The 70643-nt window shown below is 41.9% G+C and overlaps 3 protein-coding genes and 2 pseudogenes across 7 annotated transcripts; 4 read left to right on the plus strand and 1 right to left on the minus strand.

Moving 5' to 3' along the window:
* The first annotated feature begins 2576 nt into the window (after positions 1–2576).
* Positions 2577–9183, plus strand: LOC132325431 (glutathione S-transferase-like; annotated as a pseudogene).
* Positions 9184–13928: 4745 nt separating this feature from the next.
* On the plus strand, positions 13929–19455 carry LOC132325434 (glutathione S-transferase-like). Its single transcript, XM_059842770.1, has 6 exons — positions 13929–14041; positions 14634–14685; positions 17074–17206; positions 18079–18220; positions 18689–18820; positions 19143–19455. Exons 1-6 carry the CDS (start codon positions 13955–13957, stop codon positions 19260–19262), a joined length of 666 nt encoding a protein of 221 aa, XP_059698753.1. The 5' UTR covers positions 13929–13954; the 3' UTR covers positions 19263–19455.
* A 2006-nt stretch (positions 19456–21461) lies between these two features.
* Positions 21462–42714, minus strand: LOC132325435 (transmembrane protein 14A-like). The gene is made up of 5 exons (XM_059842772.1): positions 42572–42714; positions 41259–41344; positions 39512–39613; positions 36032–36119; positions 21462–23094 (listed from the first exon to the last, which is right to left on the minus strand). The coding sequence occupies exons 2-5, from the start codon at positions 41332–41334 to the stop codon at positions 22968–22970; spliced, it is 393 nt and encodes a 130-aa protein (XP_059698755.1). The 5' UTR covers positions 41335–41344; positions 42572–42714; the 3' UTR covers positions 21462–22967.
* LOC132325430 (glutathione S-transferase) lies at positions 22446–33007 on the plus strand. 5 transcript variants are annotated; one of them, XM_059842763.1, is made up of 7 exons: positions 22446–22488; positions 26401–26507; positions 27903–27954; positions 28187–28319; positions 28867–29008; positions 31813–31944; positions 32672–33007. In XM_059842763.1, exons 2-7 carry the CDS (start codon positions 26421–26423, stop codon positions 32792–32794), a joined length of 669 nt encoding a protein of 222 aa, XP_059698746.1. In that variant the 5' UTR covers positions 22446–22488; positions 26401–26420; the 3' UTR covers positions 32795–33007. The 5 variants fall into 5 exon arrangements, with proteins under 5 accessions (XP_059698746.1, XP_059698748.1, XP_059698747.1 ...); XM_059842765.1 differs by lacking the exon at positions 22446–22488 and adding an exon at positions 22498–22631; XM_059842764.1 differs by lacking the exon at positions 22446–22488 and adding an exon at positions 22927–22951.
* An 18015-nt stretch (positions 42715–60729) lies between the features above and the next one.
* On the plus strand, positions 60730–61421 carry LOC132325890 (uncharacterized; annotated as a pseudogene).
* The last annotated feature ends 9222 nt before the right edge of the window (positions 61422–70643 follow it).

The following is a 70643-nucleotide window of genomic DNA, read 5'->3' on the forward strand; positions in this document are numbered from 1 at the left end:
GTCAGGATGGTGTCAGATCTTGGTGAGACCTTGGAATGTAGGATTTAATATTGACTTACATCACTGTATATTAAACCAAATTTTATACAAATTGTAGTCAGGTTGCTCATTCTAAACACCTACATCAAGCTTCCCAGCTTAGGTTAGCAAAAGTGTTGGACTTGTATAAGTATCTGCATTTATGTAGTGAAATGTGCTCCTGCTCAGGGCAGGAGATTGGAACTAGATGATCTCTAAGGTCCCTTCTACCCCAAACCATTCCATGATTCTGTGATACTATTTAAACACCAAATAAACCAAGTTTGTAAATGAAAGAGTCAGTGCCCTAAATCCAGCTACAGCTGGAGGCCTGGCAGTTTTCAGCTGGGCAAACTCAGGGCTCTGTAGCTCTTGCTAAAGCCAGCAGTTTCTTCATGAGAAATGTCATGCATTGGAACCAGTGTTTGTCATCAAAAAAGGATATATATATCCATGTTTTTCAGCAGCAAAGGATGTATTACAGAGAGTTGAGGCAGGAGCTGTTTCTCTCCTGCCTCAGTGAAGCATTTGGACAAGACTTTCAGCTAGGGTCCAGTCAGGACCTGAGGTAGAATGCCGCTCCTACTGTAACAAACCGATTGTTTTGTGTGACACACTGAAATTTATACAACCTCCCTGTGTAACATAAGAAGAATATCCCATCTCACTGCTATGTTCAGGGTATTTCAGAAACTTTTGCATGTATATTTTGACCTTGACTGCAGGTACTGGCTACATCAGTATTAACCATGTAGATTAGATAGGCAGGATGGTGCACGGCTGATTATTCTTTATTGACATTTGGAAATCAATGCAGTTGGCAAAAGAAAAGAGTCAGGAGGGCAGAGGGCAGTTTGACTTCTGATACCACACTTCATTCACTGTCTCTCACAGTTGTCTTTGGTGTTGGGGCATATTTCTACTGAGTCAAAGTCAAGGAAACGTTTTTTACAGAAAAAAATTGAAAACCAACCCCAATGTCCATTGATGAAATGGAGCAGAAGTGTCCTGAAGGAATATACACTAAGCAAGGCATAGTAGCTTAAGACAGATTTGAGCTGAATTAGTTGATGTGCTTTATGTTAAGTGGCAATGTGTAAAGAGTAAAAAACCAGAAAACATTAGAATAAAAGTGTGATTGGCATAGCAGCATTCTTTTCAACTAAGTGAGCTTTTCAGCCATTATAATTATTTTAAACTAGCAAATAGGAGGCATGTAACCACTTTGTGCTAGCACAGATGTTCCCAATGACCATGACCTCTCATCTACCATCCATTTCTGCCTTGTCACCATTAGTCAGGAATTTATTTTCTGTAGGTGAGAAGTAACTTAACAGAGCTAATTGGTTTTTTTTTTTTTGCTTAAGAGAAAGAGGATTCCTATTTGCAGGGTTGTGCCTATAGTTCTCTAGAGCAGCTCCACAGTTATATAATCTCAAGGCAGAACTGCTGAGAGCATAGAGTGGGTTACATTGTGCACAAGGTAAGTGGGGATATTATGTTGGATATATAGGGAGTTGCTGTACATGAAATTCAGTCATTGAATGGGATTTATAGATTAAATGTGTGTATGTACTTTCTTTACTAACATGGTTATGTGTACCAAATGTTAAATTCTTAATCAGCTGCTTTTGGGGTGTTCAGAATTAAGAAAGGTATAGCCCACAAGTGGGGAGGGTTTCCTCTCACCTCCTCCTTCCTACTGTAGAGAAGCTGACATGTTATTTAAAAGAGGAATATGGTGGTGCTTTGGCCGTTTTCCTTTTGCTGCTGTTAAAGCTTCAGCCTTGTTGCTGACAGGGTGTCAATAGCTGTGAGGCTGGCACAGGTTGGGCACTGTTTGTGTGTTTGTGGCTGATGTGCACGGGTGGTTCTGAGTGGGGTGGGTGGGTGACAGTCTGCCTAAAAACTGTTGTTGCTTTAGGTTTCTGCCTAGAAACTGCTGTTGTTTGAAATTCCAGCGGAGTTGGAACTGGGCCAAGCAAGCATTGCCCTGAGGCTGTGCCTGTGGTAAAGGCAAATCTGATGGTACCAGAGGCAAAATTAATTTCCATGTTTTGGAGGTTTGTCTAACAAAATTACAGAAGCAGGGAGTGTTGTAAAAGAGGTTGACTGAGGGAAAGAATTCCTTCCTGGCTGGTTATAATGGAGCATAATGGTTGCTGGGGAAAGCAGAGCAATTGCTGAGTTTATAGCATGTATCTGATTAAACAGTAAACTGTGTTCTGAGATAATGCCAAAATACGCAAAGAGCACACGCAGCTTTCTGGTCAGAACAGAACAATTTGGATGCAAAGTTTAAAATAGTTTAAAACCACTTGTTCTCTGTCTGGGCCATTTGCTCTAAGTTCAGAATTCTGCTTAAATATTCTGCATGTGTAAGAAACATTTGAAGGCAGAATGCTATGTGGCAGTCTCTCAATATAACCTTTTACCTCCACTGTTGATTGATTCAAGTCATGACCCATAAATCAGTGTTTTCAAAGAAGACAACTTTGAGAGCCAGTTAGAGACTCAAAAGTGCAAACCACTTTTCTTCGTTGCAGATATCAAGGAATCAGGCACGTAAAAAAATGTCTGCAAAACCCAAGCTGCACTACTTCAATGGACGTGGCCGCATGGAAACCATTCGGTGGCTCCTGGCAGCAGCTGGGGTTGAGGTTGGCTTCTGGTCTTTTCTACTGAGATCCTATGACAAATATGTGCTTTTGCTGTTCCTTCTGAAAATGGGACTGAGCAGCAGTTTCAAACTCTGCCTTGAGTGCATTGCTGAGCAGGCCAAGAGTGACAATGAGCTTACCCTGGGCAGGGGACAGGTTCCTGTTTCACTTGCATGCATCATTTGCAAAGCCTGCAGGTAGCACCAGAAATGCTTTTCCTCTGTAGCTGGAGAGAGAAGAAATTCAAAAGCCCAGCATCAGAAACTGGCTTCTTAATCTTCTGATAACAGAGGTCAAGCACCTGCAATTCTAAGTTCCTTCAATTAAATTCCAATGTCCAAAACAGCAAGAGATTATTATTGCTGCAATGATGTAGTTTATCTTTGAAGGGACTGAGTATTGTAAACCACAAAGTAATTTTCTTTAACTTCTGACATATTCTGATACTAAACAAGAGATGGAGTATGGGAATCTGTGTTTTTCAATATCCCTGGGTTTCTGTCTCAGTGATGGCCAATGTGCCTGAAAGCTTTCAAATATGATTTATGTTATAAAAAATAAAATTGCCCAAAACATATCACTTTAGGCCTTTTTACCTAAATGAAGAGGAAGCTAAATCATGGACAGACAACAGAACTTTTCTTTTCTCCTTGCTCCAGTTTGAAGTATCTTACCTGGAATAAAACGAGGATCTGACAAAGTTACAGAAGGGTAAGTTTCCTTCACTTTTAAATTATAACAGCAGCAGTAGTAAAAATAACAAGAATCAGAATTAGAATTATAGTTAGAGTTACTTGTCTGAGAACACTTAAGAATTGTTAAGTCTTAGTGCCTTAAAAAGAAAGTCTCTTAACTGCATTGTACATGAGCTCTCAGAGGTGCAGACTGCTGTGTGTTAGGTGCTATCATCCACCCAGTTCCTTCCACCTTCACGGAATCACAGAAGGGCTGAGGTCAGAAGGGACCTCTCAAGATTACCTACTCCACCTCTCCTCTTCAAGCAGGGCCGCCTCCAGCCAGGTACTCAGGACCATGTCCAGCTGGGTTTTGAGTATCTCCAAGGATGGAGAATTTACAGCTTCTCTGGAGAGCCCACACAGTCAGAGAGCCTTTCTTGAAGTTCAGATGGTTGACTCTCCTTTGCTTCAGCTTGTGTCCATTGCTTTCCATCCTCTGGCAATAGAGGCTTTTGTCTTCAGAGGGTCTTAAAATTCATTAGCGTCTTAGATGGCCTACAAATGTTTTGTTTTATAATCCCTATGAAAACAGAGTTCCAGATTTCTGAGTTTACCTGTTCCTCTGCTGCATTCCTGCTTCCCAAGGCAAAAACCCACCGTTCTGGCTTCAGCTTCTGTCTTCCTGAACATGATAATTATGTCTCCTCAAACCAAATTGCACATCTGTGCTCTTCACCTGGCCTGTGAAAAGCAATCTGAGCTAGGGGTAGTATTTGCAGTCCTGCTGTCCTGTAGGAATAATGACTTGGTCCCCCTGTTATAGGCTGCCTTTGAAAACATATTTTGGGACTGTCGTGGTTTGAGAGGAAATGAAGTTTTTTTGGGATGGTGTGGTCACACCAATCGGTGTTCAGATTTTAATATTGGCACCTGGTTTGTCCACTGAGGACATGGATACGCCTCTGAGAACACAGGGTGTTAAAAGCTGTGAACTCCTAGGGTAAACTCTCTTTTGGTTCCGGTCTTGGAAGAGAACAGACCTTCCCCTGCCCGGCTCTGAGCTGGGCAGGGGGAGGGGAGCCATGTGGCCGGAGGGAGGTAGGCCAGGCCTGGGCCAAAGGGTGGAGAAGCACTGCGAGGGCTTTGGGCAGCCGTCCCCCATTTCCCCTAACCGGAGGGAGAGAGAGAGAGAGAGAGAGAGAGAGAGAGAGAGAGAGAGAGAGAGAGAGAGAGCAGCCTGTGCCTGTGATAGCGCGGCTGGCGTGACGGAGAAGGGGGGGTGCCCAGCAGGGCAGCCAGCCGTGGGAGTTCATGAACCAAACTGGCAGAGCCTGGGACTTTTAACCCTTCTTGGAATGATGGAAACCTTGCAAATGCTGATTCCTCCTGGAGTTGATGAGATTGAGAGAAGTTGAGAAGAATCCTAGGTGGGAGGAGATGATGGAGTGGCCTTTGGCTGGACTTTTCTTGAATAGCCATGACAGAACTCTTGAGTTCCTGTGACACAGAGACTGCATCTAGGGGGAGGCAATGGCTCAGAGCCAGGAGAGTGCAGTGATGTGAAAGTGTGTGAACAGAGACGATGGGTGAGGAGGGTGGTGGTAGTGCCCTCTGTCTTCGAAGAAGAAGAAGAAGAGGAAGATGATCTCTGTTCAAGAGACCACTCAGCCCCAGGGGGTGAAATTTGGGGGGGACAGGTGTCCCAAAAGGAGAGGGACTGTGCTCTGTTTGGAGCTGGACAAAGCATCCTTTAAGGGAAAAACCCTAGAAGCAGCTGTGGTCCATGTGCAGTGGTGAGAGCACTGCACAATGGAAGGAAGAGGTCACGATGGCAAAATGTTCTCCGGGCGGTGCCACACGTGACACGGAAACATGAGAGATTTCGACTGTTTCCTGGGGAAGTCTGTGGTGCAAGTGGGACTCCTCTCTTCTCGAGGAATTGAGAATTGATTATCTAAAGGGTGGTGATGGACTGAGAGCAAGTGATGTAAAGGGTGGTAACGGAATTAGGAAATTTGGTGGGGGGAGGAGGAGGAAATTTGGAAGGTTTTCATCCTGTGTTCTGTATTTTTTCCTTGTAGTTTTAGGTTAATAAAGTTTTTTTTCTTTCAATCTCAAGCTGGAGCCTGGTCTGTTCTGTCTCTGATCACACCTCACAGTAGATACCAGGAAAAGAGGTATTCTCATGGAAGCACTGGCATTTTGCCAGGCTCAAACCATGACAGGGACACAGGCAGAAAGCTAAATGCACCCTTGCAAAGGGGACATAGCTGATCATTTATCTGAGTCAAGAAATAGGATTCCCTAAAGCAAAAACCCTTCCTGACTCTCTGATCTGATAGATCTCTGTCTGGAGAAGTATTAATTCTTCCTTCAGGCTAAGATAAGACTTCTGCATGCTAGCAGAAGTGTTGCATGGCTCCAGCATCAGTCCAAGAGATATTTGGTTCCTGCAGGAATCTCATGGAACTCACTTCTTGTTCCCCACTTCATGCCTATACAGATGAGCTGCCATTTGTAAAGTCAATAAAGTTGTCACAAAGATCTTTTATGCTTTTATATTCACTATTATTTATTTATTCATTATTATTCAGATGATATGTTGGCCAGTGCTTAGAAAGTGCAGATGTATTTAGCCAAACATGACAGAAAGTGCCTGGACCAGATCCTTCAGTCCTTTTTGTCTGTATTAGCCTCCATGAAAATCCCCTGTGCTAGAGCCATGCAGTGCTTGTACCTTTCAGTGTGCGACAGTTGCAAGTTCTGCATGTGGCTGTTTCCTCAAATCTAAAATTCCCACAACTTCATTGCTATAGTGTTAAGTTATTACCATGTCACTAAGAAGAGGTTGCTGCATGCTGAGCATTTTCCTCACCTTCCAGTAAGAATGAGGAAGGTTGCTCCCAAAAGGGTTGTCAAGCATTGGAACAGGCTGCCCAAGGAAGAGGTTGAGTCATTGTGTGAAGGGGTGCACTTGGGGACATGGTTTAGTGGTGGAATTGGGCACCGTTGGTCTTACAATTGGATTTTATGATCTTGGGATTTTTTTATCCAGCCAGATTGATTCAGATTCCAAAGAAGAAATAATACATGTGGTTCCTTTGCCTAACACATGCTGGTGGTTGTCACTGAGGGACTGAAGGTCTCCTTGTGTTATTCCCTTTGGCCTAGATGGATCCCTGCTCTTTCAGCAAGTGCCGATGGTAGAGATCGACGGGATGAAGCTGGTGCAGACCAGAGCCATTCTCAACTACATAGCAACGAAGTACAACCTCTATGGGAAGGACATGAAGGAGAGAGCCCTGTACTGTAACAGTGCCACCTTTGCTTGTTATTCCCCAGCTCACCCTGTAGCTCAGTGAAACACAAGGGTATCCCCGCTCACAGCTCCTTTCAGTGGGAGAGAGCGGCGCTGCTTTGTGCTGCGTGAGATGACTGTGGCTGCAGCTGATGTCTACAGCAGAGATAGCCAGCTGCATTCCAAAGGGGAAGTGAGCCCAGGAATCATCAGTCAGAGGTCAATGCACTTATCAGAAGAAAGCAGTCACAGGGACAGACTGTCCTACTGATGCTGCTGTTCATTTTCTCCTGCAGTTGTCAGCAGCATCATTTTCTCCTCATCACATTCAGGGCAATGTCTTTAAAGGGATCAAAACCCCTCCTCTCTCTTATAGCCAGGAATTAGTACAGATTTAATAACAGGTTATTAAAGGACAGGACTCCTAGGGCACATGTTTTGACCTGAGGTATATCTGAATTCTTGGAATTAATTATCCCAGGTAAACACATGTGTCAAGATATTGGCTAGATATTTGTATGGACCTGATGTTAGAGTCTGGCTGATTGGATTTTTAACATGAGTCTGGATGGCACACTTGACAATTCTGTAGTCAGGTTCACAAACCCATAGTCCAGACTTCCAGACAAGAATCAGTCCCAGTAGGAAATGAGAGGGCTACAGTCTTTAGGTTTCCCTAGGAATTTTGCATTTTCCTTTGGCCCAAATTCCTCTCACCAAGCCTGTTCCCAGTGCAACTGCATTCTGGGGGGAACTTTGCCATGGTATGTGTGTGGGGAATAGAATGGGCAGGGATTTCCCAGCATCTCAGTGAGGTTGTGCCAGGAGTTATGGTGCTCTTCAGACCTATTGTGAATCTGACCTGAGCAAGTGGATCTATTCCTTTCAGAATCGATATGTACGTGGAAGGAATGTTTGATCTGAATGAGTTACTCATCGTGTATGAACTCCAACCAGCAGACAAAAAGGAGGAATATTTTGCAAATATGATGGACAAGGCTGAAAACAGATACTTCCCAGTCTTTGAGAAGGTATGTGGCAAAGAGCTTGTAGCTCAATTGATGCTTTTACATTGTACCTCCATCCTGGAAGCACACAAGTTTTATGGAGGAAAACAAGAGAAACTGCCACTGGAAAAATCCATGCTCTAGTTTTTAGTGGTGCCTGGATTAAGGTGGAGACAGGACACTACAGAGGGGACAGAAGGCACTTCAAACCTGGGAGAGATGTACAGCTGCAAAAACCCAGCACACACTGAGCTCCCCAACTGTCCAAGTTTCAATGTGTGTGTTGAGACAAAAGACACCATAGCACTGGCTTTGACATCAAGTTTCCTCCTGAAGTGCCCATGGCCCTGTACCATACATGCTGTGGAAAAGCATTGCAGTTCCTTCTGGGTCTCACACAGCTTTGCCTTCAATGCAGCTCCAGCAGCCAAGGCCAGATGAGCACAACTGAGCTGCCAGACAGAAATGTAGAAGTGAAAGAGCTGGTAGATGATGCCTAGCATGGCAGTGCCTTCAGATCACTGTTTGTACCACAGGTGTTTGAACTTCATTTCCTTCTTGCACTGACAACTCTTTGCAATGTGTGACCCTACTTTGACGATGTCATATTATTTATGAGGAAGAACTGATAAAAGACAGAAACAACATCATCTGCTTCTGGTTCTCTGTTTTAGGTTTTGAAAGACCGTGGAAAAGACTTTTTGGTCGGCAACCAGCTGAGCAGAGCGGATGTTCAATTACTTGAAATCATTTTGATGGTAGAGGAGTGGAAGCCTGACATACTTCCGAAATTTCCTCTCTTGCAGGTAAATGAATGGGCAGTTTGAATGGAGAATGAATAGGAAAAGCCACTGACTGAAAGTGGCTGAGAAATATGGGGAGTGAGTGAGTCAGAAGTGACATGGAAAATATTCAAGTATTGTAAGAACTTTTAGCTGGCCTCACATACTCATTGTTATTACCCTGATCTGTCACTACGACCCCAAAAGCATAAGAAGGGGAAGCATAAAGTTTCTTCTGCAGCATCCCGCTGTAATGTGACTTTCGGAGCATGGATAACATTGAAATGTCTGACAGTTGCAAGGATTCTTAAGAACTGTTCTGTTTCGGTTTTGTTTTACAGAGTTTCAAAGCAAGACTAAGCAATATCCCCACAATAAAGAAATTCCTGCAGCCTGGCAGCCAGAGGAAAACACCAACAACAGAGGAGGATATCACCAGAGCAATCAAAATATTCCGCTCTTGAGCAGCATTCTAAGCCCATCGAAGCTGTATTTCTTTGTATTTGTTGTTAGTGGCAAAGTGAAATTAATGGAATTAGTGAAAAAATAAAAGGGTTTTGATTTCTCTTTCCTTAGCTACAGGAGTGATTTTAGCCTACTGCAGACACTTCAATGTAAAGCTACCTGAGTGTACCCGCAAAGGAAATAGTTCACTAAATAGGGGGTATATTGGACAACACAGAATACCTTAAATAACTAAAGAAAATACCTGAAATAAATTCTTACTATTGATACTCAAAACTCAGCTGTTCATTGATTTCTTGCTGCTACTTCTATGCCTGAGATCTGTCTGGCTCTGTTTTGCTGGCATTCCCAAGAATTGTTGGAAAATTAGGAGAGATTTTCCCAAAGGGTAGGTCTTTGTCACGGTACAGCTAGTCTGTAGCTGGACTGATAAATCTGGCTATAATATGAAACCTAATTTGGCTCTTCTAGTTCAATCAATAGCTCCCTAGGTGAAGAGTGAGAGGATAGATTTGAACTCAAACAGAGCACCCCAATTAATCCCTTCCACACATTCACAGAATCACAGAATTTCTTGGTTCGAAGAGACCTTTAAGATCATTGAGTCCGACCCACGCTCCAACACCTCAACTAGAACATGGCACCAAGTGCTATATCCTGTCTTTTTTTAAACACATCGAGGGATGGTTACTCCACCACCTCCCTGGGCAGGTGATTCCAGTATCTGACTACTCTTTCTGCTAAAAATTTCCTCTTAATTCTAGCCTGTATCTCCCTTGGCGCAGCTTGAGACTGTGTCCTCTTGTTCCGAGTGTTGTTGCCTGGTGAAAGAGACCTACCCCCACCTCCCCACAGCCACCCTTCAGGAAGCTGAAGAGAGTGATAAGGTCACCTCTGAGTCTCCATTTCTCCAGGCTGAACAACCCCAGCTCCCTCTGTCATTCCTCACAGGGCTTGTGTTCCAAGCCCCTCACCAGCCTCGTTGCCCTCCTCTGGACACACTCAAGCATCTCAACGTCCTTCCCACACTGAGGGGCCCAGAACTGGACACAGCACTCAAGGTGTGGGCTCACCAGTGCCAAGTACAGGGAATGACCTCCCCGCTCCTGCTGGCTACACTATTCCTGATACTAGCCAGGATGCCATTGGCCTTCTTGGCCACCTGGGCACACTGCTGGCTCATGTTCAGTCGACTGTCAACCAGCACCCCAAGGCCCTTTTGTCCTGAGCACTGTCCAGCCACACCATCCCCAGCCTGTAACGTTGCAGGGGGTTATTGTGGCCAAAGTGCAGGACTCGGCACTTGGACTTATTGAACTTCATCCCATTAGATTCTGCCCATCCATCCAACCGTTCCAGGTCCCTCTGCAAAGCCCTCCGTCCCTCTAACAGACCTACACTTGCTCCCAGCTTAGTGTCATCTGCAAATTTGCTAATGAAAGACTCTAAACCCTCATCCATGTCATCTATAAAAATATTGAACAGAACTGGCCCCAGCACAGAGCCCTGAGGGACACCACCGGTGACTGGCCGCCAGCTGGATGCAGCTCCATTCACCACCACTCTCTGGGCCTGGCCATCCAGCCAGTTCTGAACCCAGCAAAGAGTGCTCCTGTCCAAGCCACGGGCTGCCAGCTTGTCTCGGAGTATGCTGTGGGACACAGTGTCAAAGGCCTTGCTCATATCCAAATAAACAACATCAACAGCCTTCCCTGAATCCACTAGGCAGGTTACCTGGTCATAAAAGGTGACCAGGTTGGTTAAACATGACCTACCCCTCCTAAACCCATGCTGACTGGGTCTGATAGCCTGGCCATCTTGTAATTTCTGTGTGATGGCACTTCATAAAAACTGTTCCATTATTTTGCGAGGTATTGAGGTCAGGCTGGTCTATAATTACCAGGATCCTCCTTTGCACCCTTTTTGTGAATGGGTATCACATTGGCCAGCTTCCAGTCATCCGGAACCTCACCAGTGAGCCAGAAATGCAGAGACATTACTGGTCAAAGTACTGGGCTGTGTTAAGACCCAGACCAACCAGCAGCTGAGGCCTGGTAGTTTAGAGCTGCCTATATAGGAAACTGTGGACAATAAAACACCCTGCTTGGTGAGGACTTGGTGAGTCCATGCTGTTTCTGCCTCCAACCAACCAACCACCCATAACGTAAGAGGTCAAGCATTTTTTCTGAGAAATGCCAGGAAAAACCTGCAGGTTCTGGTTAGCTGAGGCAGAACGGTTTGGATTCATCTTTCCTCTGAGCTTAACTTGGAATATGCTTGGACCAGAGTTCCTTCTGCACCTCTGCTTTGTCACTAGACATTTAAACTATTCTACTGCAGCCTCACCCATGTGTCCTTTATCAGAAGGTCTATTGCAGCAGCTAAAAGCCCTTTGCAGACTCTGAGAAACAAATGCTTGTCACCAGTTTAAAAGTTGTTGAAAAAGGAGGAGTCAGGATGGTGTCAGGTCTTAGTGAGACATTGGAATGTAGGATTTCATGTTGACTTACATCACTGTATATTAAACCAAATTTTATACAAATTGTAGTCAGGTTGCTCATTCTAATCACCTAAATCAAGCTCCCCAGCTGAGGTTAGCAAGACTGTGGAACTTTGATAAGTATATGCATTTATGTAGTGAAATGTGCTCCTGCTCAGGGCAGGAGATTGGAACTAGATGATCTTTAAGGTCCCTTCTACTCCAAACCATTCTATGATTCTGTGATACTATTTAAACACCAAATAAACCAAGTTTGTATATGAAAGAGTCATTGCCCTAAATCCAGCTACAGCTGGAGGCCTGGCAGTTTTCAGCTGGGCAAACTCAGGGCTCTGTAGCTCTTGCTAAAGCCAGCAGTTTCTTCATGAGAAATGTCATGCTTTGGAACCAGTGTTTGTCATCAAAAAAGGAAATAAACCAACATTTTCAGCAGCAAAGCATGTAAAGCAGGAGAGTTATTGCAGGAGCTCTTTCTCTCCAGCCTCACTGAAGCATTCGGACTTGCAGCTAGTGTCCAGGAAGGATCTGAGGGAGAAAGCCCCTTCCTACTGCAACAAACCTTTTTTTTTTTTTGTGCAATTAATACAACCTCCCTGTGCAACATAAGTAGAATATCCCATCTCACTGCTGTGTTCAGGGTAATTCAAAAACTTTTGCCTGTATTTTCTGACCTTGACTTCAGGTACTGGCTACATGAATATTAACCACGAAGATTAGATAGGCAGGATGGTGCATGGAGGAGTATTCTGTATTGACATTTTGAAATCAATGCAGTTGGCAAAAGAAAAGAGTCAGGAGTGCAGAGGGCAGTTTGACTTCTGATACCACACTTCATTCACTGTCTCTCACAGTTCTCTTTGGTGTTGGGGCATATTTCTACTGAGTCAAAGTCAAGGAAACATTTTTTACAGAAAAAAATTCAAAACCAACCCCAATGTCCATTGATGAAATGGAGCACATGTGTCCTGAAGGAATATACACTAAGCAAGGCATAGAAGCTTGAGACAGATTTGAGCTGAACTAGTTGATGTGCTTTATGTTAAGTGGCAATGTGTAAAGAGTAAAAAAACAGAAAACATTGGAATAAAAGTGTGATTGGCATAGCAGCATTCTTTTCAACTAAGTGAGCTTTTCAGCCATTATAATTATTTTAAACTAGCAAATAGGAGGCATGTAGCCACTTTGTGCTAGCACAGATGTTCCCATTGACCATGACCTCTCATCTACCATCCATTTCTGCCTTGTCACCATTAGTCAGGAATTTATTTTCTGTAGGTGAGAAGTAACTTAACAGAGCTAATTGGTTTTGTTTGCTTAAGAGACAGAGGATTCCTATTTGCAGGGAAGTGTTTGTAGTTCTCTATAGGAGGAGCTCCATAGTTATATAATCGCAAGGGAGAACTGCTGAGAGCATAAGAGTGGGTTACATTGTGCACAAGGTAAGTGGGGATATTATGTTGGACATGTAGGGAGTTGTTGTACATGAAATTCAGTCATTGAATGGGATTTATAGATTAAATGTGTGTATGTACTTTCTTTACTAACATGGTTATGTGTACCAAATATTAAATTCTTAATCAGCTGCTTTTGGGGTGTTCAGAATTAATTAAAAGAAAGGTATAGCCCATAAGTGGGGAGGGTTTCCTCTCACCTCGTCCCTCCTACTGTAGAGAAGCTGACATGTTATTTACAAGGGCAATATGGTGGTGCTTTGGCCGTTTTCCTTTTGCTGCTGTTAAAGCTTCAGCCTTGTTGCTGACAGGGTGTCAATAGCTGTGAGGCTGGCACAGGTTGGGCACTGTTTGTGTGTTTGTGGCTGATGTGCACGCGTGGTTCTGAGTGGGGTGGGTGACAGTCTGCCTAGAAACTGTTGTTGCTTTAGGTTTCTGCCTAGAAATTGTTGTTGCTCGAAATTCCAGCGGAGTTGGAACTGGGCCAAGCAAGCATTGCCCTGAGGCTGTGCCTGTGGTAAAGGCAAATCTGATGGTACCAGAGGCAAAATTAATTTCCATGTTTTGGAGGTTTGTCTAACAAAATTACAGAAGCAGGGAGTGTTGTAAAAGAGGTTGACTGATGGAAAGAATTCCTTCCTGGCTGGTTATAATGGAGCATAATGGTTGCTGGGGAAAGCAGAGCAATTGCTGAGTTTATAGCATGTATCTGATTAAACAGTAAACTGTGTTCTGAAATAATGCCAAAATACGCAAAGAGCACACGCAGCTTTCTGGTCAGAACAGAACACTTTGAATGAAAATTGTTTTGATTGACTGCTTTTCTGTCTGGGCTAATTGCTCTAAGTTCAGAATTCTGCTTAAATATTCTGCATGTGTAAGTAATATTTGAAGGCAGAATGATACAAGGCTGTCTGTCTCTCATTCTATTCTTTTACCGACTCTATTGATTGATTCTAGTCTTGGGCAATAAATCATTGGTTTAAAAAAAGACAACAATAAAAGAGAATCAGAGAGTTGAATCCAGGTTTGTGAATGTTTATTGTGCAATCCTTCTATCTTCATTGCAGATACCAGGGAATCGGCACGTGGAAAAATGTCTGGAAAACCCAAGTTGCACTACTTCAATGGACGTGGCCGCATGGAACCAATTCGGTGGCTCCTGGCAGCAGCTGGGGTTGAGGTTGGCTTCTGGTCTTTTCTACTCAGATCCTATGACAAATATGTGCTTTTGCTGTTCCTTCTGAAAAGTGGGACTGAGCAGCAGTTTCAAACTCTGCCTTGAGTGCATTGCTGAGCAGGCCAAGAGTGACCACAAGCTTACCCTGGGCAGGGGACAGGTTCCTGTTTCACTTGCATGCATCATTTGCAAAGCCTGCAGGTAGCACCAGAAATGCTTTTCCCCTGCAGCTAGAGAGAGAAGAAATTTAAAAGTCCAGCAGCAGAACCTGGCTTCTTAATCTTCTGATAACAGAGGTCAAGCACCTGCAATTCAATTCTGAGTACCTTCAGTTAAATTCCAATGTCCAAAACTACCAGGGTTTTTTACCTGTGACATATTCTGATACTAAACGAGAGATGGAGTATGGCAATCTCTGTTTTTCAATATCTGTGGGTTTCTTTCTCAGTGATGGCCAGTGTGTCTGAAGGCTTTCAAATATGATTTATGTTGTAAAAATTAAAATTGCCCAAATCATATCACTTTAGGCTTTTTTACCTAAATGAGAAAGAAGCTAAATAATGGAATGACAGCAGAACTTTTATCCTTCCTCCAGTTTGAAGAATCTTACCTGGAAAAAAAGGAGGATCTGACAAAGTTACAAAAGGGTAAGTTTCCTTCACTTTTAAATTATAAAAGCAGCAATAGTAAAAATAACAAGAATCAGAATTAGAATTAGAGTTAGAGTTACTTGTCTGAGAACACTTAAGAATTGTTAAGACTTAGTGCCTTAGAAAGGAAATCTCTCCACTGCATTGTACATGAGCTCTCAGAGGTGCAGACTGCTGTGTGTTAGGTGCTATCATCCACCCAGTTCCTTCCACCTTCACTGAATCACAGAATGGCTGAGGTCAGAAGGGACCTCTCAAGATTATCTACTCCACCTCTCCTCTTCAAGCAGGGCCGCCTCCAGCCAGGTACTCAGGACCATGTCCAGCTGGGTTTTGAATATCTCCAAGGATGGAGAATTTACAGCTTCTCTGGAGAGCCCACACAGTCAGAGAGCCTTTCTTGAAGTTCAGATGGCTGACTCTCCTTTGTTGTGTTGCTCTAAATAGTTCATTTAGTTGTTGTTATGCACTCTGTTTTTTTCGTAAGTTGCTCTGATCACAAGTTTAGTCCTTTTCTCCCTTTTTCCCCCTAAGCCCCAGTACTAGTAATTTCTCCCTGGTTTAGCCCTCTCCTCTCACCCTCCTCACTTGTATCCCATTGGTTGCAGTTCTTTTCCTTCACCCTCTATTCCCCGGGATTAAAATCTCCCACCATGAGGCATTTCTCCTCTTTTCCCCAGGGATGTTGCCTGGATTTCCAGGTGATGCCTGTCAAGGAATAAAGTAGGATTTGGTCCCGAGGAGAAAAGCGCCTCAAGTCTTTTCCTTTTGTCCCCATAAAGGCTGTGATGGGCCAGGGTCCAGAGCAAGCTGGATCAGAACCGAACGGCCCCAGAGATCAGCCTTTACAGTTGGTGTCCCAGTGGTTGTCTCCCACGAGGTCTCACTTCTTTGCTTCACTATGTGACTGCTGCTTTCCATCCTATAGCAATAGAGGCTTTTGTCTTCAGATGATCTTAAAATTCATTAGCATCTTAGGTTGCCTACAAAGTTGTTATTTTATAATCCCTATTGTTTGCCCAATTATCTCTCTATCAAAAAAACAAAATAAAAATTTAAATAACAGCAATTTTAATTGAATAGCTTAGGATATACAAAATCGGATACAATTTGGTTAAATTAAGAAATAATTTGGTTCCAATAATAGCACATAAGCAAAAAGATTACTGCGGAGTACGTAGTCCAAAGGTCCCTGGGCCCTTCGGGAGTTCATGTACAAACGTGCCAAACAAAAATTCACCCTTTTACCTTATCTGTCGGAGCCATCTCCTCAGATTTTTGATTCATCACACCTCTATCTCCGCCATATCACCACCTTTTAATGCACATGCTCCAGGTGGTCTTCGGGGGTCTTTTGGGATGAAGGCCCTCTTCTTCGTCAATGTCCTTTAATACACCTTTGGGACACGCATGCCATCTACCTAGTATAATGTAAGCCAAAACTAACATAATACCTTATTCGAAGCATCAAAACAATAAATCTCATATAATTAACATATCCTTAAAACCTAACCAGTATTTAACTCTTACCTGGGAATTTTTAGTAACCGTTATCTCCTGTTCCTTCCTACTTGAAATATCTAGAGGAAAGGGGGGGGGGGGGGTTGGAACGTCTCCTCTCCCTTTTGTCATAACATTTTAAACTATTTTATTATTCCTAAATATTAATTACATTATCAATATTAATTACTGTTTCAATTTTGTCAGCATGAATCACACCTATTTACCACACTATCAAAACAGAGTTCCAGATTTCAGAGTTTACCTGTTCCTCTGATGCATTCCTGCTTCCCAAGGCAACAACCCACCATGCTGGCTTCAGCTTCTGTCTTCCTGTACATGATAATCATGTTTCCTCCAAACCAAATTGCACGTCTGTGCTCTTCACCTGGCCTGTGAAAGGCAATCTGAGCTAGGGGTAGTATTTGCAGTCCTGCTGTCCTGTAGGAATAATGACTTGGTCCCCCTGTTACAGGCTGCCTTTCAAAACATATTTTGGGACACAAGCAGAAAGCTAAATGCACCCTTACAAAGGGGACATAGCTGATCATTTATCTGAGTCAAGAAATAGGATTCCCTAAAGCAAAAACCTTCCTGTAAGAATGAGGAAGGTTGCTCCCAAAAGGGCTGTCAAGCATTGGAACAGGCTGCCCAAGGAAGAGGTTGAGTCACTGCGTGCAGGCGTGCACTTGGGGACATGGTTTAGTGGTGGAATTGGGAACTGTTGGTCTTACAATTGGATTTGATGATCTTGGGATTTTTTATCCAGCCAGATTGATTCAGATTCTAAAGAAGAAGTAACACATGTGGTTCCTTTGCCTAACACGTGCTGGTGGTTGTCACTGAGGGACTGAAGGTCTCCTTGTGTTATTGCCTTTGGCCTAGATGGATCCCTGCTCTTTCAGCAAGTGCCGATGGTAGAGATCGACGGGATGAAGCTGGTGCAGACCAGAGCCATTCTCAACTACATAGCAACGAAGTACAACCTCTATGGGAAGGACATGAAGGAGAGAGCCCTGTACTGTAACAGTGCCACCTTTGCTTGTTATTCCCCAGCTCACCCTGTAGCTCAGTGAAACACAAGGGTATCCCAGCTCACAGCTCCTTTCAGTGGGAGAGGGCTGCGCTGCTTTGTGCTGCATGAGATGACTGTGGCTGCAGCTGATGTCTACAGCAGAGATAGCCAGCTGCATTCCAAAGGGGAAGTGAGCCCAGGAATCATCAGTCAGAGGTCAATGCACTTATCAGAAGAAAGCAGTCACGGGGACAGACTGTCCTACTGATACTGCTGTTCATTTTCTCCTGCAGTTGTCAGCAGCATCATTTTCTCCTCATCACATTCAGGGCAATGTCTTTAAGGAATCAAAAAGCCTCCTCTTTTTATAACCAGGAATTTGTACCAATATAATAACAGGTTATTAAAGGACAGGACTCCTAGGAAAGTTTTGACCTGAGGTATTTCTGAATGCTTGAAATTAAGAAGCCCTGGTAAACACATGTGTCAAGATATTGGCTAGATATTTGTATGGACCTGCTGTTAGAGTCTGGCTGATTGGATTTTTAACATGAGTCTGGATGGCACACTTGACAATTCTGTAGTCAGGTTCACAAACCCATATTCCAGACAAGAATCAGTCCCAGTAAAAATTGAGAGGGCTACAGTCTTTAGATTTCCCTAGGAATTTTGCATTTTCCTTTAGCCCAAGTTCCACCCCCCTGCAGCCTGCTCCCCGTGCAACTGCATTCTGGGGGGAACTTTGCCATGGTATGTGTGTGGGGAATAGAAGGGGCAGGGATTTCCCAGCATCTCCGTGAGGTTGTGCCAGGAGTTATGGTGCTCTTCAGAACTACTGTGAATCTGACCTGAGCAAGTGGATCTATTCCTTTCAGAATCGATATGTACGTGGAAGGAATGTTTGATCTGAATGAGTTACTCATGAAATATGGCTACCTACCAGCAGACCAAAAGGAGGAACATTTTGCAAATATGATGGACAAGGCTGAAAACAGATACTTCCCAGTCTTTGAGAAGGTATGTGGCAAAGAGCTTGTAGCTCAATTGATCCTGTTACCTTGCACCTCCATCCTGGAAGCACACAAGTTTTAGGGAGGAAAACAAGTGAAACTGCCACTGGAAAAATCCATGCTCTGGTTTTCAGTGGTGCCAGGATTAAGATGGAGACAGGACACTACAGAGGGGACAGAAGGCACTTCAAACCTGGGAGAGATGTACAGCTGCAAAAACCCAGCACACACTGAGCTCCCCAAATGTCCATGTTTCAATGTGTGTGTTGTTTCAGACAAAAGACACCATAGCACCAGCTTTGACATCAAGTTTCCTCCTGAAGTGCCCATGGCCCTGTACCATACATGCTGTGGAAAAGCATTGCAGTTCCTTCTGGGTCTCTCACAGCTTAGCCTTCATTTTATTTACGAGAAAAGAACTGATAAAAGACAGAGAAACGGCATAATCTAATTTTGGTGGGTTTTTTTTTTTTAGGTTTTGAAAGACCATGGAAAAGACTTCTTGGTTGGCAACCAGCTGAGCAGGGCGGATGTTCAATTACTTGAAATCATTTTAATGGCAGAGGAGTGCAAACCTGATACACTTGCTAAATTTCCTCGCTTGCAGGTAAATGATTGATCAGTTTCAATAGAGAATGAAAGGAAAGGACAACTGATTTAAATTGGCTGAGAAATATGGGAGAGTGAGTGGGTCAGAACTGACATGGAAAATACTAAAATGTCCTAAGTACTGTAGCTGGCCTCAGCTACTCTTTTTTTTAATTTATGGTACCTTCTCTCACTCAACCCCAAAAGAAAAAGAAGGGGAAGCATAAAGTTTCTTCTGCAGAATCCAGTTGTAATGTGACTTACAGAGCATGGATAACATTGAAATCTCTGACAGTTACAATGAGTCTTAAGCACTGCACTGTTTTGCTTTTGTTTTGTAGAGTTTCAAAGCAAGACTAAGCAATATCCCCACAATAAAGAAATTCCTGCAGCCTGGCAGCCAGAGGAAGCCGCTAATACGAGAGGAAGAGGTACCCAAAGTGATCAAAATTTTCTACTGAGTCTAAAGCTGCAGAAACTATTTCATTGTGCTTGCTGACAGTGGGAAAATAATGAAAACACGTAAAACCAAGGTTTTTGATTCTTCCAGCAAAGTAAATAGTTTGCTAAATAGGGGGTATATTGCACTACACAAAATGCCTTACTTAACTAAAGAGAATACCTGAAATAAATTCCTATGATTGATACTCAAAAGTTGGCTGTTCATTGATTTCTTGCTGCTACTTCTATGCCTGAGATCTGTCTGGTTCTGTTCCTCTGGCATTCCCAGGAATTGTTGGAAAATTAGGAGAGATTTTCCCAAACAGTAGGTCATGGTTTTTTTGTTTTTTTTTTTTTTTTCTGAGAAATGCCAGGAAAAGGTAGCAGGTTCTGGCTAGCTGAGGCAGAACAGTTTGGATTCATCTTTCCTTTTAGATTAATACGGAATATGCTTGGACCAGAGTTCCTTCTGCACCTCTGCTTTGTCACTAGACACTTGAAGTCCTGTTCTGCAGCTTCACCCATGTGTCCTTTATCAGAAGGTCTATTGCAGCAGCTGAGTCTGCCCTTTGCAGACTCTGAGAAACAAATGCTTGTCACCAGTTTAAAATTTATTGAGAAAGGAGGAGTCAGGATGGTGTCAGGTCTTAGTGAGACATTGGAATGTAGGATTTCATGTTGACTTACATCACTGTATATTAAAACAAATTTTATAAGTCAGGTTGCTCATTCTAATCACCTAAATCAAGCTCCCCAGTTGAGGTTAGCAAGACTGTGGAACTTTGATAAGTATGTGCATTTATGTAGTGAAATGTGTTCCTGCTCAGGGCAGGAGGTTGGAACTAGATGATCTTTAAGGTCCCTTCTACCCCAAACCATTCTATGATTCTGTGATACTATTTAAACACCAAATAAACCAAGTTTGTAAATGAAAGAGTCATTGCCCTAAATCCAGGGCAGTTAGAGGCCTGGCAGTTTTCAGCTGGGCAAACTCAGGGCTCTGTAGCTCTTGCTAAAGCCAACAGTTTCTTCATAAGAAATGTCATGCAGCTGGAACCAGTTTTTGTCATCAAAAAGGAAATAAACCCATGTTTTTCAGCAGCAAAGGATGTATTACAGAGAGTGGTTGCAGGAGCTGTTTCCTCCTGCCTCACTGAAGCATTTGGACAACATTGGCAGCTGCTGAGTGCCATCAGAAACTCTAGCCAGAAACGTGTGCTGTGGGTACTGACTCCATGCCATGAGGCATGCTCCGAGGCCGAGCTCTGGGCATGGCCGTGTGGTTTCAGGATCCCCCACAGAGATCCTGGGTTTTGGCCACACAGAGCCAGAGCCCCTGGGACAAGGCATGCTTGCATGCCTTGCAGAGGGGCTGCAGCCCCAGCCTCCTGCTGCTCACACAACCGCTGCTGCCTCGGGGGCCTCCAAGCTGTCCCCTGCTCACCTGGTCCTGGCCATGCCCCTGATGTGCAGCTGCCTCGGAGCCAGCCCAGTGGAAGTGTTGTCCAGAAACCGAGGTTTGTTACCCAGTGTGCAACGAACCAATAATTACACACTTAAGTGAGACATTGACTATTAATTTCAGAGTTCTGCAAGCCTGGTAGCTTGGTGGTATTCCAAAAATCAATGATGAGTTTTTACTATTCATTCATTTTTGTAAGCACAGTCAATAATGTTCATTGACTACAAGTCATCTAGTTCTCTTAATAATCAATGTTCTCTCTTCTATTGGTTTAATGATTCTCCCTCTTCTCATGCTAATTAGTCTACATGCTCACTGGGTCTTTCTCTTCTTTTGAGTTGGGTTTCTTGAGTCGGTGGGCTGTGAGTCAGTGGCGTGGGAATCTCTCCCTGCTGGAATTATCTTTTACCCATTCAGAGCTGATCTCAGCACAGTTGCTGAGTGGGATTTTTTAGCTTCTTCCTTATCTTGGGAGTTCTGCCAAACGCCCTTGTGGCCCGTAAATTCTGTTTTTTATGTATCCACTATCAGAGGTACATTGTTCTTTCCAAACCTTGTTAAACTCCCCCTAGGTTTGAGATCATTAAAACATGTTCAATCCTTAACAAGGCAATTCTCCTGACAAGTAATTTCTCTTTCCCACAGCTGGACTTCACTTAGGCCTTGTTTGGTAGCTGGTCTCTGTTTCATAGATTAGAACTTCTTTCTTGTTGATTATGCCTGAAAGTATACAAAGATGGTGAAAAACGCCAATCACTTGTTTTTAAAATTGTAAAAGTTTAATAGTGATAAAATGGTTATAAAAATAGTAATACAATTAGAGTAATAATAATTTCGACCATTTGAATTAGGACAATATGAGACAACAGAAATAAAGAGTTATGGACGTCTGGGTACCTTTTTCTGGGCAGCACAAGCCCGAAAAAGGACACCCGTTAACAAAGGATTAACCCTTAAAAACAACAGCCTGTTGCATATTCATACACTTCGTACATGATGCATAAATTCCATTCAAACACAGGATTCTGTCTGGTCATCATCAACTTCTTCCTCTGAACCCTAACAGCGCCTTCGAGGAGGGAAGAAGTTTGTTTCTTCTGATAAGAGACCAATAAATTCTTTTTCTCTGAAAGATTTAGGTGTCCTGTGGCTGTTACCTCGCTGCAAGTCCTTTCTTTAAAAAAATTATCCTACATAGCGTAGTTTCTATTTTAACATTTTTTATAACCTAAAACTGTATTTAACACACCACTTAAGAGAATTAATACAGCACTACTTTCTAACACAACACATGTAATGCTCATTTTAATATTTGCGAAAAGCCAATCATAAAATACGCGTTTTTCACAAAGATCAAACATCAAAGCACATCCTTTGTCAAGAAAATATTTACATATTCCACAGTTTGCAACAGAAATTCGGCAAGACTGCAGGGACAAGGCTGGGGGGCGCTTTTCCCTGAGCTGGGCTGCTAGGGTTTGGTGATGCGCCCGGCGGGGCGGGCGCGGGGCACGGCCAGGCCGCGGCGGCAGCCCAGGGGAGGAGCGGTCGCCTGACGGTGCGGGAGGGTCGTGTGTCGGGGGCGGGGGGTTTGTCGGAGCTGTGGCGGCGCTGTTTCGGTACGGTGTCGGAGCTGTGGTGGCGCTGTTTCGGTACGGTGTCGGAGCTGTGGCGGCGCTGTTTCGGTACGGTGTCGGAGCTGTGGCGGCGCTGTTTCGGTACGGTGTCGGAGCTGTGGTGGCGCTGTTTCGGTACGGTGTCGGAGCTGTGGCGGCGCTGTTTCGGTACGGTGTCGGAGCTGTGGCGGCCCGGGCAGACGGTACCGCGGCGGCGGGCGGGGGTCGCGGCGGGGGTGGGTGGCGCCAGCCCGGTGGAGTGAATGGTTCTTGCCGGGATCAGGGCTTCTGCCCGGAGGGCAAAGGGCGAGGTGCGTGACAGACCGGCTGGCCCTCCAGGAACGTCCTGCCGTGCTGCTCCAGGGAGTTTGTCCAGGGGTTATTTCCCCAGCTTGTCTCCTGCAGCAGGGACCAGGACGGGCGGGAGGGTGGGCACAGAAGGGGGTTGTGTTTGGCTCTGGGTAGGATCAGCGGGGAAGCTGAAGAGAAACTGCTCTTTGGAGTGCAAGTTTTGCAATCTCTGGGAGTACTTTGCCTTTTCCCTCGTCCAGACGCTCCTCCTAGCTCCGGCGGTAGAAGGAAGCGTTTCGAAGCCGGACTTGGCCCGAGCCCCAGTGGAAGCCGCCCGCTGGTGAGCAGTTCCAGGCTTAAGATGGTCCGGAGGCCGGGCCGGGCGAGGCAGCGCTGGGCTGCGAGATCGTCCTTGGGAACAGCCCCGTGCGGGACGGGGTCGAGGAAGAAAGCGTTGCAGAGAACCGTTCTGGGGCCCATATCCTGTTAGGAAGAAAGTTTAAGATCTTGGATCAGATTATGAGCTTGCTGCTAAATTCACTTACTTGCTGCTCACTGAAAGGCTGGTGCCTGAATTGTTTTGGACAAAACAGTGTGGGGTGTTTTTAATACAGCGATCACAGCCTGCGTGGCGGTGGTCCAAGGAAAGTCTGATGCACTAAAACATCAAGAAAGTTTGTGATTAATTTTCAGGTCCATTATTGCTATTCAAGAAAGACAATTTACCAATTTTGCGACTCTTTTATCACTACTCAATATTTTTAAAAATATTTATTTTAAAGGGATATTCATTACAGAGCCATAAAAGGGTCACCAAATTAGTTTCCAGCCCTATGTAAGCGTTTAGCCTGAACCCCAAATTCGGACCTTTAGGAGTGCGTTCGCAGGAAGATATTCCTGGCTTTTCAGTGGATAGGTCCCAATTTTCAGTGGAGCACTGAGCTGAGACTGGCAATCAGGGCTCTGCGTGGGCTGAATTTTATCAGCTCCAGCTCTGCTTTGTGGAGAGGTCAAGGGTGTTTGCTTTTTCTGCCCATGCCAGCCCGTCCTTACAGCGTATTTCTCAGCCTTGATCCCGCGTGCTGCAGGTTAGAGTGTTTGCCCAGTCTGTGAGGGTTTAAGTGCACTTCTCCTGTCTGGTGAAGTTGAAACCAACACCTACTTTCTGAGCATCAGGGAATGAAGTATTTTTGAAGTATAGAAGGTCAGGAGCTCTCTTACTTGTTATAGTGTAAGTCATGCACGGGAAATAGAAATGAAGTGTAGGTCATGGTCTGTGTGTGTAGGGCCCAGGAGGGAGCTGTGCCAAGTCCCTTTTTGAGTGCCTCGTTGCTGTTCAGGTGTCAGCAATCTAGCCAGGCATCCAGCAGTGCTGGAGTAGATGCCAGCTCCACTCAAGGCACAATCTATTGACAAGCACATCTTTTTGTATCAGGAGAACTTTGCTACCAGAGACTGAGGTGTCCAGGGCCACAGACACTGCCAGGGTATTGTGGTTTTAGTTTGGAACTGGTAGAACTACTAATTTTTGGTAGTGGTTTTGGTTTGTTAATTTGAGATTTTATTAATTTTGAGATTTTTTGGTTAATGTATTAAAGAGTGTGGTGGGTTTGGTGTTGGTTAATTATTAATGTATTTATTTTTTGTTGTGAGGTAGGATTAGGAGAAAGGTAAAGTAAGTTTAAAATTTTAAAAGGGTATAAAGAAAAGTTTATTAACATTAATTAAAAGAAAGAGTAATAAGAATTAGAACAAAATTTTTAGAATATATCTTTAATTTTTTTTTCTTACTGATAATGTAAAGAAAGAGAATTTAAAATTTTAGTTAGTTTACTATTTTTAAAATGGGGTTTTTTTTAGTTTACTTAGGGAGAGAAGTCTTTTTTGCTAATGGTATGGAGACTTTTCTATAAGGAAAAAAACCAGTTTTCTTGTGTTTTTTTTTACGAATAGTAATTGTTCAGGGAAATCTGTAATTGTGAAGTTCTTATTTTTTATAAGCTTTCTTATAGTTTGTTTATGGGTTATGTTGATTTTTGGGGTATTGTTTATACGTAAAAGTTTTTATTATTAATTTTTAAAATTATTTTTATTTTTAGGAACAGATTTTTTTCTTTTTCTCTTGGGGGTATAGGATTACTTTTAAATTTTAAACTTTTTAAGGGATTACAGTTATTTTAATATGTAGGTTTTTGTTTGATATTAATTTGATTTTTTAAAAAAATATAGTTTTAGGTGTTATAGGGAAAAAGTTTTTTCTCTATAGTTAATAAGAGGATTTTAGTTTTAAAATTAAGGTATTTCTTTATTTTTTTACTGACTTTGATGTTTTTATGTTTTTTTAAATAATGTTTATATTTTGTTAATTTTTTTTTTCTTATTTGAGGGAGGATTGAAGTACTGAAAGGATTGAAGTACTGAAAGGGTTAACAAGACCATTTACATTTGGGTCTTGTAAATGGTTACTTGATTTGCTGGTAACTTGTGGAAGAGAAAAGAGGAAGTTCTCGGGGTTTTTTCGAGTCTAGTTTTTTAGTGATTGGAAGTTTTGTACCATTTTTTAAAATTGTTTTCTTGCTAAACTATGACACAGGGCTAGGTGCAAGCTGAGCAGTGGTTTTGAAGACCTGCATTTTGGATAGGGGCACCTCTTTCTCCTGTCAGTACCTGACAGTGATGGCTGTGTGCTGTAGGGCCTGTGGAAGACAGCACCCAACACAAAGGACTTCAGTGGAGTGGGCCAAGGATGCCGTCTCCCCTGTCACTCTTGTGCTGTTTGTGCCTCTTTATTGGTGCCTTGGGATTATGGCCAAAAATTTTTACTTTGTGGCTCAGCACAAATAAGCCTGCCTGTGAACAGATAAACCTTTGGCTTAACAATGAAGCATTCTGTTAGTCTGTGCCTCTGTCTTACGAAATTTGCTTCATTCTTCTGTGACCCATTAAAGATAAGAGTACAGTGTTAGCTTTGTTCCCAGCATCAGGCAAGCTCACATCAGCTGCCAATGTCATACAGTGGCATGTGACTGCACATGGTAGGGAAAGTTGAAAGGACCAAGTGTTTCATCCCAATGCCATCATCTGATGGGCTGACTTGAGCCCCCTGCTGCCAGGGGCATTGCCCAGGCCTTATCTGCCCAACTGAGGTCAGTGCCATCCATTTGGTTTTTGATTTTAAAGTTAAATTTTCAGGGCAGATAGAGTATAAATCTGTGTTACAGTTTGACTGTAGCAGCTGGATAGTGAATGCAGAAGCCCTGGTGATATATGTTGCTTTTAAAAGCATTTTTGTAAAGGCACATGAGCTCAGGGCTCTGAATTGTAATATGAGAGAGGTGAGAACAGTGCTGTTGGCACTAATTTGGTGTTCTTTGGAAGCCATTCATATGATATAGTACATTTTTCAAGTATGGTATGACATGTGACAAAACCCAACACCTACTGAAGAGATTGCATCACTGCAAGGTTAAAAATGTGCTAGTTCAGGAACACCCTACAGTTCTGCTTTGGTTGTAAAACTCAGTAAGCTGTTACAACTACAATAATATATTATTTAGAAGATGCTTATTGTCTTGATGTGGTTGAATGGCTACATATTCTGGTAGTGTGTAGTTTTTCTTTTATTTCATTAATCCACAGGAAACTTGGTTACATCAAGCACAAGCGTGTAGGACTTAATTGTTTTTCTACTTACTTGTTCATCCAACTGTATTTAGTAGTTTGGAGTGAGACATTCAAAATGTTAATTTAAAGCATGCTTCCATAAGATCAACATCTTGATTTTATCAGGAAACAAGAACTCTGAAATCATGGCGGGAAAACCCAAGCTGCACTACTCCAAGGGAAGGGGGAAGATGGAGTCAATCCGATGGCTGTTAGCAGCAGCTGGGGTTGAGGTTTGTACCTTTTTTTATAAAGTGATTTGTGATTAAAATAGGTATTCTCTGGAAGGGTTTCCCAATTGCATTTCTGCTTAGGGATATGCACATCATCACATATTGTGATGCAAAATGCTTAGATTGAGTGATACACTCTTGTGTTTTATTTCATGTATTCCTTGGACCATAGTTACACAGTGAAGAGATTTTGATATACAAAGAGAATTTATGGGTGTCATTTTTGAAACATACTTTAAGATGAGATTGTAAATTGTTGCTACAGACAAAACTTTGACTTTTTGCTCATAACTTTCCTGTGTCTCGTGAGTCTTCTCCACTGAAAGAGCATGCATACCACATGAAAACTTTTGAACATTCTCTCCCAACAAAGTACCTTTTGTTCTTTGGGTCAGGACCTGAGTAGATAAATCAGCAGATCTGCCCCAAAGACAGTGTTAGGGGATCTATCTAGATTCACATCAGGTGAAGGCTGTCCTAAGACATCTTAATTTCTACAAATTAATTTCTTCAAATTAAATTTTTGTTTGAATATGTTTTTTTGAAACTATTTATACTCTGTTGGAAATAAAAGGCTTCTTAAAATGGTGCTCACTTGAGAATGTTGCTGACAGAGAATTTGCAGAACATGAGTGCTGAGAAAACCAAGATCTTGTCCTCATTCAAATGTCTTTACTAAAGAAAAAATCCAGTGGATGGAGATAAATGCTGTATAAGAGAGGCATAATTTGCAAGAAGTTTTTCAATATTTCATGTGGCATCAGCTGCTTTTTAATTGAGTGATTTGGTATCAGTTTATGGTTCATGCAGGTGACTCTGGTCTTTATAATGAAGAAGTCCTTTCTGGAGCTTAATGCATTGTACAGTCCTGTGGAGTTGGGGACACCAAAGGCGTGGGTTATAGTCTCTGCTGGAGCAGAGATGAAGTAGGGGTCTGTTAAGGAAACTTTCCTGTCTGACCATCCAGGAGCCTCTCCATCAGTCTTTAAAAAGTTTAATCATGATGCAGCAACAGAGTAACATTATGCCTCCAGGGAGGGACCTGGAACAAAGGAAACTACTGGTCTTTTATACCCTCACAGTCTAAGTGAGGATTTGGGGTCATGGTCTCCTGCTGTGGCTCACCTGGCCAGTGTCACAGGTCCCTTGCCCTTTGTTGAGCAAAGGGAGGCAGTTCCCAGCTTTTGCCTTGGGCTCCCAGGGCTCCATGAGCAGCTGCTCATGGAATTGCAGCTGCTCACCCAGCTCCTGGCAATGAACGGATTCCTCACAGGGTCAACACAATGAGAAAAGTACAGAGAATAGTATGGAGAAGTGGGCTCTAACTGCCAGACTTCCTTCCACTTCTCCACTGCCTTTGGAGTGACAGTGTTGTTTTCTATTGCTGCTTTTCAGTTCGAGGAAGAATTCATAGAGACAAAAGAAGACTTAGAAAAATTGCGCAATGGTGAGTCTGTGAACTGTACCCTAAACAGAAATTCACACAAACAGAACAAAAGAACAACAGGAGGTATTTTTTAAGACCTGCAATATGATGTGACCTGTAAAGTAGAACTGCTTCCTTGTGGATGCTTTCATCCCTGAGAATTAGAAATATCTTGGTATCTTACCAAGTCTCTTCCTTATTTTCAGTGTAGTATTTCAGCAGTCTGAGTAGCTTGCTCCTTTTTCTTCCCTAGATGGAGTCCTGCTGTTTCAGCAGGTGCCCATGGTGGAGATAGATGGCATGAGGATGGTGCAGACCAGAGCCATCCTCAGCTACATTGCAGCAAAGTACAACCTCTATGGGAAGGACCTGAAGGAAAGAGCCTGGTATGGTAACACTGTGCCACTTACTAACACTCCTCCATGATTGTTAATATTTACAGAAAGAATGTTGCTGTGAAGTATCTGCAGTAAAGATGAGTATACCTAACAGACTGTCATTTACTGTAGAGGGTTTATTTTGTGAGAATGGAAGGGCAGCTCCAGAGACTGTGGAGATTATTACGGACTAGCAATTGTTAGCCAGCATCCATTAGACCTCAAAACTATTTTTTTTCCCTAAAGTGGTTTGCATAAGCAGTCTTTTCTCTCACAACATAAATAAATAGATTATTAAAGGAAAACAGCATGAATTCCACTTTAAATACATTACTTGCAGCCTTTTTTTTTTTTTTTTTTTTTTGCTTATTGCATATACTGTGAGCCTGTTTTACAATTTGTGCTTTGAAAAAAACTGGAAGTTTTCTAGAAGTGGAAGAACCAAGAAAATAGTAATAAACATTTTACTCAGTGATCACTTCAGAGTTGTATTTCAGGAAAATAATCAAAATGGAAAGTTTGAATTACATATGTTGAACAAAAATATTTGTTTCAGGATTGATATGTACGTGGAGGGAACTACAGACCTAATGGGAATGATCATGTTTCTCCCTTTTCAACCAGCTGATACAAAAGAAAAGAATCTTGCCTTAATCATTGAACGAGCTACAACCAGGTACTTCCCTGTTTATGAAAAGGTAAGTGATAAATCACCAGCAGTTCACAAAGACAGTGGGTTCTGGGCTCCCCCTCCTACCCCACTCCCACATATGTACTTTCCAGAAGACAAGTGGCAGTAGAACTCTAGAAATATATGATGGAGCCACTATCCAGCAACGTGAAAAGAGGACCACAAAATCATTTTTGGGCTGGTTTCAGTACCAGGTCTCTTTGCTGTCTTTCTTTTCCAACCTAGCTTAGTGGCTGATGGCTTACAGTGTTTTGCCTGAATGCACCATTTCAATACTTGTGCCAGCCTTCAGTACTCATTGTCTGGAAGTGTAATGTGTTATAGAATTATTAAGGTTGGAAAAGACCTTCTAAAGATCATTAAGTCTAACTGACAACCCAGCACCACCATCATATTCACCATCAAACTGTGTCCTCCTGTGAAATATCCACGTCTCTTGAACACTTTCAGGGTTGGTGAGTCCACCAGTTCCCTGGCAGTCTATTCCAGTGTTTTACAACCCTTTACATGAACAAAAATTTCCTAAGATCTAACCTAAACTTCCCCTGGTGCAACTTGAGTCCATTTTCTCTTGTCCTGTCACTGGTTACCTGGGAGAAGAGGCTGACCCCCACCCTACTACAATGTCCTGTGAGGGTGTTGTAGAGAACAATAAGGTCTCCCACTCACCCTCCTTTATTCTTGCTATTCAAAGTTAAATATATTTGTGCTTTACAGCTAAGGATCTAATCCTATCATCTTCCTTAAATTCATTGCTTAAATGTATTATATTTAGCAACTATGATTTTCATTCTCTGAATTGCTACTGGGGCATCCTTAGGTGTGCAGAGAGGCTCTGCAAGCAAGATACATGTAGCATAGAAAGCATAAAGCAATTATTTACTGGCCAGCATGCACCAAAACCCTGATCTGTGAAGGAAGGCATTGGTGTGCCTGCCATCCCCTTAGAGCACATGAGGAGGTTTTCTTGGCTAGGAGGGGATGCATTGTTCTTTTCTTCTCCCTGGAACATTGCCTGGATGTTACTGAACTGCCATTTTCCACCAACTTGCTGTTTGTTTTGTTTTATTTCTCCTGTAAGGATATTTTTTCTTGTGTTAAGATTTTCTTGTTTGAATTGAGCCAGCTGTGATCCTCATCTCAGAAGTTTGCTTCTGTTTGTAGCTTTTCCTTTGGTGCCATGTGTGGTTGTGCTGTACACACTTTCTCCCAGAGCTTTTTCAGGGCATAATGGTCTCCTCGGAAATCTGCCAAGGGTACAAAGTTGTGTTGTTTCAGAGCTGAGCTGGGTTTCCAGCTTGAAGCCTTTGTTACCAGGCAGCTGAAGTCCACTCAAAAACTACAGGACTTGATGCAATTTCATGTCCCACTTTATTAGAGCCTTAAATTGCACTAACAAAACCCATAGAGGCTGCCCTGTAAAATAACAATGTAAATGATAATCCAGCACTTCTGTAATCAGAGTTCATATATATCCACTGAGTTCATATATGGAGGGCTGTGCTGAGAGATATTGATTACACACCCAAATCTTTCAAAGATTAAAGGCTGATATGAATTTTAAGTTATTAATCAATAGATAATATACACAATTCTCTGAGCCTGTGCCTAGGTGGCATAAACTACTGTTGTGATATGTTTTAGCATGTATGCTCCATGTAGGAGAGTCTTTAAAGTAACCCTTGTTTGCTAAAGACACAGCTGAACTTTTCCATTATTTTAGCCTAGTTAATTTTGTTAAAATGGTTAATAATTTTCTTTCTGTACCAGCTGTTAAGGAAGTCTATTGATTCAGCTTATCAGGGTTTGCAGTCTATATGTTATTCATTTTGGAAGCTGACAGGAAATGTACCTAGCTGTGAGTGTTCACTTTAAACACTCAGCAGCCAGATTGAGCAGCAAAAGGCAATAGAAAGCCCTGCAGGCAATCAGATTCAGATGCTATGTTTGGGAGTTTCCACACAGTCTGATAAACAAGCTGTGCTAGACCTGGTTAGAGCAGTGTAGGAAGTAACTACATGAAGGTATCAGCTGTGATTCTGCCCATGATTGCTGCCTCTGTGGTAGAACTGGCAGATGGGCCTGGAGAAGCAGTTGGCTTCCAGAGTCACAGACTGATGTCTTACTGCACATTTGGTAATTTAGAGTAGCTTTGGTGTGACTTAGGCACAGACACGGCCTTCTCTTGCTCCTGGTGGGAAGGTGACAGTCTTCAGGACAAAGGCTGGAGAGCTGGTAACTGCTCTGAAGCTGTGCTGCAATTCAACAAGTTGTTCATCTCAACTTGTCTACTACACTTGTAGTAGCTTTGGCAGGCTGTGATTCTTGCATCAGCAGTTTGCCATAAAGGAGTCCTTCCTTATGGGATAAAGGGTGGGAAGGTTGTATTCTTTCATTCTTTCATTCATTTCCTATTTCAAACTGTAATGAGCAGTCTCAAATTTTGCTGAAACATCTATAAATCCACTTAACTTTTTTCTTAAAAATTCGAGGTGTGCTTACATGTAAACTGGCCTACCTCTTCCAATCACTTTAGTCCTGTTTCTTTTGTGTGATTAAGTCTTTCTTGTGGTACTTGGTATACAGCTACCTGGTGCAGTAGGTTAGAGTGAGAGATGGAATTGCACACACTGAAATATGAATTTTGATTTAATTTTTTGTTTAAAGAACATGTATCACTTTCTAACTTCATAGGTTCTTGCATAGCTTTGCTCTGCTGTGTTTTTTCAGAAATCTGTCTGCAATGAAATATCTAGATAAAATAGTTACATCCCATGTGAATTTTCTTGTTTATTTGTTCATACTTTATAGGCCTTAAAAGATCATGGACAGGATTATCTTGTTGGCAACAAATTAAGCTGGGCAGATGTCCATCTGCTGGAAGCCATTTTAATGGCAGAAGAATGTAAGCCTGATGTACTGTCTGCATTCCCTCTGCTGCAGGTTAGTAATCATCTGGTGTCAATATGGAAAGTAGCAAACAATTTCACTGACTGTTGTTAAAAGTTAATTATTTACATCTTTTGAGCCATTGTACTGACACATTTCTGGTCTGTTTGACTACAAAAAACTGCACTCAGTGCACTGCCTTGCCCCAGAGCTGCTGGGGACTCACCTTTCTCCAGTTCTGCTTTTCCCAGCTGTTCTCAGCTGGCAGGAATTCACTCACTAGTGCTACCAGTTTGGTCCTTTAACTGTTACTTCCATGTCTTCAAACACAGCAACAATATCTGGAAGAAAAGGCTGTGGCCTGGTGTATCTGCAATTCCTGTCCTTTTTGCCAGCAAAATTACGTTTTTAACAAATCATATACAAAGAGCAGCTAAGTTTCTAATGTCTTGACTTCTATAGTGCTTTGCACTGAGATATTCCTGTCCTTGCCTCCTTTTTTTTTTTTTTTTTCCCTCAAATATATCTGCAGGATTGGGCTGTGGGGTTTTTTCTTCCACTTTTTACTAGATGAATCTTAACTCATTAATATTAATTTCTCCCATTCCACTCTGGGAAATTAAGGTATAGCTACAGCATTACAGATCAGAAAAAGCTAGTACCTTTTACTGTTCAGTAAGTATGTCTGACAAGTAAAAATCCAAGTCACCTGATCTTTAAACTATAAAGTATGGAATTATAATTTCCTTAATCTCACCGGTTTTACTGTTGCTTCTTACAGGCTTTTAAAGGAAGAATCAGCAACATTCCAACAATCAAAAAATTCTTACAGCCTGGCAGCCAGAGGAAGCCACCAACAGATGAGAAGTTTGTTGCTGTTGTGAGGAAAATATTCAATATCTAATCTGATGAAGATAACAGTAGTATATTACCAGACCTTGCTTTGTAAGAGTAAATTGCATAGAGGTGCTATGTAACTTGCATCATATGGCCAGTGTTGAAACAATACACTGTGAATACACTTTTAAATTAGAGTAAAAGGCTAATTTGTACCTGTTTAGTCCAGAAAGAAGAATTTCATGAAGCAGTTATATGAAATAAAATATGCTGACACTTATTGGTGTGTGTTCAATTACAATGCATGCCTGGTAGGGTAAAATGTTCAGTTGTAGCTTCTGAGGTACTGTAGAAAAGCCCCATGATCCCCAACCTCCTTTTAATAAACTGCCTGAGAGAGGAGCCACACCCTGAAAACTGAAAAGTCATTTAAATTCAGGCCTAGAATCTTCTGGTTGGTTCTCTAGGTGGTCTCCTAGAAAGTTCAGAGTCTCCCTGCTGTATTTCACAACTTAAATATTAAAGAAATAAAACCTTTAAAAATAAAATTAAAATTCATGATCCTTTTAAGTTTATGGGCAGAAGTAAAAAACTTTTCTAATCCCCACATGAATCTCTTAGGAGTGATTTTTTTCACTGAAAGATCAAAGTTCTCATGTTTAATTGGCCTGCTGTGGTTTTCATCCACTGAGAGCACCTATTCCCTTGCTCTTCTTTTTGCTGCTTGGCTGACTGGTCAGTGAGGCAAATGCCCCTTGAGTGTTTTTTTGTAAGGTTTTACCTTCTGCAGTCACTTCCTGCAGTTATTAAGCCAAGTGCACTGGCTGCTTACCTTTTGAGTGAGTTTTACCTCAACAGTGCTTAAAGCATGCACTACTATGTCAGATTCTTTACCCTAATTTCATGGGAACAATCACTGTTCCCTTTAAGAACATTGCCATAATCATCCTTCTTTGCACTTAGTTGTTTCTCCTCAGTAGGACTCCAACTGATTAGGCAAACGGTCAGCCGGTGTACAGGAAGAATTGCTGCCCAGCAAAGTTAACTCCTTCCCTGACTTGTGCCTAAGAAGAGCCATGTGCATTGCAGGGGTACAAACCACAAGAGCCCCAGTCACCTGGGCACTGCTGACTTTCAAACAGTTTTACATTAAGATTACCTCAGTAGCTGGAAGCAGTGCTTTGCCCAGCACATTTCACTGGGCTATTCCTCTCTTCCAAATAAGTGCTATGATTTAGGAACCATCACAAAGGGGGTATCATGATACACTATAACGTTTGTAAGCAAGCCTTGTGTGGAAAAAAATGAAAAGCAGGAAAATTTGTTTGTCTTCAAGAGTGCACCCACCCATACTGCTTCCCAACAATTTTGCTTATATTCCCTGTACACCAGAAGACAGTCTTAGCCAAGCTTGGAGACCACAGGAATATTTATTTTGTACACAAATCAAAGAACTTCAATCCCTGAATAGTTTGTGACTGAACAGTCTCTTCTGCTTACGGGAGGGAGTTCAGCAAGATAATCTGTGTGAGAACGGAATGGCAAACCTGTTCCAGAGTACTGAGAGCTTGCAACCTCTCCATGCAGCATGATGATCCTCAGCCATGGTTCATGTCACTGGCAATTTACAGCATGGTACATGTTTTAAACCACTACTGAGTACAAAGCAGAGCACCAGACTCTCATTGACAAAATGGCTCACTCCTCTGCTTAAAAAACTGACAAGCTTCAAACCTGTTACATTTTATTTGAGTACTGATTTTTTATATTTAGAGCCAGGGGAACAAGAACGTGGGTTGGAAAGGAAGTTGTTTTTTTAGTGCAACACAGTACAGGCCCAAGACTTTTTTGATTTAGAACTGATTATTTAATCTCAGAAACTACAAAATTATGCTTTGATACAAGATACTTTTTAGAATAAACATCTATTTATAGATATTCTTTCAGAGATACAGTGCAAGAGTAATTCAATTTCCTGGGGCGCTCTGCACCCCTAAAAGAGATCAGACTTACAAAGAAAAATCCCACGAGTTAATAGACTGCTTAAATGAAAGTAGATCAAAATATACCAACAAAACACTTGCTTTAGTTTTTAAAAAAGCTTTTAAAATATCAACATATATCAATAATCAATTAACAGGTACAGATCTTTTACAGAAAATATAAATGCAGTGTAAGACTTGTGTTCAAACTTGTCTTTCAAGTACAGGGAGCATGTCTGTTTGGCGGGCATGGCAGTCATATTCAGTTCTAAATTCTCCTACAGCAGCATAAAAACAAGTCTCAAAATCATCAAAAGGCTGGAAAAAAACCCAAAACAAGAAAACATAAATATGGCTATCATTAATAAAATCAGTGTAAGTCATCATTAAATAACTGTTCATAAATAACTGACACTAGAGTCTCTATTAAGCCGTCTTTTCAGGTGTCCGTATCTCCAGTCTCAGTGTCTAGAAAAACAAAGCCCCCCTAGGCTGGAAAAGCAATGCACAATGGACAATAACATTTTCCACTGTAAGTCCTGATTCTTAAATTTTGCTTACATTTTGACAAATTGCTTCTGATTTTTTCCTCCCTGTTTGTAACTGAAGTAAAACAGAATGGTGTTATATTAAATCTGTAATATTAAAACGACAAAGCAACAATTATTATTCCTTCAGAAGATGGGGATTCTGATTTACACCTGGAAAATATTTTGCATTACAGACTCATTGGGAAACTTACTCCATAATTTAATTCCACATTAATAGATTCAGAAAATGATATTTTCCAGAATGCTGAACAGCAGCAATAAAGCAGCTGGAACAGCCAGATTTTTTTTTTTTTTTTTAAATTTGCATTAATACTGGCCAAAGTTCTTAGGTTAGGTCAAAAATGTCCTGGTTTTCAACAGTACTGTGCTTCTAGCAGTTTTGAGTGCAGCACTTCTAAACCAAAGTGTTGGCCTTTTTTTTCTTTAAATGACTGTGTTGTATGAAATTAGACTAATTTTATATGTATGTGCTCGAAAACACTAATGCTAATCTAGGTTCTTCCAAAAGCCTTACCAATAAGCATTAATATTTAATTGCTGACGTCTGCTTTCTGTGCTGAGAAAGTCAGTTCTTACCAGCTGTATCTGCCTAGTAAGATGAAAAAGCTGCTCACTGGAAAGAGGACTGTGACCTCCAAACCAATTTCATTTAAACTGTGTAGTTCCTGAATGACAGTGACTTCCACCAGCAGTGTCTTGAATAGGGTGTGAAATGGCAACTATTTGATAATGAGTAAAATCTTTACATTAGAATCCACGATATGTATTTACCTCAGGCATGCTACTAGTCCGGCTGGCATTAATTTCTTGGACCTCTTGAACCTCATTCCCATTATAATGGTCAAAAGAAAAGATGAAACTGTAAAAGACAATCCAATATATTTATGTTCTCTCTTTTCTCAGTGGACCACTCAGGAACACACAGAGTTATCAAAGTTAGTGCTGTTTTTCTATGAACTGCAATTTAATGAAACATTAGATCAGAAACAGAGTCTATAAAAACATTCTTGCTTTTCCAAAATACACCATTATGATTTCTTTTAGCTACAACTAAAGCTTCCATGTGCAGCAGAATGCTAAATCCTATTCCAAGAAGACTAGGTAAGTTTGTCAGTCAGTCAATTCTACTCATTCATGTCTAAATTCATGGGGATACCAACAAAGTAGAAAGAATCTTGGCCATAGCAGTCACATGTATATTGAATTACAGGAATAGTGTCTCATAAATCCCACCAGTCTAGATCATTGCAGCTGTTTTCTAATTATTCAAGGAGCTAGAGCATTCAACTTCTCGTCTGTTTTATTTTTAGAATATTAGCTCTTTATTTGCTGAGCCATAACAACTATATTGGAAGGTTTGCCACCTGTTTTTGCTACAAAATATAGCTATCAGCATCTCCTTCTTCATGACTACAATTTCTCTGGAGCCTTTTGCTGTGAGGGAACCATCCTTGCCTGTGACAACAGGTGGGCAGCCCAAGAGGGCAATAAATGCAGAACAACTATGAAATAAACTGCATCTTCTTCCTGGAGTAGTCTTATCTGAAAATGGAGGCAGCATTGAACTCATCAGGCATAGGGATTTCACTTTGAACTATGTCTGCAGAGTGCCGCATAAATGAGAAGACTGAGGAGAACACATGAAACTGCAAAGATAGCTACCTTCATTAAAGAACTGGCACTTGAAATGCTTCCTAGAAGTGGGCAGAGAGGCAGGGCTTCTCATGAGCAGCTGGGCTTTGTCACTTTCACATCCAAAGTAATGGCATAGATCTCTTCCCTTTTTATGGTGTAGTTAAACCATCTGGCTAATTCTCTTCAAATTCCACTGTCTAATCCTGGGGCCAGTCCTGTGTTCATAGGTGTCAAACATTAGTTTTAAACTCACTTCAGCATATAAAACAAGCCCTGACAGTTACAAGTATCTTATGGAACTCTGCCAACTATGTGCATTCATCAGAAATACACTGCAAAAAAAAATATGCTCCATTGTCCATTGCTCTTATTTTCTATTCACATAGCCTTGATCCTCTCAGGAATGTCTCAAGGAGTGAACTATTCCACAGCATGTGTCTTGCCAGAGTCCTGAGTATATTTATAGTTTATTACAAGTTACAAAACATATTCACTCTGTAATGTTCTTTTTTCCCTCATTTGCTAGTACCTGGCTTTTCATACCTTCCAGAGACTTTTTAATGCATTCAGTTTTCAGACCAGATTTCAGAAAGTGCTATACATTCACTGTTTCACCTTAAACCACAGAAATTCAATAAATCAAGAGCAATTCAATCCAGTGAATCATATACAGATCAGAATCAACTTGTACTGTGAATGCTACCAACTCTTGCATACTCAGATTTGAATTTCCAAATCTACTTCAAACACATAAAAATGCATTAAAGTATCCAAGAAAACACAGAGCTTATTTCAGGAGAAGTAGGAAAATGCCTGAAATAGTAATTTATAAAACAACTAAGAGAATTTGCCTGGGGTACCCATTGGCTACATACTCTTTGTATGTAGGACAAGTTACAAAAACATTACTATCAAGGACTTGTACTAAAATATTACCTAAATTACTGTAGGAGAGTCTTGCACAGGTGAAAACTACTGTCAATAATTACGGTTTGGATTGATGGGTTGTTTTTAGATTTCCTAACCTTTTAAAGGTTTGGGTGTTCGCTTTATTTTACATTGTAATTTACTGTAGTGGTTTCTAAGTTCAGAGTGGTCACTTTCTTCCATGCACCTGATTTCCATTTTTCATTTGTGCTCTAGCTGCTTTTCACATTTTGGCATGTTAGGCATAAGTGAAAACACTCTAGTTTTCCACAAAAGCAATACTCATTTATAATAAAAAGCAATTAAAACATTTCTTTGTAAACATTCTAAACTAAGGCTGCTTTAAAAAGTCTTTGTTCCTTTTACTTTATGTAAGAAAAACTTTCTAAGGCAATTGTAGTGAACCCTATCTCATCTCATTGCAGTAACTTCTAATAAATAAGTACTATACCTTTCTCCAGTTGAGAAAGTCCTCACATGTCTACGACTACATTAAATGCAAAACACAGGCTATTTTAAATATCAGACATTCAAAGGCACATTAATGGAAAATTTTGTATAAGTCCCTTCAAAACCTGGGAATTGGGAAACAGGCAACAATATATTAAGTTTTAATGAGTCTTCCGTAAATTCTGTATCTAACTTAGTGATTTAATTGACCCATAGGAGTATAATAACATATGTTACTTAAAAGCATCTCATATTAGTGATTACAAATTTACATATATTTAAGGCTATGTCTTCATTCCAAAAAAAGCTCTGGGTTTTTTTTAAACAGGGGGATAACTTAATCTGAGCAAGGTAATGGTGGCAAAAATCCAATTTAAGGCCATCTAGGAGCAGATCAGGCCCACAATTACCACCTTTACTAAAGAACTCTCTGGGAACACTTTGCTGTGAATGCTACTCAACATTTTTTTTAAATGGAAATTTTTATAAGTGTGATTGGTGCAAAGCACAAAGCCAGAATGAACAATATACAACAAATTCTAAGCTGAGAAAAACTAATTGCGTACTCACACAATCTGGATTAAATGTATTTTAAATGCATTTTTGCATGTGAAACCACAGCCTAAACCACCTTTGCTAAAACCATGAGTGAGACAAGCTCCCAACAGCTCTTATTGCAAATTCACTTGTGCAAGGTTTATGTCGTCCCCTGAAGGAACTGTAGTTTTTTGCCTCCAAAAGGGTTTCATGGCAAACTAGCTGCCACGACAATTATTGCACAGTCTGTATCCTGTTTTTCTTAGCAGCAAAGGAAAAACACTAAGTTAAATTGTTCCATTCCCTGGGAGCTGAGGATATGCATCATGCAACAGTGGATCCCACATCTCCTTTACTGCTCAGATTGCAAAATTCAATCTGTAACTATAACGATTTTATTGCAGTACTATCTCCTGTTTATCAGCTGGATTTCACAATAAAAATATGTGCAATGTTAGGCAAACATCTCATAAAAGGAGGTGCTGCCAGGTAGTAACAAACACCTGCTGGCTTTCTGTCAATGATCTGCCTTACCTTGTAAATGGCTCCTGAATTTTGCAGGCTCAGCTGACGTGTTGAACTCTAGTTAAAAACCCAACATTTAAACCAGAGCAATACCCAAAACTTAGTAAAAAGAGAATTTTACATGCAGTTCAGGATGATGTTTATTTGTTTGTTTGTTTACTGTAGTGAAACACTTACACAATGATATCTTCACATTTCTCGGATCACACGTTACACAGTAAGCTCCATAACCAGCCACAGAGCCAAAGGTGAGTCCAGCAGCTAAAGAGATTTTACTACCTGCAAGAAATCATTGCAGTGTTATTTCTCAATACAAGGTCGTTAAACTCAATCTTTATATGACAGCTCTCTCTCTCTACAATAGAACTGATTTTGCCATATTCCAGCTTACCTCACCCAGTGTGAAGAGAGAGGTAATATTTCTGTAACTGGATCATTCTAATGTGTGGGATTAGGGGCAAAGTCAACTAACTAAATTAAAGGAAGATCCAGTAATTCTTGCAACTTGGGAAAGATACAACCCTAAATTTGGGCTATTTTCTCTATCATACTTAAGAAGGATTTTTGTAATTTCTCTGAACTGTATGTTCATTTAAACTATATCTTACAGCACTTGGGAGTCTCCAAAAATAGTAGGAATGTACCAATATATATAAAGAGTAAATTAGAAAACATGCATAATCATAATGTCAGGCTTTTCAGTCTGACATCAATCCTGGACAAAGAAATGCTATCACCAACATCACATTTAATGAATAAAAAATGAAAAAACAAATAAATGGCAGTGAGGATGAAAACAGGGCTTCTAAAAGTAACTTGACATATTCTTGCAGTGCTATTGAAAAACTGGTTCATAAATCCCAGATATAGCCCTAATATTTTAAATTTCTGAACAGACGTTTGTCTTGGTACCATATGATAAAACTGTAGAATCTGCACAGCAGACATTATTTGAATTAAACTGATCCCCAGATGTTTAGAAATAAAGAATTCTGACCCCCGATGACATTTAGTTCCCAATCCTTTTATTTCGAGTATAATCAACACTTTGCAAGAAAGTGTAAATCATAACCAATAAAAAATTATCTAGATTTGCCACGAGGATCAATCAAGTATTAGAGTGAAGAGAACAGGTGAATGAGATACTGAGTGCAGCTGGCTGCAAACACAAAACCACAGCGTTTTCAGAAATTCACATGTGAAGCTGTGTCTCCGAGAGCAAAGCATGTGCACACTACGAAGGGAGACGGTGACCCTAAACCACAAGAATGGTGACGGACAGTGGAACATGGACGGTGAGGGATGCGCTGCCGGGGCTCTGCGGAGAGCGGACGGGAAGCCGCCCGCAACTCCCGCCCGCCCGTCCTCGGTACCGCTGCGACCTCTGCCGGGTGCTGAGCTGGGGCACGCCGCTGCCAGCCGCGGGACTGCAAAAACCCCTGGAATACCGAAACTGCGCTTTGTGGTACGCTGCCACCTAAACCCCGACTCATTATCTTACTGAGAAAAGGCACAATTCTAACAGTACCAGAGAATTAACCACCAACTCAGAGCACACAAGTAGAAGGTTTTTTCCCACCGTGCATTTGGAACTGTAAGAATCAAGCCTGGATTTCTCTGTAGAAAATAAGCTTTAATCAAGGATATACTGTGCTCAACATACAAATGATTGAAAGGAGATGAGAAAGCTCAACATGCATTTAAGGTCAAAGATAACATGACAACTTCCACTCTTTGCCCTGAAAACAAGCTCATTTAAATGCTTAAGTTGGCCCAAGAACGTCTCATGAAACTTGGTGCATTTACAGCAGCATATGATGGATGTAAAATGCAGCTGTGCTAACTACAGCAAAGTTTTCATGTCTCACACTGCATAGAAGAAATCAACTGCTTCCTTTCCAAATCCTTCTGATCCAGTACTAACCTTTACGAGTGTATGCTATAATACCTCCAACTATCAGCAATGAAGCATATGCAAAACCAATCCAGTCGACAGCCATGGTCCCAATTCTGGAAAAAAACAAATATATTGCAACTGAAGACAAACAAATTCCTTCCTCGAGGTATAAAAGAAATCATTACTTAACGGGTTCTAAATAACACTACACTCCCCAGAGTTGTGCTTGACTGTGTCAAAACATTCAGAAGGTGAAGGTGTGCCTGCTGGCTGTTGTACCATCCTTTCATTAACTGCTGCACTTCCTTACACCCCAGTATAGGGTATACCATATTTCCATTAGGGGATTTTTTGGGATATATGTGGCATAAATTTTTCCCAGTCACAAATACATGTATGCAGGCAAAAGGCTTGACACCATCCAAAGCATGTTTTGTTGCACTTTTGCCATGCTGCTGAGCTGAGAGCACACTATGGATACATACAGGTCTTCTGAGTGCTCAGCTCAGTGTTTGCATCTCCTTTCAACTGCTCCACTATACGTGGAACACTTCAAGGGGCATGTAACAAACACAGCACCAGGCAAAAAACCGAATTTTTAGAGTCTGTTCAAAGATTCCAGACAGAAACTTAAGCTGTTTTGGGAAGCTACACATACAGGTACTTTATCCTGTATCTATGCCCCTTTTATTTCACCTTTACGTTTTGATGCATTGTCTGAAGTTAGGCTGTTGTTCCGCAGAAAGCATTTAAGGTTCTTTTGTGATGCTGGTCCCTACTTCCGTGGCAGTGCAGTGTAAAGGCATGAATGGCAGTGCTCAGCAGTCAGAGAGCCCCTGCAGCACCACGGCCTCTCTCCCATCAGCCGATGGGGCACACCTTTGCCTCCCAAATTAAGCGTACACTTAATTAAGCACATCTTTCTCTATACCTCAGCGTCTGTGCCCTTGACCACAGTGTTAAAAGGTGCTAGCAAAGAGTGCTCACTCAGCATTTCATGTCAAGCCTTTAGTATTTAAAGTAAGCAACTCGCAGCGAGACCACTTCTCCCGAGGTTGTAACCCCTCAGGACAAAAGGTAGGTTTAGGGGGCCATGGCACCCCAGAGAACAAGGTTTGCAGAGGCGGGGGCCAGGGATGCAGGGGCCAGGGATTCCCAGGCCTTTGATGTGCCCAGAGTTCGGGGTCGCCTCCCGCCCGAGCCCGCAGCCCGCATGTCACTCCCCCGGGCCGCGGCGCAGGTCCCGGGCGAAGGCAGGCGCCTGAGGGGGGCGGCTCCGCGACCCGCCCAGCCGCCCGCTCGCCCCCCGCCATCCCCGTGGCAGCTCAGCCTCGCCGTACCTCGTCCTGCCGCGCCGCCTTCCGACCTGCCCCGGCCCCGGCCCCGCCTCCCGCGCCCGCCGGGCTCCGTGGGGCGCCGGCCCGGCCGCACCGCCGCGCCCCGGCTCAGCCGCTCGGCGGCGGAAGGAGGGCGCCTGTCGCCGTCATGGCGGCGGCGAGGCCTGGCCCGCCCGCAGCGCCGCTGGCGGAGCGGCGGCTGGCGGCGCTCGGCGGAGCATGGCCGCGGGGACAAGTGGGTGACAGTGAACCGGCAGTGCCCTTGCGGCCAGGGGGCACTGGTATCCGAGGGTGCATCGGAAAGATGCACCGTGGCCAACGGGAGGTGATCCCTTCCCCCCCCACTCGGCCCTTGTGAGACCACTTCGGAGTTCTGTGTCCAGGTCTGAGCTCCACAGTAAAAGAGAGCCACAAAGATGGGATCTGGAGGATCTCTTTTACAAGGAGACTGCAGGACTTGCATCAGTTCTGTTTAGAGAAGAATGAGAGAGGATCTCATTCATGCATGTAAATCAAAGCTGGGTGTTGGGAGGGTGGTGCCTGACTTTCTGGTGGTGCACAGCAATAAGACAAGGAGCAATGGCCATAAACCAAACCACACGAAGTTTCAGCTCACTTGGACAGAACATGGTACTAATAATGAACTAGATGGTCTGCATGGGTCTTTTCCACCCCCAGCAGTTCTGTGATTCTGTGAGTGGTGGCTATGCTGGTGCAGTAGGGCAGTAGGGCAGCACATTCTGTTGGGCCCTCTCTGTTACTGTGCCCTGCTCCCGGGTGGGCATCTCCTGCTTGGGACTCCTTATCCAGCCCTTCAGGCTCTGGAAAGGTCCATGGATATTTTACTCTTTTAAGGCCAACCCCCCTTGCTGTATTTGGGATGGAAGAACTCACGAATGAAGGAGTCCCATCTGCAGATCCACTTGTCCCCAAAGTGTGCCCATTCCACAGAGACAGGGTGAGAGTCTGCTGCCTGCAGCCTCCACAGTCGCCCTGTGACACAGCAATGGGCACTCATTGCTGTGTCAGGCACCCTTCTGCCCCCTGCTCCTCTCATAGGCAGGTTCCTCTCTCTCTCCTTGCTTGTGTGTTTTCAGAGTGCTGCTGCATGAAGTCAGGTGAGCAGGCACGTAGGCTGAATGCTTGGATGTGTTTGTCAGGGAAAACATCAGGCACAAGCCCGGACACTCTGATACTAGACACGTAGCTAATTTATGAAACTGCTTGATGTGGTTATTTTAACACCCTGACTTCTTGTCTGCTAGCCGTTTTTGCTGGATCTATTCCACTGCAAGCTATTTTTATCCATATTTTGTCCCCCTCCACAGTGTTTCTTTAGCTTTTTCTCAAGTGAGTGATTCTTGACCAGCACAGGATGTGTCCTTTGGGGGTGATACAGGGGTGCCTGTGTGTGACATTCCCCACACTTCCCTTGTTCCCACAAACAGACTGAGCATAAATATGGCCACAACAGAGAGAGACTCACAATGCCATGTGATAGGACTTGGATACCTGCCTTCTTCAGGGGTCATTTGAAAATCTCTGCCAAAATCCTGTGTTTCCTTTAGATTTCTTTTCTTAAAGGTGTGGGAGTTTTCCGCTCCAAAGAGCTAACTGGAAAGCAAATCAACATTCTCATTAGGGTAAACGTATCTAATTTCCACTCCTAACATTCCATTTGTTTTTTTCGGGTAGTGTTTAACTGCTGCAATACAAACCCACTCCATGTGAGCTGTCCCAGCCTGTTCTGCTCAGTGGAAAACAGCACTGCTCTCCTTATCTCACCACAGTGTCTGTGGGAAGGAAGACTTAAGGTACACCAACTTTGGAAAACAAACACAGGACACTTGAGGGCAGGATGGCTCCAAAATGCAAACAAAAAGTGGATTCATAAGCTGAAATCCAGAAAGTGGATTTCTTGATGAAGTATTATGAGACTTGCGGCTCTTGAACAGTACAGTAAAATAAACAGGGAATTAAATGGAGCAGAACCATGCAATTCTATTTGAGGGGATTCCAAAGTGCAACAAATACAGTATCTTTTGGCACCTCTAGGATGATGACCAGTTGTGGTTACTGATTCAATGATACTCATCACTTAAGAAGACTGGGTAACTCTGAAGTCTGCGTAAAATTTGAATTCACATAATTATATGCTGCTTGTTATGTTCCCTTCAATTTTCAATTACAAAAAGTATTTGGTACTGTTTTCCCTAAGGTTTTACTTAGCTATTGTCTGATGTGAAATGGTTGCTGTATTTTACAGCACGGATGGGAGGTTTTGAATAGGAGGAGAATTAATTAAATTCGTTTTTGGTAGCATGACAAATCAAACACCTCAGTGCTTACAGAGAGCTGTAACAGATCTAGCAGCATAGCCAGTGTTACTGTTGCTGTGTGCTTTCTCGTATAGTTTTCACTTGCTTGTTACTGCCAATCTGAGCTGAAATTCCCCTGTTGGGTGCCTGCTTCCAGCTGTTTTATTTTAGTTTGTTTTGGTTATTTTGTTTTGTATTAGTATTTGTTTGCTTTGGTTTTGGAAAGTTCCATTTACAGCAATTGAGCCAATTACAAGGATGAATTTAGGCAAAAATACATGGTTTTGTCCATTATAAACATAACTATTTCACTGAACAGCCCCTAGCAGTTCTTTGTTTTGGAAAAAAAGCTTCAAATCTGGCAAACAAATTTTCTTAGTTTCAGGGATATATTTTTCCATCTTTAGGAAAATGTGACCTGAAGAGGAAAAGAGTTTAAAGTGTTGAGTGGAGGCTTCTTAAAATTGTGCAGCCCTGTCCCTAGAAAGTTTCACCTGTATTATGTGTTACCTTGTGTTAGCCCCAGCTACATTCTCACCTGAATGTAGGCATTCTTCCCTGAGAAAGTCTGAGCTTGTGCCTTGCTTTGCTTATGTCAGGTGTAAAACAAGAAACCTCTAAGGGGCTTGTGTAACACAGTCCATCTCCCTCCCCTGCAACATTTTTGCTGAGGCTACCTGTTGTTAGAGAAGGTGTTGGCAGGAGGAAGCACATAAAAGGCCCCTGTCTGTGGTGAGGTGTTTGTGCTTTTGTTGGTCTTCCTGTATTAACACTAAGGGCTACTCATAATTGTAAGCTTCAAGTAAACTTTATTGCCAACTGCTATCCCAGAACATAAGGTGATTCCAGAAGGGATCTGGAATGGAATGGTGTCTCTGAATGGAGGGAATGGAAGAGTGCCTCTGAAATCCCATAGACAGAAGAAAAGGTACTGAGATGGGGAGAAGAGAGCTAAGCACCCTGAGACTGCTGTCATTCTGGAATATTTTTGTGCAAAGGTTGTTCTCCTCATTGGGTGGGATTATGGAAAAGGAGGAGGAGGTAAAATACTGTTTCTGAAATACATGTTCAGAGGCTTCAGGTTTAATAATCTAGTTAATGAAGGAAGGAGTCAGTTGTTATATTCCAGTACAAAAAAGTGACTGTTAGGGATAAATTCTGTAAGCTTTTATATACACACACATATGCAGATAAGCAGTGAGAGGGACAGTGGTGTAAAAGTAACAGAAGGTTGTTTTAAAAAGCTGAGGAGGTTGATGTACAGACTGATGTACAGCATTTTGGGCTGACTTTATGGGTTATTACACTGCAGTTCTGAGGTGTCACTTCCTTGAAAATTTAGTATGAAAGCTTAAATCTGGAATCATCAATCAAATAGTAAAAGGCAGAGATACTGCTTTTAATAACAACTGTGAAGTAACCTGACAGGCAGCCACCCAAATTTAAGCCTTTTCTATGACCTAAACATATATTAACCTGACTAAAGGCTGCAAAGGAAAAAGAGATGGGTTCTTGGGCAGTGGTTTCACAGGAGATGGTTCTCAAGTTTGACAGGTCACTGCTGCCGAAAGGGCCTCTTCATTTCCAGTTTTGTGTTCCAGTCTGTCATTTTGTGAAGTAATTGATGAGTTTTGCTCCATCTCTTCCACTCCTCAATGACTGAGTCAACTCAGTAGCCTGGCAGAAGCATAACCAGGCAGAAAAATTTATCACCTTTTGCTGAATTCATTCAATCAGTCATTTGTTTAAATTATTTAAGTCAGGAGTCTTTACAAAGCATCAGAGCACAAAGGAAGAGATGGGATTGCATGACCAGCTGGGAGGCTGTCAATTTTCTTTGACTTGTCAGGAAACTTTGCCTGCAAGAAACCAAGGAAACTGAAATTCTTGGTAAATTTGGGGAAATGCAACTCATGATTATGGTTGGTCAGTGGTATCTCAGGAATCTTCCCAGATGCTGAGTCCAGTAAACACTGAAATCAGGTGCATGCCCACAGAAACCGACCTATGGGCCTTGTGAGCTGACAATATCCACAGTATTACTATGAGAAGTTAGGTTCTAGCTACATGTAAAGGTGGAGAGGCCAATAGTAACAAAATGCAAGAATGGAGTTGTGGTATACAATGATTTGAGAGAGCATATGTTAGATTGTTTCTGCTCACCAGGCATAATCAAAGGGCTGCAGGTGGTGTTGAGAGTGAGTGGTTAAACTGCCTTGGCTTCTGCTCAATTTAGTGGTTTTGTTTTCCCAGTTGAGTTCTCAAAAGCTGATAGATTTCATCTGAAGAAATGGAGGTTTTTCTCTTCAGTATCTCAGGAATCCTTGGTCTAACTAAATCCAGATTAGGACCACTATCTGTTCTCTGCTACTGATATATCCCAAGTTTTCCATCTTTACAGTAAGCATGTGGATTTTAAAGTAGTTCATGAAGTCAGAGTGAAACTCTAAGGGATTTCAAAGTTATTTGAAGTGGCTTATTAGTCCTTATTTGGTGTTTTCAGCTGATTGAAAATAACTCATGAGGATGAAATTTTCTTGGGTCAAGGAAGGGATTTTTGTGTGTGTGTATATTTTCAGACCCTTTTCCTAGTATTTGTTGTCCTATGATAAGACAGCAGATCTCTGATACCTCTCACCACTATGTGCTTGTACAGAGGGGTCTGTTTTCACCTGCACATACTGAGAGATAAGTTTTTCAGACAACAACTCACTAAAGGACAGAGACACAGAGGCACTTGCCCTCTCCAAGATATACCAGATACAACAAGAATTATCTAAAACCTGTATGTGCCTCAAAGAATTATCTAAATACACCAAGAATTATCTAAAACCTGTATGTGCCTGAAGAATTATCTAAAACCTGTATGTGCCTTCCTGATCTGAAAAACAGTTTGAGGCTAGGGAAGCTTTAGGATGAAAGTTCATATATAAAGGGAAAGCCCTATCCTTACTCTTTCCTAGACATCAGTTCATGCCCACTGTTCTAACTCTTTCTCTCCTGCCCATGGCCATAGACCAAGATAGGAGCATGAGCTGGCTGAACTTTGTTCAGGTCCAGTATGGGCAAGCTTGTGAACAGGAGTATCCACATCATAGGCATCCTACAGATGATTCTCACACTAAAAAGAAGGAAAAGTAAGATACAACATCCCTCCCAGATGGAGTGGGTCTCTGAGATCCTAGCTTTTAGGGGGTGCACAGAGTGTGGCTCAGGCTGTGATTTTGCAATAACTTATTTCAGTTGCTGAATTCCCCATTCTCAGACTCTTCCTTGATGTGTTCAGTGAGCTCTGTGCTGAGCCATGATGATAAATCATCAGAAAATGTAGCTCACTGCTGACATTTTTGTTCTGAAACTGTAGTCTTAGATCTGATCCTTAGAAATGATCCTTGCTTGTGTATTGAAGAAGGGACTGAAAGATGGAGGGACAGTCCCACATCCCCACATTAAACCCACATCCAATACTCTCGGGGGTCAAATACAAGGAAGTGAAGCTGCCCACAGCATGCGCCTCAGTTTGAAGAGAACAGATGTAATCAGGATTTATAAAATCAAGGCAGTGGGTAGAATGAATAAAGACTGATGTTTTCCAAATCCTCCAGAACTAGAAGTAGGGGCAGTTGTTGAAACTAGTAGGAAATTGGTTTAGAAAAGATAAAAGGGAATATAATTTTTTAATGTAGCAGATATAGTGATGTTGTGTAATTTACTGCTGGCAGAGGTTTTGGAAGCAAATGGGTCAGCACACTGGAAAGGAGACTAAACAGTTAAATGGACTGCGTATTCATAGAGAGATGCAAAAAGAATTTAGTAGGGATATGCTCCCTAGCATCCCTAATACAATGATTGTGGATGCTGGAGGAGAATAAAGGAAATTTATATGCCTGGCTTGTTCTCTTTAAATAGAATCTCATGTTATTAAAGAAAGGATACTGAGGATAGCTGGATGTTGGTCTAACCCACCAGGACATCCTTTATGTTCTTTTCAGGGCTCTGATTTTGTGTCTACAGAAATGTGAGGATAAATACAATGTTAGTAGGAGTTTTTATTTTAATTTTTGAAGATGATACCTCAGGGTTCTCTTACTTCAGTGGGACCTGAACCATAGGTCACTTACTCTGCTTTGTACCGTATTAAGGAAACATGCACTTTTAAGACAGTCCACATAATATCAGTGCTTAGATAGGGACTCTTAGACTGAACTATAGCCCTCCTGATGTTGCACTTTCCCCTGAGATCTTTCTGCTTTGTCTGCATAGAACTTGATGAATACTCATGTCTCAGGAAAGATTTCGTAAGTTGTGATAGAATTTCCCCCAGGATATCAGTGTATTTTGGAAATATTATTTGAGAGTCATCTGTTGGAAAATATTTAGTGCAGCTGAAGGAGAGAGAGTGCCAGATTAGACAGATTACTAGGCATGAATCCCAGCCCTTATTTTTATGAGTACTCCTGCCTTTAGATAATCACATTAACATCAGGAATATTGCTTACAAATGTACTACTGAGAAAAAGTGGTGAACAGGCTTGGGCCCTCAAAGCAACGTTCTTTTTCCAGCACTTTCCTATTGAGACTCTGACCTTTTTCTCATCAGAGCTCATTAGAGTTGGTACATCCACTAAGGAGGACCACCCACTACTCAGCAACCTCAAGTAATGATTACCAACCCATCTTTTACATCTATCAGAAGTAACATTTTTAAGAGTTCAGATGTTGTTTTCCTTCCCTTTCCTAAGCTCTTCCCACACTTAGAGATAGATACACAAGTACTGTGTTTCATGCTTGGTTGCTTATGAAGCCAGATCTTTTGTCTCCTCTGAGGGATTTTTTGGTGCTCCTCCAGTGCAGATGAGCCAGGAACCTTCCAGCAACATGTGCTAGAGGAGCCCCCAGTGGGTGGTGAGACTGGTATCTCATGGTGGTTGTCATCAGGCAGCGTGGGTTAGGATGTGTCTTGCCAAGCCTGCCTGGAGAAGCACAGCTCAGTGAGACCTTAGGGACATTGCCTAATAACAGCAGTAACTTAATTTGAAAAAAAGAAACTGAAAAAAACTGTCTCCATTTTTTTTTTTGTGGCTGATGATACCCAAAGGAGTACCACTGGGAGTGCAAAGGGAAGATTATAAGCATCAAATGATAGAAAGTGTTTACATGTCTACTGTTGGGTGCAATTACTCACACATGGAAAAGATGAAGTAACTTTTATTTATACACCTAAAAGAAGAAGCCAAGTTAAAGTACTTACATAGATCAGCCACAAATGTGAAAGTGTGAGATAATGCCAACAACACTGCAACATAAAATCCAGGTTTCAAGCCAAACATCCATGAAGGGAGAAGTATTCCATGGAAAATATCATATTCTTGCAGTCTTTCTGACCACAGAGTTACACTCATTATGGTAAAGCTATAATTGCAGCCTTGTGAATACAGTGCCACAGACAATGGCCTGTCAGTGTTTTTCCACTATAAACTCTCATGTGAGGTTTGCAATTTTGTGAAATACAATTATCTTTGGCTGGGATATTCAGCTACATTCTCATCGCAGAAATTGACCTTTTTTGTGTTTATGTTTGTTTCCTTTAGCGAGTTGTTCAAAGTTCATTGTTTGGTAAGTGTTTAAGCCTTTCTGATTGCTTGGCTGCTTGTGCCTTATCTGTACTCTGAGGATGTGCGAGGAGTTTACTGTCACTGGTAATGCATCAATGCTTTGTAATATTTAGGACTGTCAGGCTGTTGCAGAGTCCACACTTTGGACCAAACTGCCTACGTTTGTAGTGATGTGGTTTGGGAAAGTCAGGGCAGCAGGATTTTAGCAAATTAGCACTGACTAGCATACCCAGGCATGCACAGCAAAACGTGCTTTAGGGAATACTTGAGTATATTATTACAGCTATGGAAGGAAGGAGAATTGGCCAGGCCAGTTAAATGGGTAAAATTGTAAAGATTTGTCTGTTTTAAAGAAAAAAGAAATTCTGAATTGATGTTTCAAAAAAAATCTTCCAAAACCTGTAGGATTAGAGAACCCGTGCAACATGCAAAAACCATTTTTGCAGTTCTGATTGTGGTAATAGAGATCCAAATCAGCCCAGTTCATTTTTTTCACAGATAACTCAAGGTGGAAAATATGGTGCCAACATCGAATACTGATCCCCAGATTGAAGTGTGTTTGGTTACAAATGCTAACCATGTAACACCTGCATATGAACTCGTGTGTGAAATAGGACATCTGAAAAAACCGTAGGTGTAATGCCTTACTTAAAAATAATTATTTTGAGACAAATATTACATGCACTTAAGGGATCTCACCTGTAGTTAGATACAGTTTAATAAACATGAATTTATTCAGTGTCAATCAATGCTCTGGAAGAAAACATGAAATCCTTGTGCTACAGAGATCTCTGGTTGCTTCAGCAACTTGTTACAGGTTGTGGGGTAAAACTGCTGAGTTCACATAGTTTAAAATAAATATGAATGAAAGCAATTTATTGCTTTATTAGCAGAGTGTAATTATACAGCAGTCAGTGAACTATGGAAACAAGATCAGTAGTACAAACAGGCAAAGCATGCTAGAGGTTTCTAAACAGTCTTCTATAACTAATCCCAGAAACACGCAGGCACACATATGCACAGAGTTGTATGTACACCCTCAACTCATGGGCAGTATGGGTTACAAAAACACCTCCCTTCCCAAAGATTGTAGATTTCTCTGTTTACATGTCTCCTGTGGGAGATGTGGATCCTCTATCTTTTTACAGATCCCTGCAGTTCCCTCAAGTTATGGGCTGAGCCACACACCCTTGAGACAGTTGTTTGCCTTCTGAGGTCTGTCCTGTTACGAGTTTTCACACTTCTTTGATAATTTTTTTTCAGTCTAGCTCCTACTTTATGTCAAGTCTTTTTGTAATTCCCCAGTAACTGTTTAATCTGGTTGATGATCATCTTCTGTAACATGATCAGTTTGGGCAAATGCTGGCCAGGCAGTTGGGTGTGTTTCATCTGCAGACACACACAGATACTCAATTCACGTCTTTATCTTCAGGGCTGACATTTACCTATGCCATTTGTTGAGGGTATGCTGTGCATCCCTGCCAGATCCATACTGAGGAAGGGCCCTCCCTGGGAGGTGCATGGGCCACAGGAGCAGGGAGAGAAGCAAGGGGCATGGCTGAGCTGCCTGCAGCCATGTGGCTAACACTGTTCAAATCAGAGTGACTAGTGTTCTGGATGCATCCCACTCAGTAGATGGTAATGATAAGTGGGCAAGCAAATCTGTTTTCAGACTCCCTTCATGCTCCAAAATCCAAAAATAAAATTAACAGTTGCTTTACTAAATGCGTTTTGAACACCTATTATGATTCTCAATAAAGGCGTCATAAATGGGATGGAAACAGCAAATTGGATCATTGGAAAAATTGCAGAGAGACCATCTGGACCTAGAGCTTTAATGGATTGTAAAGAATTTACATTTCACACTCCCACAGTTTACATTTTTTGAGGTGATAAAGACATTTGGATAATTTTATTTTTTAGATGTTTTACATAAAATGAAGAGCCATGATTGAAACTGGAACTGGAGTCAGGAAATTGTGTACAATGTGGTAAAGTGCTAACAAATACCCACGTGCTACATGATTAATTTAGTATAAATGCCAGTTGTGGGTTTGATTTGTCAGCAGTTGGCTTGGGTTTTGTGATTACTGGCCAATAATTTAACTGATGATTTGATCTGTAACAGAATCCTCAACTTTTGGGAATGAAAGAGAGTTGCAGTGGTAGTGAAATGCATTAACTACATGCAGAGCTGTTAGCTGCTAGAATGGATACTGATACGTTCTGGGGTCCTCATGCAGCTGATGAATAGCCTACAGTATGATTTATGGTGGTAAATCAGGACAGGGAATAGAACCAAGTGACTGCTATTGTTTCAATATGTCTTCATGCAGTGTTTTTGAATTGCAGATACAGAGGCAAAGAACACTCTGGGTCTGTCTATAAATACAGCTGCAAAATGTGGCACCGCTCTTGCCTCTGAGTCAATCTCTAATCTGTGTTCTTGGCATATCGGCACTGGGCCGTAGGGAAGGGCCATCTGTCAGAGGTAATTGAAAATGGAGGCACTGACCATCTGTAGGTATTTAAAGTCTCCTGACATTTTTTTGTGAGCTAAAGGATAATTCAGTGTTAGAATTTATATTGTGTCTACCTATTATCCTCTACATTTTTCAAGGGAATACATTACTCTTGCTCTGTTGTCTTTAATTTCCATTGCCCATCTCTTTATGTCACACAAACCTATTTTTCACCCCTCTCTGCTGTTCACTCTTGACAAAAGTGACTCCTGTAAATCTTTGTAAGTTTGAGAATTTTTAAGAAGACGTGCCGTGTAAATTACAAGTTACTGTTATTGCTAGACCAAGCAGAAGCTTCCCTTAAAACCTTAAAATTTGACCAGGCTAAAATGGAATTAGATCTGGTTTCTAGTTTGCAAAAGTCAATCATTGCTGTATTACATTGCTTTCCCATTGTCGCTATGGTGTAAATGATTTAGCAAATGGAAAGGCCAGCTCTATTCCAAAGAAAAGATGTATAAATATGTAAAGGTGCCTGCAGACTCCCTGTATGTGCGCAGCTACAGCTGTTAACACTAAATAATAGTATACACTGCTTGTGGGATCAAACTCTTGGTTACATTAGGAAATTAATAAAGATTTGTAACTCTTATTTTACATGTCAAACCGTTGAATTTTATTTAAACATTTATTGGGTGTGTCAATGTGAAGGAAACCATCTTTGTCAGGTACACAGACATACACAAAGAGTAAGTTTTCTTTCTTCTAGAAAAAAAAAAAGAAAAGTTGTTGGAATATTTTTGTTAATAATCCTTCTGATCCAGGCATTCAAATACTGTACATATGCTGAGCTCACGTGGTGAGAAAGAAAAGATATAGAGAAATTTTAATAAAAATATACTCCCAGCAGGATTTGAAGTACACTACTTTGAAATACAAAGCCAGAACTTTATTATCAAAGCTAAGCCAATTTTCTGCACATATTCAAGGTACTGTTATGGTAAGTGAAGGAAGCCTGTGAAGTTGCTTGGAGTTTGATAGAATAGAAAGTAAAACACATTTACGTTTCAGCAGATGGTTGGCAGAAATCAGAAAGGAGCCCATTTTCCTGAGCAGGATCTGCATTGCACACAGACTACAGAGGGAAGAGACTAAAGATTCATTTTCTGCACTGCCTTGTGCTCTTTCTAGGCAAACACTCCATCAGCGTTAGGCAGTGCGGCCCTGAGTATGGAATGCAATATGGAGCACAGAGCAGCTGAGTATGAAGGCTCTGTATTTGTGTCCCAGGGAGGCCAGGCAGGGAATGTGCAAGGGTATTCCACCCTTTCCCCATAGCATCCTCCTCTCCCATTTCATCTTAATACTGCAGTGCCAGGAGAAGAGTGCAGCATATAGGAGTTGCAGAGTGGAGAATGCAGAGACTGCCTATAGCATGCTCATCCCTGACACCTTAGAGTAATGGTGATGTTGGCAGTCCTGACCCCTGCAGTGTGCTGGGGCTGCAGTGCTCTGCACACCTGCATGAAGCAGCATGATTTGGACCACAGAGAGTGCTGTGACCATCTGCCTGTTTATTTTCAGAGTTGGAAGCTGGCAGCTGGTTGTAGAGCTGGGAGGAAGGTGACTTTGTCACCTCACTGTTCTTGCCACCTCCAGAGCCTGCTTCTAAAGGCCTGAAATGAGTTACCAAAAAATATCACTGGAAGACTGACTCTTTCTTAGGGTGGAAGTGTTCTTCTCAACCACCAGAGACTATAGACCAACTTGCTTTGGTTTCCAACAGGAAAAAAATCTATTTGGATTTTAGTGGTATTTTTCTTCCCTCAGAAACCTTTTGAGGTAGAACTAACTACATGAATCCTGTGTTAGGATAATTAGTCTGACACAAATTATCTATCAAATTCATCACCTGAGTGAGTTTCTGAGCTATTCTTGGGTATCATATTGCTTCACAGAAGCTTCTGCTGTCTATTGCATTCCTGCTGTTGTTTGCTGTCTCCAAGGAAAGGAAGGAATTTACACTTTTTTAGGGGTTGGTTTGGAGGCTTTATAGAGGGAGGAGGTAAAATTAGTTCAGAATCTTCAAGCACAGACTCTACGAAATGCTTGTGTTTCCAGCATGGACGTGGTGTTCCTGGTCAGATTCACACTTCTAATACTGCAGTGAAGGAATGTACTTCTGCAGCTTCTAATGCTCTACCACTGTTATCTCTAAGTCACCATCATCTTCTGGGACTAGAAGCATCTAACTTCAGCCCAGTCTGTCAAAACCTCTGGTGATGTGAATTCCCTTTTTGTGCCTTTGCATAGAGCAACATCTTAGCTGCATTTGATGAGAGTGGTTTTGAAATATAAGGAAGTAAATTCTCACTCTTGTTTATGATTTCAGACTCTTTTTGAGAAAAGGCTCAGTCACATTTAAATGTAACTTAGTTTTCTTCCTATTTTTGAAGCTTACTGTGCATGTATATTATGAAAGACGGATGTAACTAACACAAAACAGTGTGCTTGTTATCTATTATACCATGATATATTTACTGAGAAAATTTCAATAAATAAACCACAGGCTTGAACCTCTGAACCCTTCTAAACCAGCTGATTCCCATGGTGGGTTCAGGAGTTTTTATGGATGGATGCTGTGTTCTCATGAGAATTTTACTGAAGCTCGTAGACTCAAAACTGGACTAGCAAGAGAATTTATGAGGTTACGTGGGAACGATCACATCTTTCATTCCAACACCCTATGAGTTTATAAAATGAACCCTTCCTTAAAATGTGTTAGAAGAGTGTTAATGCAACTTTAATAAAATACCTCATGTTATCAATGATTTCTCATCAGTCAGAACAGCTGGTAAATTTTACCAACTTTTCAGTTTTTAGTTGTCCTAGATTAGAGAGTTGGTTAAAGGTTTTTTGCTAAAAATTGTGGGAAAAAAAAATAAAGAAGGAGGAAGGTCATAAGTTACTAAAGGCATCAAAGAGCCCTTGTAAGGATGAATAATAGAAAGGGTGAATAGTGTCCACTATGCATTTGCTTAGCCTCTATTCTGTTAATCCTCTTGAATACTCTCTAAAATTCCTCTTGTGATTTTGTTTAAATTTAGAGCAATCTCGAAGCTCTGTAGCTGCTCATTATCCCACTTGAAATTTGACTTAAAATGTTATTTTCATCATATAGTTGAGCTGGAAAGTTGCCTAAGCCAGGAATTGAGGTCTGTGCTAGTGAACTACAGAGGAAGTGGTCTAAGCACGACTCTGTTCTGGGGATAGTCCAACATTTTATTACATTGTGTGTACTAATGAGTAGAGAAAAGGACTGTGAGCCAGGAAGGGCAGAGTTTTAATCAAATGACTCATGGTATGGCCCTCAGCAAAATACATGACCTTGTAATTCAGTCATCTTAGCTGTAACTGTGGGTAAAAATAGGGATTCAATGTAGTGTTCAGGCAGAGATACAGTTGTGCCTGCTTCAGCTGCATTCAAGGTCTGCAGGTTTTTTCCTCCTATGGAATAGATACAATGGGAAGACATAAGATCTCCTTTCAGCTGCTCCAGAGAAGCTCAGATCCAGTCTGATATATATTTTTCCTTGAACAAGAGCTTTTATAACTGTCAGATGGAGGTCAGTCCTTTGCTCTGTCTGATTCACCAGTGAGTGATCGAATTTGTTGGCCATGGTGGTGATCAGGTGCCAGGGAGACCAGGCACAAGGAGGATGAAGATGCACATTTTGAATGGTTGGTTCAAATTGGGTACATTGCAGGTGCAGTTTGCCCCACCAGACAGTGCTAGGAGACTGTCTGGACAGCACAGTTTGGGACACTGATGCCCAAAGGCTGTTCTTTAATTGGTACATGATGTGCATCAGATTTCCAGTGGCACTGGAAATGCCGGCTTGGCCACCAACAAGCTGTGGTTGTTTAAGATGTCACAGGCCTTGTTTTAAGTCAAGGGTACATCTTTGGTACTTGGCTAGTGCTGTGCTATTTAAGAGCAGCCTGTTTCTTCTGCTGCTTCCTTCAGCTCTGTGTGTTAGTCCTTATGGCTGTCTTGGATCATGGCCCCAGAACTCCACCTGGGAAGCTTCAGGCTCTCAGCAGTGTGTGAAAGCACTCACCTGTCCCCAAGATCCTGTCAGACAGAAGGTGCCATACAAAAATATCAAAGAAGAAACTTACTGTATGTCTAAATATTTCAGGCCCTAAAAAGGAAAAGGACTGGTTCACTTTGCCAGATTTGGAACCATCCATTTTATTTCAGTGTCACATTACACACTGCATTCTCATTCTTTCAGAAATGTGGGGAAGAAAATCTGCTGACCTAATCTGCTTTCATATCTTAAAGATCTGTTGTGATGGCAGAACACAAGGAGTTGGAGTACCCTTGATTCTTAGCCTACAGACTTAGCAGAACTGCATTTTCATATGATTGTTCAAGCATAGGAAAAACATAATAAATATGTCCCATATCTCTAATCTTTGCTATCTCAGGACAGGAAGGAATGGGCAAGGTAGATACTGTACTGCCTTTTGTAAATTAATTGATCTGTGTATTTTCACATGTTTATGCAGAACAGGTTGACTAAGCCTCTTGTGATTCAGAGGGAAAGTATCCTTGAGCTAACATTTTACTGATCCTGTGAAGATTAAAATAGGAGGAAACTTCATACAAACAGGACTACAAATCATTGAAGTTATTTAATAAGAAAAAGGTACTAGGTTGACTCAAAACCAGTCTGAAAAGGCCCTTTGTTGAAGTTATCAAGGTGACCACATCTGGCCTAATTTTTTTTTCTATCTTATGTACTTTTATGAATCTGGTTATCTAGTCTTTGACATTTCACATTCACTAGGTTTCTTGGGTTTCTGGTTTGGTTTATGTGATCACAGCAGTTTGGAGTTGGATCATTATTTCTCAAGTTCTGCAGCACTTAAGGAGCAAATGCAGAAACATTGTTTTATTCTTTAATAAGTTCTTTACATTTTTCTCTTTAATAAGATCTTTAATAAGATGTTTACATTTTTCTCATGTTTATCAGCCCGCAGCATAAGATGAACCAACAAAGAGGCTCATTTTATATCTCTGAATGACCATCAGCTTCTCATGGGACTACATTGCAAGTAATGTAACTGTTAGGAATGGGCCAACAACAATTTTGGTATTTGGTGTCTCTGGCCAATTAAAAAAATTGTTCCCCTCATAACTGTTCCTCTCAGTCATATTGCTGGTTATCTGTATCCTTTTCCTGACAGCCACTGCCCAGCAGAGGGGATGGTTACTGAGCCTGTATCTCTACTAGAACTGCCCTGTTTTGCTGTCTGAACAATTATTTCAGGCTCTAGCAAACGTCTGTTTGCACAACCAGCTGGCCTGGTGCAGTGTACTGGCTGACACTGGCATGCTTTTATTGCCTTGTTCAGGTCAGCATCCTGCCCTGCTGCCTGTTTGCCAGCTCCGGCTCTGCCAGCTCCTTACGCTTCTTCAACCAGGGCTGCACAACACAAAGCTTACTAGTAATTGTTTAGTGGTTTAGAGGTAGTTTTAAATCTAGGAAAACAGATTTGATTGCTGTGACCTGGCTAGGAATTATGTTTTCAACTTGTGCTTCCAAGTGCGCTTCACTATTTTAGATATTTTCTGGTAAGATATTATTTGACCTTTATACTATCTGTCAGTGATGAATCTCTGGCCTAATTTAGGCCAGATTGTGGTGCCCTATTCATCCATTCTGTTTATCTGCTAGCAAGAAAAGCACTGGCTGTTCCCTACCCATCCACAAAGAAGAAAAAATGCCAAGGGCCTTCTCATTAGCAGAGTTCAGGCTGAGAGAAGGGATGATCTGAGCAGCATTTCAATTTGGAGAACTTCAAATGTTGAAAAAAAAGAGGAACATCTAAAGAATGCTTTCTAATTATGACTTTTACTGGTTTTTAGTTTGGAGTTTGGATTAAAAGAATGAGAGAAGGAACCTCCTTTTGTTCAGTTATTGATGTTGTGGAATATCACAGAAATTATTTGAAAAATACTACTCAGCCATTTTCCTTCATAGCCAAAGATAGAAAACCCTAGGGAAGTATTGCCTTCCTAATTGTGGAAAAGTACAGCCTGAAACTCAAACATGCTTTTCCCATCTTCATTTAAATTGTGCATTATAGTTAAAACTTATTTTCATAGTGTGGAAAACAGTGGATAAATTTGAACTCTAGGTCATGAAAGATATACATATGAATATTTGCAGAAGATGTCCTCATTGGGTGCTGCTTCAGAGTATCATTTCCATTTTAAAATTCCACATCCTTAGGACAGTTATGCTGAAGAAAGTTAATTTCATCAAATATAATTGGAGTATATAAAATGTTCTTTAGATATGTTTAAAAATATAGTCTGAGAAAATCTCTTTCTAATGCCACTACCATTTTATTAATCTATCTTTTTGGACATGTTTTTGTTGGCATTTTCATCTATGTTTGGCCTCATTTTTAATGAACTTTTAACTGCTTAATAGTGATTATCTGGAACACAAGAATTAAAGGTAGTTAAAGTTCCTCAGGCCTAAGAAGAATAGACAGAAGTACTGCTCAGCATTTTATACAGTAAGCTGTGGAACAATGAGCTATAATTATCTCCTGTTTAAACAGCAAAATAAGAAATATGCCAGTTTAGGTTTGAAGTTGGCAGCTGTTCAGAAGGTTGAGACAATGAGAAATTGTGGAAATTCATTGCCTTATTTTTCCCTTCATGCCTCTTCTATGTCAGTTTTTTAGGTTGTGTATGGATGCTCAAAACTTAGTTGCTCTACAAGCTCTGTATTTCATCCCCTCATTGTTAATAGTGGTAGCCTGAAGCCAGTAAAGCTCAAAAAGTTGTCCGTTGTCATTTTTTCTAGACACCAGGCAAAACACCATTCAGCCTAACATAGTAGTTACATACGGTTCAGATAGATGTGAGAAAAAAGGAAGCTGTAGCATCCTCATTTTACAGATAGGGAATTAAAATAAATTTAAAAGATGGCAAGTGTATGGCTCATCTTACTGACCTGAGCTGTATGCAAGTTAGATGTTTTATCCTGAGCTAGCTGCTTAAGGTCCTTCCCTGGTAGAGACAGATAGCCCTCACTAATTTATACCATCTCTCTTAAAAATCTATATTAGAATGGATAGAATGGGTGATCCTGTGGTAAGGCTCTTGCTCTATCACTCCATTGACTATAAGGGAAGCCAGAAGTGAAAAGTTTTGTCCCCAGTCCTCCCATTGCAACTGGAGGGACTTCATGCAGGACTCAGCACTCAGTAAACATCATCTTACTGGACTCTGCCCATCCATCCAACCATTCCCAGTCTCTCTGCAGAGCCCTCCCTCCTACCTTCCAACAGATCAACACACGCTCCCAGCTTAGTGTCATCTGCAAATTTACAGATGGAAGACTCAATCCCCTCATCCATGTCATCAGTAAAAATATTGAACAGAACTGGCCCCAGCACAGAGCCCTGAGGGACACCACTGGTGTCTGGCTGCCAGCTGGATGCAGCTCCATTCACCACCACTCTCTGGGCCCGGCCATCCAGCCAGTTCTGAACTCAGCAAAGAGTGCTCCTGTCCAAGCTGGGCTGCCAGCTTTTCCAGGCGTGAGCTGTGGGAGACAGTGTCAAAGGCCTTGCTGAAGTCCACACAATATCCACGACCTTTTCTGCATCCACCGGAGGGTCACCTGGTCATAAAAGAAGACGAGATTAGTCAAACACAACCTACCTCTCCTAAACCCATGCTGGCTGGGTCTGATACACTGGCCATCCTGCATTTTGGCCACAATAACCCCCTGCAACGTTACAGGCTGGGGACGATATGGCTGGACAGTGCTCAGGAGGAAAGGCACCTGGAGGTACTGCTCGACAGCTGGCTGAACATGAGCCAGCAGTGTGCCCAGGTGGCCAAGAAAGCCAATGGTCCCCTGGCCTGTACCAGCAATAGTGTGGCGAGCAGGAGCAGGGAGGTCACTCTTCCCCTGTACTCGGCACTGGTGAGGCCACACCTTGAGTGCTGTGTCCAGTTCTGGGCCCTCAGTTTGGGAAGGACGTTGAGATGCTTGAGCACATCCAGAGGAGGGCAACGAGGCTGGTGAGGGGCTTGGAACACAAGCCCTGTGAGGAATGACTGAGGGAGCTGGGATTGTGTAGCTTGGAGAAAAGGAGGCTCAGAGGTGACCTTATCACTCTCTACAACTTCCTGAAAGTTGGCTGTAGTCAGGTGGGGGTTGGTCTCTGGGTAGCAACTGAGAGAATGAGAGGACACAGTCTTAAGCTGCACCAAGCAAAATATAGGTTGGATATTAGGAAAAATTTTTTTATGGAATGAGTGGTAAAGTACTGGAATGGTCTGCCTGGGGAGGTGGTGGAGTCACCATCCCTGGATGTGTTCAAAAAATGACTGGATGTGGTACTTGGTGCCATGGTTTAGTTGATGTGTTCAGGCATGGATTGGACTCGGTGATCTTGAAGGTCTCTTCCATCCTAGTGATTTTGTGATTCTGTAAATGAAACACTGGAGGTGCCATCAGAATACAAAGAAACACTTTTTTCCTGTGAAGGCAACTAAGTACTGGCACAGGTTGCCGAGAGAGTCTGGGGTCTTCACCCTTGGAAGTATTCAAAAGCCAACTGGACATACTCCTGGGCAGCCAGTTCTAGGTCACCCTGCTTGAGCAAGCAGGTTGAACCATACCATCTCCAGACATCCCTCTGAACCTCAAAAACTCCATGAAATAGCAATATTAGGAAATATAAAATATCATTAAAATTATAAAACTATTCATGTTAAACTACTGAGCCTGCCAGGAAGTTGAGCAATGTTTCTCAGAAAGAAGGAGGGCTGTTCAAAGGGAGTTGTCAGCCACGTTTTTTCACATGACCAATACTACAATGCTCTATGTAAACTATTCTTTTATGAGGATTGTCTTCTACTGGAATTGGACTCTTCCTGAGGTACAGATGGGTGAAATCATAGCTGCCATCCACCAACAATTTCTTTTAAAATGTCTCAGCATGGCAGAATACTCCAGAGCAAGTGTGTTAGATGACTAGGCACCTACCTCATGTTCAAAGACAATTGTCTTGCTTATACAACCAAATTTTTTTGTTCAGCTTTGATACATTTATCTGGGCAGATACTCTTAGCTGAGCTCACAAACACAGCTGCATTCAGACAACATGAATTTTATCCCAAGGAGAAAACTGAAGTGTTTGGTGTGTCCATAACAGCTGTGGACTCCTCAGTTTACACCTCTCCCTGACTACTGCTCTGTGCTCATGCAGAGCAGGTCTGCACTGCAAACACCTAAATGAGCCATTGCCGTGGTACTTAAACCATCAGTGAAGCACTGCCTATTTGTCTTTCTTTTTACATGAGCTTTGCAACCTCAGTACATGGAGTTATCACACTTGGTTGTGTCTAAACCCTAGGTTTACATGGGTGCCTCTTTATGACACTGCAATTCTGACAGCAGATTTCCCCAGGTGTGCATTCAGCATGCCCTTGCTGCTGGCCAGGGCTGGCATTCTGCCGGGAGCCTGCTTTGCAATTGAAAGAGTGTAAGACAATGCTGGCTTATCCAAAAAAACTAGATAGGAAGACAAAATATACTATTTATTGCTACTCATTAACAGAATGAGCCCTGAAACCCTGCATTTTTTCACTGTCCAGTGTGTAAGATTTTCTATTGCTAGTTAAGCTTTTAATTTTATTCTTACCTAAACAGAAGGAGTCAGGACAATGAGGGGATAATTCACTTTTATCTTGGGCTTTACCCCAAGGCAGTATTACCAAGTGAAATAAATGCCTTGTGTACTAAAGCATAGAGATTTGGGTCTAGACAAAAAAAAAAACACCCACCAAAAAACAAAACAAAACAAACAAAACAAACAAAAACCCAACAAAAACATAGACAAGATTAAGATGGGTGTATATGAAACTGCAATTCTAAAAATTACTCTTGTTCTGCCCCAAATTTGGAAGATTCAACAGAATTGAGCTGTATTATTTTCAAGACATTACCTATATACAGATATATGTGCCTGTTTATATAAAGAGGTACATGCACAGACTTTACAAGCTTGAGCAGCATCACATTCGACTCAAAGAGTGAGAACAGAAAGTGAGGGTCCCTTTCCCTTCACCTCTCCAGTGTGTATTCTCATGGCCTTCATTGGCATGGAGTGGGCAGCCCACACCAAACACCAAAGAGAAGTTTCCTTGAGAAACTCCTTCTGTATTTGACACAAACACATTAAGGTTAGATGGAATTTGTGTATCCTTTGTGAAATATATTCTTATTTAAAAGTGAAGTTTTGTCCTTCTGCATGTTCAATTTTTAAGATATAAAATATACCAGGCTTATTTGTGAGATAGAAAGCTGATGACAGTCCAACAAAACAATGTACAGACAGAAAGAGGAGGAGATAGAAAAATATGATGCCGAATCTTTGTGTCTTTGACTCCATGCTGAGTTCTAACATATTGTTTCATGCTTTAATCTTTGCTTGGTATCTCACTTGTTATTGTAACTTTGCCTAATTTTTCTCTCTCTTTTCTTTCTTTATGCTATTTCTTCATATACATACGAAAAGCACAGCAGTAAGCATTAAAAACAGAGAGATCAGAATGACTTCAGTTGGCTTACAGCAGGGATGAATCTTCTCCCTTGCCATAAGCAGAACCAAGGAGAGAGAAGTTGTGAGGAATGGATTTCTTTAATCAGATGCAGACTTCTCACATTCATGCAGTTTTAAAATCATCAAGGCCACACTGTTTATCTTCCTTATTGTCCTTTGCTCTCACCATCAATGCTTTGGTTTTCTTGAGTTATACTTCAAGTCACATTGAAATGACTGAGAGGTGGTTTTCTTGGTGCAATTCATTGACTAAGAAATTAATGTTAGTGGGACACCTCTCTATGGATTTACATGTTACTTTGGAAAGCAGACATGAAGCTACAAAGATGGCACAGTAGCATTACAAACCTACCTGGCAGCAGCAGTTTCCCAGCTTGAAACTAACCAGAGCAGTGAATGAGGTCCCCAAGTTTAATGCCCTGAGTAGGCAAGGGAGAGCAAGTGCCCTTTGCATGCAAGCCAGGAACTGGTTGCCTTGACAGTCAGTGAAAGTCAGATCAAAAGGCTGTTCAAAAAACATGGCTTTTAGAAGCAAAGATGGGAAACAACATCTTTCTTTTCTAGCTCTGGAGTTGGGAGATAGAGGAAACAATAGCTATTATATAGATAGTCATTTGAATTCTGCCTCTCTGCACCTGATCAAACAGCTTGCAGCTGAAAGGCTGATGTACCTTCAGGCTTCCTGTGTAACACAAACATGATAAAAATTGTTGCACCTGAACCACCTGAAAGCACAAAGCTTAGAAGAAAACAGATTCCAGGAAGGAAAAGTGGTGCAATACAAAAAGAGTCCTAACACAAGGACCCTGTCATTCTGGCATGCATGGACTTCAAAGAAAGAACAAGGGGAAGAGAGAAATTGTCTTTTCTCCAAATATGCCTTGGATGGGCTGCACAAAAACACTAAAGACACACTTCCCACCTCACATTTTCTTTAATATAATCTTATCCCACAACACTAGTACATAAACCCCATGTACCCCTCTCTTATTAGAAACCCCCTCTCAGTCCAGGATGATAGTCTCCTACCTGCTACTGGAATTCCTAACATACTCCAACCTTCCTCTCTTGCTACAGCAGCTGGAATTCCATATCTTATCTCTCTTCACAGTAGCAGAGTGAAAAAAAGAGGTCTGTCAGCTGCTGGCCTGCATGCAGGGGCTCAGCAAGCACACCAAAGTGGTACACTAAACCCTAGCACCCCACACCAGCCTTGGAGATTTTAAAAACCCAACTGGACAGGGTCCTGGGAAACCTGCTGTAGGTGGCCCTGCTAGATGACCCTGGACTTGGGCTGGCCAGTTTTCTGAGGTCCCTTCCAACCTGTGATTATGTAAGCCCTGGGCTCCATGAGAGGCAAGAGGAATTATGAAACTTAACTGCCCTGTTGAGAGTCAAAGAGGTACAATTTGAAAGATATCACCAAGTGCCAAACCTGGTTTTTAACTACTTGAGCACATTTGGTGCCTAAATGAAGCCTCTCTGCAAACCTTGGTCAATTTTTCATTTGAGAAAAAGCAGACAGGAGAAAACATTACTTTCTCTGGTGCACTTAGCCAAGGACAGCCCCCAGTGACCATCTTGCTCCTAGGCAGCAGGAGCAAGATGCAGGAATCCGTGGGCTGCAGCATGAGGAATTATGTAAACTGATGGAATGATGGAAATGATGGGGACATGGGGATAGGGAAAAGCTGGAAGCAAAATTTCAGTTTAGTCAGCACATACAATCCTGACAGCTTTAGACAACAAAATGTAAGTCAGTACTGCATCTCCAGCGCAGCATGGGAAAGTCAGGCTTCTGTCTGTATTTATTAGGAAAATTAACTCTTAAACATGACTGCTATGAAGAGTATATCCATTGTAAAGTGAAAAGGAGCAATTTATTTTAATAAAGAAGCAGGCAATTCTATTTAAGGGATAGTATTTTCATATCCCCATTATAATCTGCTCTAGGTAAAATAAAACAAAATTACTGCATTTTCACTGAGAATGTTGTCAAGACAACTTTTAGTGCAGCTATCTTGAGAAATAAAGTAATACCATGCAATTAAAAAAACCATGATTTAATATACTTCTACATTTTATCCACTTCCACAGCTTTATCCACTTTATCAACTTCTCAGCTTTATGGCGATTTCAGTGTTGGCAGCCATTCTGATTTTGTGTTAGCAGCAATGTGAAATACAGAGTGTGATCCCTGATGGTTTCTGTCACCACTCGGGAGGGCTGTACTCTTTATTTGCAGTGATCAAAGGCTGATGGAAACCATGGCATGGCCAGCATCCACTGGGCTGGGCACCACAGGCTATGCAAGGTCAGCTTTGCAAAGTTAGTCTGACAGGGCCTGCCTCCTAGTTTATGTTGTTCTTTTGCTTTTGGTTTTATTTTGACTTTTAAACCATTATGTTGGAGAGAACATTTGAACACTAGAAAATTGTTCTTTGACTGGGGCCATCAGAACAGCGAAGGGAAATGTTTATCCTGATGTCCTGGGGACTTTGACGGGGGCTATGAACACATCTGATGGGAATTGTATAGGGTAAGCACATTTGAGATAGTAAAACATTGTGGCTGTATTAGCCAGGATTAAACACAACCTTTAAGAATACATACTAACAGACTGGAATAGAAGCCTCACCCTACTTGCTGGCAGCATTACCAGCCCTGCAAGCTCTGTCGTCAGGAGGGTGTCTGAAACAACTGACAGCCTGGCTCAGAGACTCATTGCTGTTAGCTCTGGTCCTTTAATTTTAGTCTCATGTTTTTTCCTGCTCAATCTTGCCACTGTCCTGCTGACCCAAGCACAAGCGAAGGAACAAACTATGGCAATGGAAAGTGCTGCTGAGCTGTATAACTGCCTCACACTGAAGACTGGGTAGATAGCACTGTTTAAATTAATAAAAATAGTCTCTCTAATCCCATTACTTCTCTGTCTTTAACAAATTATATCAGATTATTTGAATAAAGGGAGAGATGTTCTTTGCGTTTCAGAGTCCAGAGAGAAGTACGGTGGGAAACAGAAGAGCTCTCCATCACTGACAGAGAAAAAGGGAAATCAAATGACAAGAGGAAAAGGTGATCAAATGCAGGTTGTATAATGTGAGTTTCCCCAGACAGCTGTAGGCCAAAATTCAGTTGTAATGTGGGACTGTGTCTATTGGGCAAATACACTGCTTTTCCATAAGAATGCTGGGAAGTGGTGCATGTGACCTGACCCAATATTACTTGGCTCTGGAAAGCTCAAGTGAGTTTATGGCATGCCCAGCTGCACACTGCAGTCATGCCAGCAGGTCTGCTCCTGGGTCTAGCAGATCCAGGCAGAGATTTCCCTTTGCAACCCAGGAACATCTACCTTAAAGATTATTATAAGCTTTCTCATCCTCTTTTTACCACTTCATGCTATCTGGCTTTTGATCTCTTCCAAATTGGATTATCTTCTTATCATTCCAGTTTGCCTGAAATCAATTAAGTCAATGTAGTATAAGTGGTGGTGAGACTGTACTAGAGATTAAAAAAATACAGCGGGTTTTACATGAAAAATAAAGATCCAGTCCAAGAAACAGCATGTAATTCAAGGTACAAAAAAAACCCAAGGCAAAAAATGGTGGAGAAAAGAGTAGCTCAAAGTGAAGACTGGTAAAAGACAGAGGGAAGGGCCAAGATAAAGTAACAGAAGTGGCAAGCATACAAGAAAACAACACACAAAGACATTCATCATATGTCTGGCTAGGAGAGCAGTGTTCTTCTGCAAAGCACAAGGAAGGGAAAAAAAGAGGGAAGAAAGCATGAAATAAGGATGATAGAAACAGTTAGGACAACTGAAGAGAGAAATAAAGTTGAAAGCTGAGAATGTGGAGTGCTTTTCCATTAAAAAAACCCACAAGCACAGAGAAATGTAATGAAATTGTGTGCTGAATTCATCCTGTTCAGGCTCATTTTCCCAGCAGCAGTGATTACTGCAGCAACCAGAAATGGGAGAGCTCTCAAGGTCATCTCATCTGACTGCCTGCAGAGCAGAGCTTCTCAGAGCCAATAGTCTTTTATTTGATTCCCCCAGCTTTTAATAACAACTAAATATAAACCAAGCTGTTGGCAATATGAGTTATGTTCTCTGTGAGCAGTAAAAGCATGTGCTTGATCTTGACAATGAGGGGTAGATTGTGGAGGTGAGGGAAGGTGTAGGTTGCAGTGAGTATGTTGGCAAGGACAAAAGTTAGAATGATGGCCTGTTTTGAGAGAGGTGATGCAGGTTTATCTGTCCTTCCACAGTTTACTCAAGAAGACAGGCCCCAAGGAGCTCTGCAAAGCTCTGCTCCCATAGAGCCCAGTCCTGTAATGTGAAACTAGACCAATTCCTCCTTTTTCTGTTGTTTGGTTCTTATTGACCGTGGGCTGCACAGATAGCTGCGTATGGTATGTTGTTGAATACACACCAGGATGCCTTGGACATTCTGGCTCTGCTGCAGGTATTTCATTACAGGAGTTTGAGAAACACTATTATAATGTAATAAAATACAGCCCTGCTTTCATCATGCATCACTCTGCACAGAGAGTTAAACAACAGGAATGCTTAGGAGATCATTAGCACCACAGAGCAAGTGATCTTGCCTGAGAGGAGAAATAAAACTTGTAACAGTCCAGTGACTATAATGCAAGTTTGTTGAAAACCAGATAGGAGTAATTTACACTGAACCCAATGGGAATGTGTCACAGCTGATTCCTGTGCAGAGCCCACAGCCCTAGCAGTCTCATTGTACCAAGCTTTCAGTGTGAATAATGGTGTTAAGCTTCAAGGTTTGTTTCTTATCATCCTCTAAGTGCACCATTGACTACCATGAAATGCATTTTAGACGTTTCTGAAGTAAGTTAGAAATAGATCTGCCCGTGGCTTAGATTTTTTCCTTCTAAAAGTAGGCACATAATTGCATTTTCTGGGCTTCCTGTTTGCTTGAGCAGTAGAAATTTCTGTATCAGAGTATGGCACTTAGCCATGTAGTTCACTAGATACAGTACATCCAACATTGCCTAACAAGACTGATCTTTTGTATGGGAACATTGCTAAATATAACTCGGCTTTGGTTGGTCTCCATAGGACAAAAAAAGTAGCTCCATATCAGCTGGATATCAAGAAAACAAGGGGGCAGATAAAGCAGACCTGACAAGAGGGCAGATTTCTCCTAAGGCCCATCCTCAAAAGGAGGGGGTTGGGATACTCCATGAGAGGATCCCAAGATACACAAGCCAAACTGCACACACACAGCTTTGGCAGCTCAGTTTTTAACCATCCCTGAGAGGCTGGCACCCCACATCAACCTCTGTGCCCCAGGCTAGGGGCAGATCATGGTAGGGGGTGACCCCTCTGCCCAGGGGTGGCTACACTGCCTGCAGCCCTTCTCCCTGGGCTGCAGGTGCTGAGGCATCTCTGATGCCCCAGTGGAGGCAGAGGGGCAGAGCCCAGCACCCACCTGGCTCAAGGCAGTCAACCTGCACCACAGGTGTCTGTGCCTGAGCTGCTCTGGCTGGGCTTTCCACAGACATATAGTCAATAAAATTAATCAGGCTGGGCTCTCCTTACAGCCTGCAGACGTATAATCAATATAATGATTCAGGCTCAGCTCTGTTTTATCTGGTCCTGGAATTGATGTCTAAAATTGATCAGATGAAGGAAAGACTGGACATGCATTTGTTTCCCAAGTGATAGTATAGAGAAGTAAAAGGGTCTGGACTCCTCTGTCTGCTATAAGGCAGTCGAGATCTGCTCTAGCTGTGTATATCATGGATGTCTCAAGTTATCTGAGACAAGTGTGATGCCAAATGCTTTGTCTGCACAGCTATAGCTTGGGGACCTGCTGATCACCACCCACAGATTTAAATCAAACACCCTTTTTCTAGCTGGGACAGCCAAGAATTGAGAAAAGGAATACAGAGGGCTTGGCATGGGATCCAAAGGCAAAACAGTCCACACTAGGGATCCCTCAGAAATGAGACAAGAAAGTCTTTTTTTTCTGGAGGAGGTGGAAGTTGAAGCACAGGAATCTCTCTTCTCTTTGGTGTTTGCAGCAAAGTAGGAGCTATGGGGGCATGGGGTGGGGGGAAGTATTTTGTTCTGTGAGATTGGCTCATTTGGCTCAGACCCAATTTGGCGCTAATATTTATTTGGTGCTAATAATGACAAGGTTGTGGGTTCAGTTTCTGTGTGGGCCATCCTCTTAAGAGTTGGACTCGATGATTTTTGTGAATCCTTTCCAACTCAGAATGTTCTGGTTAGTCAATGCATGGAACCTGAGGCCCAGCTAGATAGGCTGTGCATGGGTAAACCACGTGACACACCCCGTGTTTTCTGAGGATGCTCAGTAAGTACCACTGGGTTTGCCTTGCCTTAGTCCTCAGCCCCCTTTGATCTGGCTCTGATTGCAGCTCGCTGACCCCCACACCACACACCCCAAGACCAATTCTGATTCGTTGTCCGACCAGAGAGAATCTCAAATGTAGACATTAGTCCATGGTGCATTAACGGAGTTTTCTACATAAAGCATGGTGCATTAAGGCTTGCTACTGTCACTGCTTTCTAAAAGCAGCTAAACTGAAGCTCAGAACTGCTTCACATATTTTCAGTAGGAAATCATAAATCTTCTCCATCATTTTGGCAGTCCTCTTCCTTTTCTGCCCTCCCATGAAATTCTGTTTTTTAAACTGATTTCTTGGTTTCTGCTGTGAACCTGTCTTGCTGCTGTCACTGGTTTCGTTTATTTGACCATCCCACAGAAAAAGGAGCAGGCAGATCTTTTCTTCCTCCCTGCAAACAGTATTTATGCCAGCATTGGAGGAGAAGCATCATGTCCTCTTACAGCACCCCTCAGGACTGAGGGCTCCTTAGAGGGCAGGTCTCTGACTCAGGTTCTGGGGGCCTGCTGAGTGCAAATGAGCTCCGGTCTGTCAGACAGACCTTTTCAGGCCTGTCCTGGTTTGGGCACATATTGCACACCACCTGGGAATGATCGGTCCTGGGCTG

Source organism: Haemorhous mexicanus, chromosome 3, assembly GCF_027477595.1.
Source record: "Haemorhous mexicanus isolate bHaeMex1 chromosome 3, bHaeMex1.pri, whole genome shotgun sequence".
In the NCBI taxonomy this organism is placed as follows: domain Eukaryota; kingdom Metazoa; phylum Chordata; class Aves; order Passeriformes; family Fringillidae; genus Haemorhous; species Haemorhous mexicanus.

Coding starts and splice junctions, on each gene's coding strand:
- LOC132325430 (XM_059842763.1), top strand. CDS start 26,421: ATGGCGGGAAAACCCAAGCTGCACTACTCCAAGGGAAGGGGGAAGATG. Junction 26,508..27,902: donor TAGCAGCAGCTGGGGTTGAG/GTTTGTACCTTT, acceptor GCTGCTTTTCAG/TTCGAGGAAGAATTCATAGA. Junction 29,009..31,812: donor ACTTCCCTGTTTATGAAAAG/GTAAGTGATAAA, acceptor CATACTTTATAG/GCCTTAAAAGATCATGGACA.
- LOC132325434 (XM_059842770.1), top strand. CDS start 13,955: ATGTCTGGAAAACCCAAGTTGCACTACTTCAATGGACGTGGCCGCATG. Junction 14,686..17,073: donor TCTGACAAAGTTACAAAAGG/GTAAGTTTCCTT, acceptor CCTTTGGCCTAG/ATGGATCCCTGCTCTTTCAG. Junction 18,821..19,142: donor CTAAATTTCCTCGCTTGCAG/GTAAATGATTGA, acceptor TTTGTTTTGTAG/AGTTTCAAAGCAAGACTAAG.
- LOC132325435 (XM_059842772.1), bottom strand. CDS start 41,334: ATGGCTGTCGACTGGATTGGTTTTGCATATGCTTCATTGCTGATAGTT. Junction 36,120..39,511: donor AAATGTGAAGATATCATTGT/GTAAGTGTTTCA, acceptor TGTCTTTTACAG/TTTCATCTTTTCTTTTGACC. Junction 23,095..36,031: donor GGACTAGTAGCATGCCTGAG/GTAAATACATAT, acceptor TCTTCCTAACAG/GATATGGGCCCCAGAACGGT.